Source organism: Agelaius tricolor, unplaced genomic scaffold (genome assembly GCF_023055355.1).
Source record: "Agelaius tricolor isolate 1412-34295 unplaced genomic scaffold, bAgeTri1.0.p SCAF_3, whole genome shotgun sequence".
Lineage (NCBI taxonomy): Eukaryota > Metazoa > Chordata > Aves > Passeriformes > Icteridae > Agelaius > Agelaius tricolor.
The window spans coordinates 46,628,012-46,700,100 of NW_027269263.1; the positions used below are offsets into that span (position 1 = coordinate 46,628,012).

Consider the following 72,089-nt stretch of genomic DNA (forward strand, 5'->3'; position numbering starts at 1 on the left):
TGATCCAAAGCTAAGACAATATTCTTGCTGAAGAAGCATTTCCCAGATTTGGAAATTCACATCTGTTAATCTCTGAGGGGTGAAATTTTGTGCCAACATTTTTTTCCTTATAAATCAAGAGTATTTACTCTGAGTTGTTTTGAAGTATTTTGTATGCTATATTTTATTAAGATTCATTTTTTGTGGACTGTGCTGAGGTTTTTATTCTTATACATGCCTCATTTGTTTTGAGAAAAAAAAAGTTTCTAATGTGAATATTTGGGTATATGTATTCATAGCAGATCCTGTAAACATAGTAATCTAATCTTAATATTAGAAGTTTCTTACAAGATATCTTAAAAGCTGAGAAAATTGTTTAGTCTATAACATTTATTAATTGCATAATCTGAGGAATCTTACAATTTATTCAGAAATTACCATATATGTGGGTAGGCTAGAGCATATATTATTGTTCTTAAGAACATTAACTTTCAGAATGCAACATATTATTGGCATAGTTTTTTGCACCAGATGTTACCTCAAAATTTGAAGTAGTGAACACAATTTACTAGAAAAATTTTCTCATTTATTTTCTTTTCACTTTCAGAAAAGAAATGATCCACCCCAAGGCAGTGTTTGATCAATCACATTAGCATGTCGAAATTAGGTGAAGGTAAATTCAGTTTAATTCTGTGGTCTGATATCTATGATATTTATTGAATGCACATAGTAAAAGTGATGTCATATATGTTTGACCCAGTTTTATCCAACCTTTTACTTTTTTAACAAACTGAAGCACAGACTCTTGCAATGACCCATCAAAGAAGTAGAAAAAGAGGGAATTAAAAAGATCCTGAAATTTTAGTAATGTTTTGCTTAGTTGTAATGCATCTGATCAATATGGAAAGGCTTTCTGTCATTAGTTAGGTTTTTAAAATGACTGGAATTTGACTAGGTTCACTTTTATTTATATAATCAAACTGTATTATATAAAATATTGCCATATCTCAAATTATAATTACTTGAGAATGTAATGGTCTTCTGCCTACCATTTTGCTTGTACTTCCTTGCCCTGAACAGTCAAGAGCTATGCTTCAAGTTTTACATAGCAGAAGACAAAAGGAGAAAAAAATTTGTTTCTAATACATAAGCAAATAATTTGGTATTAAGTTTGAGCACTATAATTACATAAGTTTATTGAGTAGATTTAAAGTTTTCATGGGTTAAATATTTAAACAAATACTCAGAATAAAATAATATATACATAGAGGTTATTGGATCTAATTCCCATAGAAAAATATTTGGTGGTTATATTCCTGCATGTATTGTAGGCCTTGTGTGTCTTGACGTGTCTTTTTTATTGTATCTTAATTTAAACTTCTAGGCAGCATGCTGTACATCATCTTGAAAATTTATTAAAAATGTAAAAAAGAGTGCTTTGTTTACTTTTCAGTTGTTTCAATGATCTTTATTGGTAGCAAAATTTCAGATTCTTTTTTTTCTTTGCAGTTGTGCTTTCAGCTCTCCTCATAAGTCACTGGGCATATGATTTTGCTGTCATGTGGACCAGAGTAAACAACCAGGGAAAAAATGAATGTTCCAGCAGTGGCCTCTCTATTTGTGTACTACTAGATCCTGAAACGCTTGATTAATTCACTTGGTCTGTAGCTTTCAGATCTGGCTCTTGCAAAGTTTATCATTGAATCTGTAATATTAGCTCTGCTACGAGGACCCTTATGAAAGCAAAACTAGCAGGCATCCATTTCACTCTTTTATCAAAAGCACTATTGATGAAAAGGTCCCAAACACTGCAGTGTATTTGGGGTTTGGCCAGCTACACTCCTAGGCATGTTTATATGGCAAGTGAAAGGCTAAATATTCTTGCACCAGTGCCAAAGCAGTTTCCTCTCCTTGGCAGCTGCTAACTAAAAGTCATCTTCCTGAGAATGGTAGGGTGGCTCTGTCCTGCTGTGCTATGACATTTCTGGGTACTGTCCTTTTGCAGCTAATATAATTAAGTATTTCCCTCATGCACTGAGCATGTTGACAAAATAAATCCAACTGAGAAGAAGCACCTGGTATTATAATTTTCCATGCCTCTACTGAAAATGTAAATCAAATTTAACCTCAGCAGTTTACTCTTTTCCTTAATGAAAAATGTATGGAAGCCAATAAGAGACACATCAAGTCAATGTATTTTAATAACATGCTTTTTAATGTTGTGATATTGTGACAGAGGGGGATTCTAAAGATTCATGTGTACCAGTCTGAAATATTATTATTAAATTATATTCGGTGCATTTTCAAATATGCATGGAGTAGTATATATTTGGTTATTTCTACAGAGCATCTAGCTGCAAAAATACATTAAGAGGATTAAATATTTAGAAAGGTGTCTAGCTTTACAGAGTCTGCTAAATTTATGCTGCAGCATACTGTCTACATTATTTAGAAATTTTCTATGTTATAATCTTGACTGCAATTTCACACACCATGTTATAGTTATCTAAATTCTGAGTTCAGGCAACAGGTATCAGAGCTCCATGTAAAACTCATCTGGAGCAAAGGAAGGCTATTGTTGCCCTGAGACGTCAAGGACAGAGGAACAGTTTACTATTGTGTCCAGCCTCTGACAGAGTGGCTTGTCAGCTAAACAGCATTTTTCCTGACTTCCAACTGTTTTCATTTGTAAACAGAACAACAAGTCAGTTGTAATGGAAAATTAGTGCTCTCACATGAAAGTGGAGGTAACAGATCAGGCTTTGGAGACAGTCTCCAAATTTGTCTTGTTACAATTTCAGTGCAAACATGAGATCTGGACAAGATATAAGTATGCCATGACTTGAGTCCTTCTCTATTATGACTTGCTTCATCATTTGTGTGGGACTGAGGAGAACCTAGGTCATTTTCTTTATAATAAGTAGTTGAACACTTCTGGCATTTTAAAATAGGAACTGTGACATTTCTGAAAATAACTTAAGCACCAAGTTTCATTTTGTAAATCTGAGATCCTCGAGTCCTTCTCTTAAGAAGTGGTGGTATACAAAACGTTTTATCATTTTGGACTAAGAAGTTCTGTCTTATCTCTTGTAAGAAATAGAAGAATTTGTGTGAGCAGTGAAGCACAGTGAGTGACAAATTGACAAATGTTCATTGTCTGTTTTAGTGAATCCTGAGCTGTGAATGTTTCCACTGAGGAGCAGCATATTGCTGTCTGTTGCATCAGAAATTGATAGCCTCCTACAGTAATGTGGATGAGAAGCCATGGAAATACATTTCTAAGTAGCAGCATTCAGAGCTGCTGGATCTTAGTTGTGAGATATGTCAGAGCCAGCTAATTTGTGAAACCATTAAATTCTGAGTGGATTAGTATTTGTATTGTCATTAGATTTCATATTGCTTCTACAGTATGTCTTATATCTGAAAAGAATACAATAGAATCACTGAGGTTGAAAAAGACCACTGAAATTGAGTCTAACCATTTACCTGTCAAGTCCACCTCTAAACAATGTCATTAAGTGCCACACTTACATGTCTTTTAAACACTTCCAGGGATGATAACTCAACCAGTTCCCTAGGAAGCCTATTTCAATGTTTGAAAACCCTTTCAGTGAAGAAATTTCTTCTCAGATCCTATCTAAATCTCCCCTGGAATAGCTTGGAGCCATTTGCTCTTACCCTATTGCTTGTAATGTGGAAGGAGACACTTACCACTTTGATATCAGCACTCAACTCAAGCAGCTGTCAGGATTTACCAGCTCTGACTCTAGTTTGTCCTAGAGGTTCCCTATGCATCTGTCTTTATATCCTTATCTAGAGACTTGAATTCTGAACCTCATTCTGGAGGAGACTGACACATTACAAACACCAACCAAATATCCCTCCATGGGCCTTCCTGCAGGGATGACATATCCTATCTGGAAGCTTGGAAAGTCCTCTGGGAAGTAGCAGAGTGCATCTGAGTAATTTCTGGTTGTCATTGGAAATGAGCCTTAATTCCATGCTTTTGGGAAGACTACTTGGATTCCAAAAGTGCTTTTTTTTTCGAAATAAGGGACCTAAGGGTGCTTCTCTGGTTTTAAAAAGAATGTGCCTTGCTGGGTTAGGTGCCTATCCATCTTAGCTTTCAAATGATCCAAGAGCTTAAAAGTTCAAGTCCTTAGTCACTCATCAAAGCTGGTGGGAAGTTCTGGAGTTCTCAGTCACCACTATATTTTATACCTGCTCTGAGTGGCTTTCTGTCATCACACACAGATTTTGTGGATTGTGTTTCTAAGGAACTTCTCTATCAAATTGATAGGGAATGAATGTGCATATTTGTGGTGCTGTGAATTATCCTGCTGAGCTGTATCTAATTCTGACACACTGAGAAACCACTTAAACTACTATCAGATCATGATATCAGATCATGAACCAAAATGGAAGCAGAATTCATTCAGGTCAAAAATGTCACACTGATGTATATCAGTGCCATATCAAAACTGAAATATAAATTGTCAGTATTAAATATGCTCGAGATAGGTGGACGGTAAAGGATTACCTCCCTTGAAATACAACACTAGTGGAAACTGCTGTGGTCAAAGCCCTTGAAAGATTGAAATTGTCATGTAGCATGCAGGGAGATAGCACTGACACAAGGGATCATTGCATTTCAATGAAGGAAGAAACACAAGTGGAAAGGTACAGAATTCCAAAACACTAAAAATCAAAGTTGTAAAAGACATATCAAGTTGATACAACACAAAAAAATCCTGAAATGAGGTAAAATGGCATTTTTAATTCAATACTCAGAATAAGAATATGATGAAATAACTCCTTCACTATATTTGCATGATAAAAGAATGTCTAGTGATGGTGCTTTTTTATAATTTTTTCTTTTCTGGTAATTAAGAATTTTTGTACTTAAACTTGAAAGCTTGTTTTGTCATGCCCCTTTTGACAACAGAGTCAGGCTGACCTGCTAACTCCTAGGTTAGCAATGCCAGCTCTTAAGTATGCACCCTAGTGGGCAGGTGCTGTACTTGAAATTATGATTAAGACATCATGTATCGACATTTCAAGCAACTCAGGAAGTAGAAACTAAAACTTTTAAAGTTGTTTCTACTCCATTTTTCCTTCTAACATGCAAGTTCTCCTGAGTGGTTTTCATTTTCTCTTTTTTCAGGTCATTTAGTTTCTTATTTTAGCCATTATTCATTAAATATTAAATTTAAAGCATTTGATCAGAGTGTTCAGAGCTGGCAACGAGTCAGATCTAAACATTATATCTTACTGATTTGCTCTGTCATTGTAATTTCTCTAACTGCTAAATGAATTATAGGATATCACTGTAATGCAGAAAATACCTTCTCAAACTTATACATGAAAAAGTGACATAAAGCAGCGGGAAAGATATAGCAACAACAAGTTTTTTATGTCCATTCTAAATCAGTACAATAAAATACACTTAAGTAGTGTACACTGGAATAAGCTATTTTTGACAGAGCTCAGAATCTCTAAAACACAAAATACTGTGCTCTATATTGATTCTCTTTTCATATTTTTCCATCATTTTTGCATACAAGAAGAAGCAATGAAAATCTCTAACAAATGTGAAGAAAACATTCTTAAACCATTTCTTTAAGATAGTGAACTTCCCCTTTTAGGATGCAAACTGCTGCTGGATGTTCTATCTGAGAAAATCTCAGTTTTCTTGTATCAGATTTTACTATAGCTACCATCTGACTGTAAGCAAGAATTTGCTGTCTTATCATCTTACTAGAATCAGCTTGAAGGTGACTTTTTGTCTCCAGCTTTCACAATGTAAGGGAGATAAATGAGTTGCAATACATATTTTCTGTGCAGCTCCAGGAAATAGCAAGGGGTCCCCCTGCAACCAGGGTTTCTGGTAGACTGGACTGAGTAGGGATGCTGAACTAAGACTAAAGGTTTTTGCTGCCCCAACGCATGGCAGAGAGAGACGGGGGTCTGGAGGTGGACTAGACTTAGGAACATAGACTTTTAGACATCAGGTAATTTAAACTATACCATGAAAAATAATCCCATTGTTCCTCTCCGAAGAGTCAGGGCCATAAGATACTGAAAACTGTGCTGCAATGAACCACAGCTGTAAGAGCTATAAACTTTTTTCCACTTGTATATGATTTCTAAATTATTCACATTTGCTTCTTCTCTCCATATCCTTTCTCTGTATGTCCCAGCTTGAATTATTGAGACTTCTCTGGCTCACAGTTAAATTCACCACTGGCATAATTCAAAGTGATTTTACTGGCCTTATCAAAGAGCAAATAATCAAACCCCAATGCGTGTCTTTAAGTTAAAGAGATCATTTATGTATTTTAAAAATTCCATGCATACAAAGAAGCATGTTACATGAGATCTGCCTGTCTTTTCAAAATGCAAGAAGTTCAAGGGTTGTTAAAATGCCTTCTTGTGTCCAGGTTTTTATAGAGATGACTATAACAGAACTCTTTCTCTCTCACTGTCATCCAGCTAGGCTAAAATGGTCACAGATTTTCACATTAAGGGCATAGCTAAAAAAACATAGGCATACTCCAGTGTTGCTTTCCAATTATAGATTCCTCTGTACTTTTTCATTTGACTTTACTCTTTCCATTGGCTGATCTGAATTCTGGTAAGAAAGTGAAGTTGTGAATTTTAAACAGAAATAATTTTAGTAGTGTAATCTAAGACAGGCTATTGAGGCTCTCTCTAGTGAAATACAAAGCTGGTAAAACCATTAGATTCTGGATTAGGTTACTTGGAGCTGATAACACCAGCATTGTGGGTTTGATCCCCATATGGCCTGTTCACTTAGGAGCTGGACTGGATGATCATTGTGAGTACTCTTCAACTCAGAATATTCTGTGAATCTGATGCATTCAGACCACTTGCTCTGCAAGGAAATAACCCTGGTCCAGTTTTAGGGTAATTAATACCCTTACCTTTGGAGTTGTTCAATAGGTTCATGGTTCAGCAAATGTTTCAGAAACAGACTGTCCATCAATTAAATTTCCTGCAGCAAGCTGCAACAAATCAGTCCCTGCACTAACTAGATATTTCACCACAGTTTTAATGAATTATAAATGGTGAGAGTGCTTTTTATTAATAAAACAAGAGAAGTCTACATCTGATTACTGGTTCCAACTTATGAGCATAAAGCACTATCAGAATGTCCAGGAAACAGATTCAATTGCCTAATATTATTATAATTACTGTTATTCATCACCTATCAAATGAAAAATACTCTATCTGGATTTGTCTGCAAAAGTATCTGCTGTTGAGGCACCTCTACTGTACTATTAAGCAAAAACTCAGAGAAAAGACCCTCAGTGATAATGAATGGAATGAAAGAAAAAGGTTTTTATGTATCCCAGTATGGAAAAAAAAAAACATGGAAAGCATTTTAGAAGCTTGAGAGCTAAACAAATTGATCCTGATTTCATTTCTTTGTGCAAGTTACTTCTAAGTTGTCTATGCCTCTTAGCTCCTCCAGAGAAATAATACTTCATAAAGTCAGTAGACTAACAAACCCTGGGACTAATAGAGCTGGAGTTTTTTCAGAATTCTAGCTTGTTTGATTGGCTTTTTAACTGACTTACACTAAAAGCTTTTTTCATATCTGCCATGCAACCTATTACCTTCTCCAACACAACAATTTGATTGTGAAGTGTGAGGAGTAGGAATTAGCAGACTAGCATTGAAAGCTGTTCCTTTTCTGTCCTGTTAAACTATCTTTAAGAAGATAAAACCACCTAGTTTTATCTTCTTTTCAAATTACCTTCCTCAACCTACTGGGGTGGAGTGAGCTGCATGTCTGGCCAGTTAAACCAAAGCAGTTCTTCATCTTTTCTCACAGCTGAGTTTACTGTCATCATTATTTGCTGAAGGAGTGCATTTTAAGCTGATACTGCAAGATATGAAAGGCAGCCAATTTCTATGTCTCTAATCATTGCTATTAATACCAGAAATGCCCAATTCTTAGAGACAGTCATAGAACTAGAAAACACCCTTTTTCTGTGCATCCTTTCAAAACTTTTTGCGCTTAAAAAACCCCAAACTTTAGAACAAACTGCTTGAAGAATAATTTCCACAAATAATTCTGGGGAATGTTTTTAGTATAATAAGCATGTTTGATGAAATAGGAATTGTGGAGGGAGATTTATTTTTACATAGAAATGTAACAATAATTTCTTAACTATGAAATATGATTATTTGATTCTTGGCTTTCCATAATAACTTGTGATAATTTTCTGCCTCCAGCAAGCAGTAGTAAGCAGTAACTCATGTCAGAAGACACATTGGCTGAATTACTGATTTAGAGAATTTAAACTCTATATACAAGAGGGAATACTAAAGGTAAGAACCTAAGCTGCTATGTGCAACTTTGACTGTAAAGGGAAAGTAAATACCTACATACTTCATGTTTTAGGATGTTTAAAAATAAAGATTTTTGGCTTTTTTCAGCCTGATTCATTGAAGGGGAAAAATCAAAAAAGGAGAAATCAACTTAAAGAGAGCCCTTTGCTACCAGTAAGCATCTGTTTTCTTAATAGCAGTTTCTTGTTTCTACCTGATCAAAACTATGTGAGCTATAGTCAAAGAGATCCAATCATGAATCATCTCTTTAAAATTTATGGATTATCAAGCTTCAAAACAGAGCATAACAAAGCAATGTAAAACAGATCAGGCAGCCAAGCTGGCATTATGAAGAACCAGTTCAATTCTACAGAATTTTTTAGATCAGGCACAATGCTCAAGCTAAGAATCTAAGCTAAAGCAAAATAGCTATATTACCATGACCTTGATCCTAAACTAATAAACCCTGTCAAACTTGATTTGGCACCAGAGGAAAACAGCTCAGATATCTTGGCACAGTCAGTTCTGCAAAGACTCATTTGCTCAGGCAGACCATCACATGGTCACTGCAGTTTTCATCTATCCAGTATTGTGGTACTCTGTCAGATCTCATAACTTCTTCAAGAACCAAATACATTTGGGAGTGGATTGCAGCCTTGTCAGCCTGGCTCCACTGGCACTAGATCAGATCCACCCCCCTGGAATATATCAGGCCCATATGGTTTGGGATGAAGGGGACCAAATGGTACATATGCAAACATCAGTTTTCTTACAAGCAAAATCTTTACCATTAAAGGCAAAACTCAAAGGCTTTAAAGCTATCTTTTAGTGACTTTTTCTTGCAAAAATTCCGTATTGAATTACTGCGCTGTTATCCTTAATAGAGGGTATGGAAATATATATGGATATCAAAATATCAAAACATAAAATTATAAAAGTTGAAGGGAAAGGGAAAGGGAAATCTTTAATACATGGTCCTATGAAGAGTGGTAGGAGTGATGCCAGTCAGATAGGCTATATTCCTCTGTTTATTTGGGATATAGAGAAGCCTCTTTGCAATAACTCTGCATTTGAGCTCCAGCTAAAAAAACAGGTACCTGATAGGCCACCTGACCATGAAATGCCATTGCTGAGGCAGGGAAGAAGCATGAGGAGGAAGGAGCAGCAGACAGCTGTTATAAACTGGCTGCCACTCCCCATTCTTTCTCCCTTATACTGTCAGGGGCTAGAAGGGAAGGTGGTAGAGAAAATGGGAATTTTATCAGCCAAGACTGATTAAAAGGGACATTAAAAGGGCAGGTCTAAGGTGTTTTCATTTTTTCTGAGAGAGTTATGCCTGTGAGAATAATTGGCAAATTATTTCCTTGCCTTTATCTCAACCCATGAGGTTTTTTGTCTTATTTTCTTCCTCTGTCCTGTTGAGGAGGGGAAGTCAGAGAGCAGCTGGATATATGTCAGGCAGCTGGCCAAGGTTAACCCACCTCAAAAATATTCATTACTATTTTAGCAATCTTAAGAAAATTTTGTAAAAGTGTCTATGTGGGATATGGCACAAAAGACAGAGAAAGAGTGTTTAAACTACAGAGTACTTCTGTAATGAAAGAATATATACCTTCACATTTACCATTATTTATTTGGGGAATTAAACAATATGCATCACTGTCAGAAGAGCTATTTGAGAACCTTTCCACAAGGAAATATGCATACAAAAGAAAGAAGGGGATTAAGTTCATGCTGGATCTTGCTGAGATCCATGAATTGCATGTGATGATTCAGACATTTCTGTGCTCCTTCTCCTCTTCATTGCTAAGTAAATTTGCCTTTACTGAAACATCACTTACTGCAATACCACCTCGGTTTCTGTGTACTGGTGGATTTTACGTTAAGGTAGAAGAGTGTCAATTCTCAACTGAAACACTACTTAGTGAGATTCTGATATACTTTAAGTAATAATAAAAGCAATGTAGGGAATGACAGTCAATTGCAGAGCTAGCTTATGCAGTTTTGATTTCCTTGGATGCAAATCATGGTTTCAGGCGGTTTGCCAACATCAGGATGGGCCATATTTTCTGCTGGTATATTTTCTTTATTTATTTATGGTATATGTCATAGATAACATAGTAACATGCATAAAGTTTAATTTCATAAAATAGTTTTACACTTCACTTAACAATTTAAATTACATATATTAATTTTTCATTCTCTCTTAAAATATCATATTTTGTCAGTTTCTGCATGCATGATAAAAAATTGTTATTAGTTTTGGTTTTTACACGTCCAACTAGAGAAATTTCCAGTTTCTCACAACATTTTCCTTCTTTCCTTGTGGGAAAAAATATTCATAATTTCCAAAATTCTTGAATGAGTTTTTCCTCTTCTATTTTTCTCCTTTACAGTTTGATGTGTTCTGTTATTTGGGAAAAAAAAAAAAAAGCTACAGGTGCATTTTGGACTGTATCCAAAAAATCACCATTCCCTTTTAAATGTGTTCCCCTGAGGTGTTGTTTACATGTCTCAGTTCCTCACAGTGTTTCAAATACAGCTTTAGAGTTAGAAGTAGCTTAGGCTTACAGGTTTTTGATGATACAAAGTTTAATTATGTCACAGAAAATCACTAGTGAACTAGTTTTTCTTCACATCCATTGGCAGAATTCTCAGTGGAGTCCGTATGAGCTTCAACTGCAAAAGAGGTGCATATTTCCTCTTCAGATACAAAACAGAAATGCCATGAAATTATTAGAAATGTTCCTATAAAATTTATGTGACATGACACAAGACCTTAGATTTCTAGAAATTCCTAGGAAGATCTGTATCAAAATGGTTTAGAAGAAATGGAGCCATTTTGTCTTTGCATTGCCCAGAATTTTGCAATAATGTATGGACTGAAAGGAAATGACTACAGTAGAAATTGAACCATGCCATGGAAACCCTCTGGCCTGTAAGGCCATGTTAAATGGCGTATCATCAGGCACTTTTTCCCCCTCAAAAGAGAGTGGCCAGATCCAAACCTAGAATGGTAGGATGCAGTTACATGCAGTTACCTTGACAGTGAAGCAATTTTCTGGGAGACTGTTTGGCACAAACCATGACATGGAATAAAATTGTGCTAAAATTTAGACAGTGCCCACAATCACAGACTGTTAGGAACTCACGTTCTGAGCCATTTTTTTTTACTTGTATAGACATTACCCATGAAACAGCATAAGTCATCAGCTCCATCTCTCTCAGCCAAAGATGACTTTGTCTTCCAAAAAGGATCTTCCACTCTCCAAAATACTGCAAGATACAGAAATACATCTCAGATACCTCACAAAACTTAAGTTCTGAAGAGAGCATGTATGATTCATGTCACTAAAGAAGTAATTACAAACAGGTTGTGAGTGTAAGAGCATAGAAGTGTTGGTTCCTTTCCATTGGACATATGGAGGTAGATCCTGTGATGACAGCAAGCACAGATGTCTCTCCGGAAGACGTCTGAAGCTTCATTAGATAAATGTCACGCTGAACCCTTAGTACCATGAACCTAACTTTTGTCTCTTCTTTAATGGAACTCACCTCTCTTACACCATATAGCCTCTGCTGTACAGTTTAAAAGCACTAACCTCAATTTGGATGTAACATTCCAAAAGCTGAAGTTCCACAATAAAACATTTTACTAGCAAAATTATAAATTTAAAGATTGCGTCTAATAAGATTGTTTTTACCATATCAGTTTTTATTCCAACTTAGATTATATTTAGATTAAAAAATGGGCTGTCTGAAGACAAAAAAATGAGTAAACTATTTTCTTATAGAATTCTTGGGAGACTCAAGAAAATTCCTTAAATGCTCAGCTATTTTACTCAGTATTATTCCACTCAAAATATACTTTCTAAAGCTCAGCTTGCCTTCCTGAAACTCAGCACATTATAAAAAGGGCAAAGGGCAGTTTACTTGCAGGATCCAAGATTTCTCCTTTATATTTCTACAGCCCATGGTGCAGACCATGGTGTGACAGGCTGTGCCCCTGCAGTCCCTGGAGGACCCCATGGCAGAGCAGGTGGTTGCACCTGTAGGGGGCTGTGACCCTGTGGGAAGACCATGCTTGGAGCACTCTGTTCTTGAAGGATAGCACCCTCTAGAAAGAACACAAGAGAGGGATCCATGCTGGAGCAGTTTGTGGAATTGTAGCCTATGGGATGAGCCCATATTGGACAAGTTCATGGAGCATTGCCTCCTGTGGGAGGGACACCCCACTGGAGCAGGGGAAGAGTGTGAGGAATCCTCTGCTGAGGAAGAAAGAGCAGCAGAGACAAGTGATGAACTGATGTGATGGAGCCTCTGTTTTCCATCCTTCTGCATCACATGGGGGGAAAAGGTAGAGAAAGTTGGGAGTTAAGTTGAATACAGAAAGAACGGAAGGGTGGGGGAAACTGTTATAAGATTTGGCTTTATTTCTCATTACCCTACTCTGATTTGATTGGCAATGAATTCTATTAATTTTTCCCCAAGTTAAATCTGATGATAGCTTGTGAGTGATCTCCCCCTGTCCTTTTCTTGACCTACAAGCCATTTGTCCTAATTTTGTCTCTTTGTCCTGTTGAGAACAGGGAATGACAGAGAGGCTTTGGTGAGCAGCTGGCATCCAGCCAGGGTTAACACACAAGTATACATTGTCATACAATTGTTTTGTTTTAATAATTTTTTATTGTAAAAAATTATTATATTTAATCAAATACAAAATAGCATAAGAACTAAGCTATGCAACTTGTGTACTCTTAGGAATTTTTTTAGATACTAGCAATTTCAAGGAAGAAATTTTTTCCTACAGTATTTTTTTTTATTTTATAATTTTTTTTATTTCCTGCAATATTTTTCTTTTCTGTTATTCCCTTTAGGAGGATTAGAAACTTCTTAAAAGGAAATGGTCTTCAATAAAGTGTTCTATGAGAAAAGGAGAAATATTAACTCTATATCTTTGACTACATCTGTTCTACTCTCTATACAGTCAGTTTAGCAAAGCACTTAAGATGCAACAGGCCTTAACTATGTAATAAGGACCCTTAACAATTTTCTTAACTGATTCCAGTACTAGGGCTTATACAGAAACAATATATTTCTTTTTCAACTTTCAAAAGGGTCTCTTTGTTCTTGAAACTATAAATTACCTGAAGAATAACCTAAACTTTGCCAAGTATCTAGAAGGAATCTCTTTAAATGCTAATGTGATGCCCAAAAATATCATGGCCATTTTTTATCTTGCATCTAATATTCTAGTATTCTCTATTGTCCACTGAGGTAAGCATAAAATAGAATATGTGCAACTTTTCTGATTAAAAAAAAAAAAAACCAAGGAAGATAGGGCAAAATTTATTGTGTTCATAAAAGTTAAGGCATGAGCCTGTTTCAAGTCTTTCCATAAGAAAATTTTTATTGATAATATTGCACTGAGTACGATATAGGAGCAGCTCTACCTTCTTTCTTTTCAGGATTCACTCCCAATATGAATATTCAGCTGTATGGCTTCACAAGAAATTAGTTGGATTTTCAAACCAGAACACGCTATATGCTGTTCAATCTAGGTAATTTCTAAGTAATTTTTTTCCTGTCAAAATGAAGCACTAGCTTTTATAGGAGCTTTCCAGATCTCTTTCTGAAGAAATATTGTTTTGTACTCCACTAATACCAAGACATTATATTACATATATTTAATTCTCTCAATAATTCCATCACATAAAGCATTTATCAGCTCCAGAATTTGAACCTGGATGTAGCACATTTCCCAGAATTTGAACCTCTATGTAGCCTAATTCCCAGAGAATTATGTTATTCTCTGCTCCACTTTGTAGTTTCTTGAAATTCTATTTTCTTATGAAGGAGTAAAGCACAGACTGCAGAGGAATTTAAATAAAATAGTTGTGAAAGTAGAATTTTAAAAAAAAGGTGAATTACAGTACAGTGACTTCTAATAATCGCCTGACACTACCAAATTAATGGGAAAATAATGACTGCAGTGACATTTGTAGGTATATTTATAAAATAATATCACACTAATCTTTTTTTTAGACAAGACATTTTATATCTGTCTGATGGGATTTTTTTCAGTTTGGAGGACAAGTATGAAATATAAAACATTGTCTCTTATGCTTGACCTTTTAACCCACTCAACTTTCATTGTACCTTGTATTTCTTCTGCTCCTATTTACTTTTCCAGTTTTATTATAGCAGCTTTTAAATCATTCCTTTGCAAGAAGCATCTGAGTTTCAACTTATGTCCCATGAGTAGCTTGGGGTATGCAAAGCACCTTTCACTTGGCAGTCAGGTGAACAGAATGTCCAGTTTCTCTTTCTTCAGATTCCCCTTGCATTGGAATAATTATCATAAATAATCCAAAGACTATATTATTTTGTGTACACACACAATGTGAAATAGCAAAAACCGGAACATGATGATATCAAGGATCTTGCTAGGAAAACATTCTCCCCATGGTCTCTGTGTAGTCTCCTGGTAACTGAGGGTTCAGAAATCCAAGATGAGAAGATGTCTCTCTCCTCCCCACGACAATGGATGGAGTTTACAACAACTTCTGCCTCATCATGGGCACAGTAGGTGTTAACCTAAGTGAGGCTAAACTAGGCGAGCGTGTACAGGGCATTCTCCTCTTTCTGACCCTGCTCTTCCCTCAACAGTGGACTCCTGTCTGAGGTAACAAGTCCTCTGCAAGTGGAACTACACATAAAATAACAGGACCTTGAGAGACTTCTAGGCATTTTTGCATTGTAAAATATTATTCAAAAGGGTTAGAAGATTCTATGGAAGGAGCCATGATTCAAGAAAGAACTATCAAGGGGCCTAAGTGTAGAAAGTCAACTGGGATGATGCTTGGTATTACTGGCTGGCAGTTTCTGTAAAGTTCATTCTAAAATAATCTAATGTTTTAGTTTTGTTACTTTATGGTCTCTCATAACAGCTACAGCAATTATAATAGCAGTTACTATTGCTAATCATAATTGAAACCCTAAGTCTTCAGGCAGTTTTTTTCTGGGCCTATTTCTGATATCCTATCAATGGCAAATGAACATCCTTAAACCTTTACATTCCAGTCACACACTATTAGTATCAACTTAAATCTCATTTTGTAAAGTCTTTCAAGTATCAGAGGCATCCCTCAGAAATGTGTTTAAATTCTCTCATTTACATTCAAATTATGCTTTCCTTTCACTTTTAAATTCTTCCCTTCAATTGTAAAGCTTATACAACACTTTCACTTGGCAAGAGAAAAAAAATAAGACTGATATGTATTAAGAGGAAATAGGTGATGATGTAGATTTGAAAAATATCGCTACTATGCATGCAATTTACATTCACAATTGAGTTTTTCTGAGGAATTGGTTTTGATAAGTTGTGGGTTTGGATTTTGACTTTCCATTTAGAAATATAATACATTTTTATTCATGCAGAGATTTGTGTATTCTGTTAGAAAGAAGTGAATTAATTCTCTCTGGATATGTTGTAGGTTTGCCTCTTATGTTATAGAATTCCTTTTAAAGCTCGGATTAGCATTCTACCTAGACAAGATCTGAAATTTTCCAGTCTATTGACATACAGGAAAAGAAATAAAAAAATTGAACATAACCATTCAAAACCTAGGTGACATCTTAGTAGTACAAGTATTGCAGTATTGACAAACAAAAGTTGAGATGATTTGTTGTAAAAATTACCCATAGAATAAAATGCTATTTCTCAGGATTGATGCCAATATTGTAAATGTTGCTAGGAAACAAATTATAAAAGTAATAATTTGTATTATTCGGTATTAGGAAAGTCATCTGGAAAAATTAGCTGATTCTGATCTTGTGGGTCATTAATCCAATATAATGTGGAGAGTTCCATTATGGCAAAAGTAGAAGTAAGGAAGGATTGGTGAGAACACCTATTTTGAGGAATGATGCTTATAGTTCATCTGTATGGATACATGCCACAGCTGTCATGATCCAAATCTGTGCAGCAACAAACCCAGGGAATATGCAATTTCCTCTTTCTCCAGACTAGGGCACTGAATTCGACTGGAGCAAAATCCATATCCATATATGAGAGCCAGAAAGGGCTCCAAGAATTTGCCAGTCTTGCTTCTTTGACACACACTCAGACTTGCTATAAATCACATAGCTGAGACTACCTGGAGATTAAACCTTTATTCTGCCAGAATAATAAGTATTAGAAGATGCCTCTAATGGGACACTACAATTTCATCTGCTCCCTTAGTGCAGAATCAGGTTACATGTGAAATACAATATTTATAATTTATTAGGCAATACAGCTTGCAAGTGTAGCACAATATATTTGTAGCCTGAATTGAGAAATATCAATAGCTCAGAGATTATTTGTAAACACACACACACAAAATTCACTGATTTAGTTTCATTATACTTTTTTCTGAAGTTGACCTGTTTCTCATGTCTTTCATCTGCAGTTTTCTTTAGATTAGCTATTTGTAATTCTGTATTTCAAAGCTTCAGTTTAAAGTTTTACTATGTCTCCATTATTAATTCAATACTGAGTTAATTATAAAGATAATGTAAAAGGTTCTTTAATTTCCGAAGAGGATTTTCTACTTATTAACTATATATGAAACGAGACTGATGAAATGTAGATTATTTTAAAAAATACTGTGAGCTATGCAGCTCACAGTAAAGTGGAATGTTGAAATACAAGCTTAATTAAACTTGAAGAAAACCCCTAAAATTAACTGGAATTAGTAATGAATCTTATTGTAATAGAAATGCTTGCCTGTCACATGAGTGAATGTACACATTTTGTTAAAATGTGATTGATTTGATTTGATGAATGATTTTGATTGATGAAATTTTGTGAGATAGCTGAGAAGCTGACAGCAGTTTCTTGGAAAACAAGAGCTTCCTTCAACAGTTTATCCCACTAAGTGTGAGCAGCAATTATCTTTCTCAACCTGCATTACATCTGGAGAGTTTTCTACGTGTAGTTCAGTGGATGAATCTTAGGGTTTTATCAATGTTATATCAATGTTTTATCAATGTGTTTTTGTAGTGGGTTGATGCTGGTTGGAGGCCAGGCATCACCAAAGCCTCTCTATCACTTCCCTCCACAGCTGGACAGGGGAACAAAGGGTTCATGAGTTAAGGACCACGAGAGATCACTCACCAAGTATTGGTAAAACAGGCTAGAATTAGACATAATTTAATTTATTACTAACAAAATCAAAGCAAAATAATGAGAATTAAAATAAGACCTTAAAAACCTTCCTCTATCCCAGCTCTACCTCCTCCCCCAGTGGTGCAGGGAAACAGGGAATGGGGGTTATGGTCAGTTCATCACATGTTTCTCCCTCTGCTCAGAGAGAGGAGTTGTTGCCTTGCTCCACTTTGGTGTCCCTGCCATGGGAGACAGCTCTCTATCAGCTTCTCCAACATGAGTCCGTACCACAGGCAACAGTTCTTCATTAACTGCTCCAGTGTGGATCCCTGTGCACGCAGTGCAGTCCTTCAGGCACAGCCTGCTCTGAAGTGGCCCCTCTATGGGGTCTCAAATTCTACCAGGAAACCTGCTGCAGCATGGGCTCCTCTCCCCAAGGGTCTGCCAGGACCCTGTTCCAGGCCAGGTCTCCCATGGCATCGCAGCCTTCTTTCAGGCATCCACCTGCTCCAGCGTGGGGCTCCTCCAGGGGCTGCAGATGGACCTCTGCATCCCCATGCCAGGGCTGCAGGGGCAGAGCTGCTTCACCATGGCCTGCACCATGGTCTGCAGAGAAATCTCAGCTCCAGCACCTGGGGCAGCTCCTCATCCTCCTTCTACACTGACCTTGGTGTCTGCAGAGTTGTTCCTCTCACATATTATCACCCCTCTTTTCCTTGTCCATCATTACATCTGCACAGTATCTTTTTTTTTCCTTCTTAAATATGTTGTCATGGAGGTGTTACCACTATTTCTAATTGCCCCAGTTTTGACCAGCATCTCATTTATCTTTGGAGCTGCCAGGAACTGGCTCTGCCAGACATGGAGGAAGCAGCTTCTCACAGAAGCCACCCCTGTAGGCCCACCACTCCCAAAGCCTCCTCATGCAAACCAAATACAGTTTTCAAGCCTCTGATAAGGAAATCCCAGAATTTAAACTTAGTAGGGTCCTAGAAATTGCACGCTCATGGAAAAATGTTTCCCAAGAGATTTAATACCTAAATTTGGAAAAGTGGCTGCTAGCAATTGCAGTCAGTAATTCACAATTCAATAATAAATACACAAACACACACACACCACTCCCTCCCCCACACCCACCCCTTCCTAATGAGTCATTAATGACAGAAGTATCATGCCTGCTGCCTATGTATAGTTTGAGAGTTTATTTGATGTTCCATTTTTGAATAAACATCTAATTTTGGATTCAAATGTTCTTCAGTATGGCCCGGGATTTCGGCTCATCATCAGTGCTGTATTTTTGAACTGTGAAGAAGAGTGACAACATATTGTTCAGTTCTCAATTTGTATCTATTTGAGATTAGCAGAGGACAAAAATTAATTCTATCATTTTCATAGCATCTCATTTCAATTTGGATAGAAGGCAGTTATAAGAGTCTCGAAATATGTTTGCTTCATGCTAAGAACAAATCTTCTTTCCTCTCTTCTCTTGCTCCTAAAGCAATTAAATGCAGATTTGAAAAGATGGAATTATATTCATCTATAGGACTGAACCAAGCAGGGTCAGATCTTGAAAACAAAATTCTAATACTTAGTCTGCCACAGAGAACATTATTTTTACAAGAAGGCCTATTAAATTCAGAGGGATGACTTGTGATATGTAGATCTATTCATCACACTGCATCGATTTTAAAATGAAATGGAAAGAAGTTTTCTGTTTAGCTGCTAATTATCACGGAACTGGCATTTCATGTTTTTCTATCAGAATCAGATCCACAAAAATACTGAACATTTTGCATGATTCAGAAATATACTTCTTTTTCCTTTCCTCCACTCTCTTTCTTAATTCATAAGCACTGCTAGTTTTGCTTGCTTTCAGAATTTCTTGTTATTTAGCAACAAGCAAAATCTTAAAAGCTAGCATACAGGAACATTAATTTTTAAATTTTATTCTGGTATTTTTTCAGTGAAATTTTACTTTGTCTCAATGAATTTCTAGGATTTAAAAAACTGTTCAAGTTCTTGCCTCTGAAATAAAGTTTCCAAATAATTTTCATGTTATTGTTTTCTTGATATTTTTTCTTTTCAAATTGCAAATCATCTTGTTCCTTTTTTCTTCAGGGTAAATCTAGGACTTTATTTAGGCTAGAAATCACTATTCTTTAACTACACTTCACAAAGAAAATGTTGATTTCTATACAGTGGTGAATTTTTTAATCCCTGTTTTGATTTGATAAAAACATAATACAAATTCTTACTTGCTATAATAAAAGAGTTTTATAGAAATTATCTAAGTAGTGTAGTACAAGTTATCACCATAGGCATCTGTTGTACAAGCTATCACAATAGTCATCTGTTGTGAAAAAGTAGGTTGATTATTAAGAATACTCTAAGTGGTGTAGTACAGGTTAGTTATCATGGTTATAACCCCAATTAAATTTATGGCAGAACTGAGTCAATTAGTATCTATTTGTACTATACATTTGTACAGATGAGATGCAGAATTTGGTTACATTAACCATTGTCCTAGAGTGACTTAGGAAATTTGCAAACTTTGGTATACTCTACCAGATATAGAAATGACTGTTGTACTTTGGTTCTTCCATACATAACTTTTCACACTTGCATTTTCAAGGACATTCTACAGGTCTCACGTGTACTTACATACTTTTTAAAATTCCAATATATAGACTTCAGACAAAATAAGTGTAAGGAAATGGGGAAAAATCCACTAAACAACAAAATAATAACATAAATGCTGTAAAGAATACAATATTCATGTTATTAATAAATGGGAAACTTCAAAACACTTTTTCTTTCCTTTTTCATAGAGCTGTGAATAAATAATGCAATTTATCAGTGAAGTGACCCTCATTGATTTCCTAATGTTCTTAGCAAAAACTTTTTGTACAGTGGAGGTGCATTCAGTTTGAGAGTATATGTTGGCGCAAAGAGATCTGAGAAGGTCTCTCTGTGCAATTCATATCTATTTGAGTTCTCATCAACCTGGCTCTACAACCCACTTGAAACCTAATATTTACAATTCATTTCTCTTTGGACACTCTTAATTGATGCTGTGGAGGTGAAAACTAGGTACAGACAATGGAGGGCAAAATTTAGTTCAATATATTGCTTTCATTTAAGCTACAGACATAATTTATGCTTTTATCACAAGCCATAGAGCTTAAATTAATAACACTAGGGGAAGCCAAGAGGGTGATTTAGATCCGTAACAGTTGTCCATGGAATGATTCAGTTTGTTAAGCACATGTGTTTATTTATGTGAGATTGTTTGCAATATCTTCCCTGATCTTCAACTTCTGTGGGAAAGTATGATTGTTCTGCAGGTCATGGGTCATATCTTCTAGTTCAGTGACTCTGCCTCAGGTATCCTAAGGTTTCTTCAGTGACACTAGATTCTTTTGGGTATCTGGATCCTCCATTGGCTATGGTAAGAAAGATAGGAAGCTGACATATGTGCAAAGACACTAAAATTTATTTATCCAAATTAAAATTACTTAACCTCCTATCCTAGAGGCCCCAGAAAGTATGCACATCCAAAGTTTCTTCTTAGGCAGAGAGAATAGTCAGCCTCAGTACCTGGCAGAATTATAGAGCTAATATTCACCCTCAATATCCCAAAACTCTTTTGGGGTACGTGAAGCAAACAAAAAACCCAAACAACCCCAACTCAAGGTTACTGGGTATAGTTAGCATCAATTTCTTATAGGCAATGAATGAATGACCAGCTCTGTGGCTGAAGGGAGTGCAGTGAACTCCATTTACCTTGATTATATCAATATTACATAATTATCTCCTTTATATCAAGATCTTCCATGGAGTCCTGGTAGCCAAACTAAAGATTAGATGTGTGAAGTATAATCCGGATGAAAAATTTGGACAATCAGACCCAAAGGATAATGGCCAATGATACCTAGTGATCAAAGTGTACCTAGTGATCATGGCATGTTCCTCTGGAATTGATTTAAAGGGATGATACTTTAACAACTTGGACAGTGACCTTGATGATGATTCACCCTCTCAGGTTCTTTTATTATTTCAAATTGGGAACCATGGTTAATATGCTTGAGAGCTAGGCTGTTCTTGGTAATGAAAGAATAAACCAGCTGAAAAAATGAACTGATAAGAATCTCCTAATGATCAATAAATACAAAGTAGTCTTCTACTTGGCATGAAGAATGTCCATCATCAGTCCAGGCTGGGAACAGACTGTCTTTAAGTGACCTGGGATCAAGATACGTTTACAACAATGAAGACCAAATGCCTACTGGGATGTATTAGCAAGGGTGTAATTAACAGATTGAGGGTGTAGATGGCAGATTGAAGCAAATGGTTATTCTTCTTCATCCAGTGATTTTGAATTCAATGCTTGTATCTGGAATATTGTGTCTGGTTTTGACACCTGGTAAAAGAGATATATCAACAAACAGAACCTAGTGGAGAATCACTAAGATGATTAGAAAGGCTGAAGAACATCAGGAAAGGCTGTTGAAACAGTTTAGCATGGAGAATAGGGAGGAATATAATATAGGGAGGAATATATAATTATAATATAGGGAGGAATATAATTTAAAGTCTTTCATTACTTAAAATGGAGTTACAGTAAAGACAGAATCTGATTTTTTTTCTTCGATGGGTACAACAAAAGATCAAGGGCTAGTAGCCAAACTCATGAATATAAAAAAATTCTACTTTGGTACGTTATTCACTGTGAAAGAGGTCAGGCACTGGAAAAGGCTGCACAAAGAGGTGGAGGAATCTCTCTCCCTAGTGATTTCCAAAATGCAACTTGTCAAGACCCTGGGCTGCCCTCTTTTGAGCAGGATGTTGAATTGACCTGAGCCATTTGCCCTGTTGCAGCTTCCCCCTTAGAGTAAAAATGAAAATAACTGATAAGCCTTTTCACAAAATGCACATAGCAGAACTATTTTATGCTATTCTTTTCCCTCTCTCTAATGATATTTTTTATATATTTCAAAGCTGAATCTCCTAACCCGCTTCTAATGATGAGTCAATCTCCTGCATTCATAAATCTTGGTTAGGCAGCAAATGCAAATTTTCAGTACGTCCTCCTCCAGTCCAGTTACCCTCCCTGAGTTACAGAATTGCCACTGAAGAGGCATGGAGCAGTGGCCGGTGAAAAGTGAAACGCCCAGGCTAGATAAGTGTCCAGCCAACCTCCAGCCAGTAAGGCACTTCCCCAACCCGGAGTCAGGGCTTTGTGCCCAAGGCGATGTCAAGCCTTGCGGACGTGTGGCCGCAGTAAAGAGCTCCGAAGTCGCAGGATGAAATGAAGAGGCGACCCTCAGTTTCTTCGGGGGGGTGGTTTTATTGGTAGGGAAACGTGCAGGTTCGGTGGAAGAAGCTGAGAGCCCCGAGGCAGGGAAAAAGCCTCGGTTTTACTGAGGGTGGGAGGGGTGAAAGATAGCAAATCAGAGAGGGATACATTAAGGATTGGCATGATCGGAGAACCCATCAAACACAGTTGCGGGAGGGACCCTGGCCCCTAACCCAATCACTCGACACCCTGGCCCGAACTCTCTAGAAAAAGAGGCAGGGGTGTCGAGTGACAGGCAGGCTGCCAGGGGTGGGGAACAAGAAAGATACATTTGGTATCCAAGACAACTGGGGAGGGGTTTGGGGATTGACACAAACTGGTAACAGGACAGGACTTTCTGAGAGAACAATGGAGGGAAAACTGAACAAGCATAAAACACACCACAACATCTCCCCCTTTTTCGTTTAAAAATAAAAGAACTGTAAGGGCAAACACTGTTCAAAATGAAGTTTCAGCCTGCTCCGCGTCGCTAGAAACCGAGCTGGAGTCTTCAGGATCGGAGTTTTCTGATGAAGCGGTGTCAACTCTTTCTCCTTCTTCTTCTGAGACTTCCGCTCGGCTGACGTCTGGGACATTGATGGTCCTGGATATAAGTCTCTTTACGAGTCCCCAGACTACGGAGCAGGCGATCAAAACAATAAGTAAAACTAAAAGGGTGGAAAGTATAGTTTTCAGGATGGACTCAGCCCAGCTTGACAGACCCCATCCTTGAAAGAGGTCCCCCAGCCAGTCTGATGTCTGTTGTTTTATTTGGTGGACAAGGCTTTGCATTTTATCTATGGCCACCCTTGCGTCCTCAGCCCGAGATGACAAATTAAGGCAGCAGAGGCCCTCAAACTCCTCGCAGCGGTGGTGATGCAGTAAAAGCAGGAAGTCAATTGCCGCGCGATTTTGGAGGGTCGCCTTCCTTGTAATTTCCTCGTCTGTGAGGAGGTCTGATAGCGTCGCTGACGTTAAATTGGCTTGCTTAGCTACCCAACACTCCAGGTGGGCCAATTCACCTAGAGACTTGGCCACAGACACCCAGGGCAAAAGCAGGGTGAGGGCTACAGTTTTTGGTTTCGACCAATGTTCAATTTGGGAGTCACAATCCGGGTCGAGATCTTTGAGATCTCTTTTGGAGCGGGCCGAATTTGGTTGTGCTCTTTTCATTTTCCAATCGCGAATTTGGGTAATGCTGGGTGTAAGCAGCGACAGCCGCCCAAAAGTGCAGATACCTCCGGCTAGACGAGCGGGGATGCCAGCCCAAGCTCGGTCTCCGCAAATGAAAAAGATACCTCGGGGCAGGGACAGCGGTTGGCTACTCAGGGTGGAAGCAAGTGGCATCTCGATGGTCATTCGACACCACTGGGCAGCTTTGTACTCGGGCCTTGATGGTTTGATCCACGAGTACCTGCTGTCCCAAGGGTTAGGGGCGAACTGAAACCAAATACAGAGGGAAGCATTGGCTGAGCCGAGCAAATCAAGCTCTGGAGGTTCAGAGCTCAAAGGGACCAGCCCCTTGACTCCTTCTCCCCAGGCATTTTGTGCATTGATTTTTAGAGGAGGGGTCTTGGATAAGAGGGAGGTGAGGGAAGTATTGAAAGGGGAGGGAAACTCATTAAGGGAGAGAGGGATCCCCACAAGGCATGACGACATCGGGTCCTCTGCTGAGCCCATATCTAAACATATGTGTTCTTGGCCAAGGGCACTCGCGAGGGTGCGCCAAACGTTGGCCTTGGGCTGGGGGACGATCCATGGGCCCACTGATGGCATCAGGGTCCAGATGAGGACGGCTGTCAAGCGGGCTAAGATGTAGACACGTTCCATTGGGGGAAAACTAAAAACAAACAAGAGACAGACATAAGGAATGACTCTGAATCAGGTCCTGCCCGGGGCAGGGAGAGGGTTAAACTGGGAGTGGCTCCATCCCTGGGAGCTTCCGCCGCCGCCGCCAACATGCCTCCGTGACCTGTTCTACGTTTTCTGCTCTCAGAGTCTTCCCAGGGCGGAAGGGCTTGACCCACTTAGCGGGGATCCATCTCGGACCTGAGGGGGTGGACACGCAAGCGTATCCCCTTCCCCAAGTCACTAGATCGAAAGGCCCCTCCGTTTTCCAGGTCTCCGGATCCTTAATCAGGACAGGAGGCCTGACCCTGGCCTGCAGCTGCTCATGTCTCCCGAAATGTCGCACGATAGGCGGATTGAGATTTTCGAAAGAACAGTTTAGGAAGTTAATGGTAAAAAGCGCCTTCGCGAGACGGATATGGGGGGACTCCACCTTCACAGCCACTCGCTGTTGTTCTAAAACTCTCTTTAGGCTCTGGTGGGTCCTTTCTACCACGGCTTGGCCTGTCGGGGAATAGGGGATGCCGGTCTTATGCTCTATTCCCCATTGTTGCAGGAAGCTTCGCAGCTCCTTGGATTTATACGCCGGGCCATTGTCTGTTTTCAGGACCTTGGGGATGCCCAGGACAGCAAACGCTTGAACTAGGTGTTTTTCACAATCTGCTGCCTTTTCCCCTGTGTGGGCAGAGGCATGGACTGCGCCGGAGAAGGTATCCACTGAGACATGTACGAATTGCAGACGGCCAAAGGAAGGAATGTGGGTAACATCCATCTGCCACACCTCGCAACTAGATAGACCTCTGGGGTTAGCTCCCAAGGGTATTGTTGGGAGCTGGTGGGACTGGCATTGAGGACATGTAGCCACGATCGCCTTGGCCTGTTCGCGTGTAAGATGGAATTGTCGAACAAGGCCAGGGGCGTTCTGATGAAATTGCTGGTGGCTGATCTTGGCCTGACTGAACAGATCAGGGAGTGGGGCAGCTTGAACAGGAGCGGCAAGGGCGTCAGCACGCCTATTGCCTTCCGCAATAAATCCAGGCAAATCGGTATGTGACCTGACATGCATCACATAAAAGGGTTGCTCTCGGTGGGAGACTAAGTTCACAAGCTTAGAGAGCAAGTTAAACAAAGGGATGTTTGATACCTCCTGTAAAATTGCATTTTCGGCTCTGGAAACTACACCCGCGACATAGGCTGAATCAGTGACCAAATTGAATGGTTCAGAGAACCTCTCAAAGGCTCTGACGACTGCGTCCAACTCAGCAACTTGAGGTGAACCTTCCACCTCTGTGACATCTGCCTCCCACCGCTGAGTCTGAGGATCCTTCCAAGTCATCACTGACTTGTGGGATGCTCCAGACGCGTCTGTAAAAACTGTCAAAGCCTTCAGAGGAGTTCTACTCTGAACTGATTTTAGAGACAATGTGAATTCCTGATTGAATAATTTGTGGGCCGGCCGATCTACTGCAATTTGGCCGGTGTAGCTGTCCAAAGCCAGTTGAAGCATCTCATTTGTTTCCAGAAGGTTATCAATCATCTTTCTTTTTAGATGGCCTGAATCAAATTTTAAAGGAATGTGGATGCAGTCAAAGTCACAACCTGCCAACTCTCTGATCCGTGATCTAGCCTTTCTGATCAATTCTGCCACCAGCTCGGCTGGCTGCGTCATCCTTTTGGACCTGTGATGGCTGAGAAACACCCACTCTATGATTAAGAGGGGATCCCCCGAGCCCCGGTCCTTGCCCTTGATGGAATCGTCCCACTGGAAAATCACCCCATGGAGGTGTGGCAGCTTACCTAGAACAATGAATTTAAATGGCAGGCCCGGGTGATATCTGTGGGCCTGCCTGGCCGAGATGGAGTTTTGGATCTTCTCCAGCGCTGTCTGGGCCTCTGGGGTAAGGGACCTTGGAGAACTAAGCTCTTCTCCCCCTTTCAATAAATTGAAAAGGGGGGCTAGGTCTTCTGTTGGAATGCCTAGCCAAGGCCTTACCCAATTCAAGGACCCACACAGCTGGTGGACATCTGCCAGGTTTTTGATGTTAGTTTTAATAGCCAATTTTTGCGGAACAATGGTCCGCTTCGTTATTTCCAGGCCCAGGTACTTCCAGGGTGGCATCTGTTGAATCTTATCTTGCTGGAGCTCGAACCCTGCAACAACCAATGCATCGATTGTTAGGTCAAGCGCATGGGTAAGTAGGTCGTTGGTCGGAGCGCACACTAGAATGTCATCCATATAATGGTAAATGATGGTGTCTTTGGTGGCTGCACGTACTGGGGACAGCAAGGAGGCGACGTACCATTGGCAGATCATCGGGCTGGCCTTCAGGCCTTGCGGAAGAACTCGCCAATGATAGCGCTTGCTTGGGGCTTCACGGTTGATGGCAGGAACCGTGAAGGCGAAACGCGGAGCATCGTCCGGGTGTAAGGGAATTTGGAAAAAGCAATCTTTTATGTCAATTACGACCAAATTCCAATTTTGGGGGAGCATCGTTGGGGACGGCATCCCTGGTTGGAGAGGCCCCATATCTTCAATGATGTTGTTAATTTGGCGGAGGTCGTGAAGGAGCCGCCACTTATCTTTGTTGGGCTTTTTGATAACGAACACTGGGGAGTTCCACTCTGACATGGTCTCCACCAGGTTGCCCTTGAGTAGCTGCTCCTTAACAAGCTCATTGAGCGCCGCTAATTTTTGCTTGTTGAGCGGCCACTGCACTACCTGTACTGGTTTATCAGATTTCCAATTCAGTTTCCAGGTAGGGCGCTCATCAGTGACCGCTGCCCGAAAAACCTGGGGAGCTGCTGGGAGGTCAATTCGGGCTCCCCACTGGGCTAAGAGGTCTCTCCCCCACAGGGGTTCCGTGTAATCTAATACGAATGGGCGCACTGAAGCCAATTGCCCATCCGGCCCCGTAATTTGTACAACGCTCTTTGATTGACGTGCCAATTGTAAACCCCCGACACCTCGGACGTGGCCAGGCGCGTTTTGCAATTCCCAATGTGACGGCCATTCCCGGGAAGGAATGATCGTTACATCTGCTCCTGTGTCCAACAAGCCTTTAAGAGGCTTGCCCTCTCCCCCTTTTGAGATATGACAGGTGACATGAGGCCTTTCCCGCCCCAGGACCTGGGCCCAAGCTACTGTTGAATTTTGGAGTTCAGCCGGAGGAAACCCCAGGGCCCAAGTTATCTCGGGAACAGGGATCGCTTGCGCGATCACCTGTCCCTTGGGCAGGAAAGTGGGGGGTTGGACACAGTGCAGCCCCACGGCGAACAGTCCTGGGTCAGATGGCAGAAGACCTGGGATTATGTTCACCTCTAAAGGTGTGTGCTTAGTGTCTCCGACAACGACGTACTTACACCTTATCCGCCCCCAGTTTCCTGGGCATTCCGGGCTGACTGACACGAGTTGAAAATCGGAGTTCTTAAGATGTAGTGGCTCCGTCAGCTGCAGCCGGAAGGGTCTGAAAGCAGAAAAGGTAGTTAGCACGGGTCTAGGTTGGAGACATGCAACATGTGACAAGTCCGGTGAGAATATGTCTTGTTTGGCAGGCGGCGGTCCCTGAGATCTCCCCTCCCTGCGTGGTGTTAGTTGTCCCGCCCTATTTTTATCATGGCGCAGGGGGGAACTGCGCTCAGATGTTAGTTTTTTGTCTGGGTTTTCCCCAGGAGTCCCTGCCCCCTTTTGAATTCATAAAATTCCCGCCGCAGCGGGCAGTCGGGCATCCAATGCCCGAGCTTTCCGCACAGATGGCAGGGTGATTTGGCGGCGGAAGGACCGGGAGCAGGCGAGCGGCAGGTGGCTTCAGAGAAGGTGTTTTCAGGCGCCTCTTCTGTGGCGCTGACTCGGGGTGGCAGCTGTTTTCTCTTCTCTCCCTCCCTAGATGGCATGATTAGGACTTTCCGGGTGCAGACTTCGAGCATATCGTGCAGCGAGGGGGGTGGGTGCATCGGGAGGCTGAGGATGGCATCCCTACACGCAGAGTTTGCATTCGTGGATGCTACTTCCTTCAGGATATGTTCCCGGGCAACTTCGTCCGCCACTTGCTGCTCGACAGCTTTTCGAAGACGTTCGACAAAATCGAGGAAAGATTCCTCGGCGCCCTGAAAGATTCTGGAAAAAGAAAGGAGAGGAGCCGCCCCCGGCAGCGCCAGGAACGCCTTCTCGGCTGCCCGCGCTGACTCCCGGAGTGCTTCCTGGGGGATGGCACTCGCCTGCGAGTGCCCATCTGCCCAGTTGCCGGTCCCAAGGAGTTGATCGATGGCCAGGACATTGCCCGTTAGGTCCAGCCCCGTGTGGGGCCGTTCCCACAGGCTCGGGAGGGCCTCCGTCACTCTCCTCTTCCAGGCTGCCTCCCACATAGCCCGCTCGGTGGGATTGAGCAGACACGTGAAGAGGCGCCGGATGTCAGAGGGGGTGACATCGGCTTCGGTAAGTGTTGCCTGCAACACTCCCCGAAAGTATTCGCTGTCCCGGCCGTAATCTTTCTGTGCCTTGCACAGCTCCTTAATTTGTGAATGGTGTAAGGGGACCCACTGGCGACGCACCCCACCATCTCCCTCTGGATGGTAAACAACCGGGGCTGCGGATGGTATCGCAGCAGACCCCGGTTCCCGGTTCCCAACTGCTGCCCCCCCACCGGAACCCAAAGCGCGGGAGCCGGCAGGGAGAGCGTGGGAACCGGGAGAGGAGGAGGTAGGGGCGTGGCTGGGAACTTGAGCAGGGCAATCCGATATCGAGGGACCCTCCCAGGAGGCGGAGACAAGGGGTGGAACCTTTTGACTGGCAGGGGGTGGAGAGATGGGAGGTGGTATGGGAGGGACCGAGGGAGGAGCTATGGGCGGGGATGTGGGAGGAGAAAGGGGAGGGACTACTGAAGAGGAGGTTTCTGGAAAGGAGGAGGGACCAGGAGGGGGGAAGGACGAGGGGGTAGAACACTGGGAGTGGCCGACTGGCAGGAAAGGGTTGGAGCTTGGGAAAAAGGGATTCTGGGGAGAAGAAGAGGGCTTTCCCGCCATTTCAGCCATGTGGTTGCCTCCATCTTGGGCTCCATAGGAGCCATTTTGGGGAATTGGAGGCGACTGGGAGCAAACTGGGGACTTAGAAATTAGGGTTTTGGATTTTGGGGTTTTAGAAACTGAGGACCTGGGGGCGGGAACAGGAGAGGTAGGGGAAGACGAGGAGCCCCTAAGAGACTGGCCAGGACTCTTAGGGCGGGGGGGCCGAGGATTTTGAAGGGGGCTAGGGGACGAATGGTCACCCTGCGCGGGGCTGGAGCGCGCTGCACCTTTCAGAATCCCGGTTTTACATTTGTGGGGACGGGAAGAAGGGTTAGGGGTAGAGGGAGAGGCGGGAGAACTGGGGCACGAACTAAAACTGACCGAAGGTTTTTCTGAGTTTCCTCCTGCTTTCAAGATAGATCGAATTTGTGAAATCCAAAAAGCTAACGGAGAAAGCGAGGTGTCTCGTGATCTAATCAAGTTTGATAACTTGGCATTTGCCCTCTGCCAAAAGGCAGGATCTTTAATTTGATCGGGGGAGACTTCGGGAAACTCAGAAAAAAGCCATCGGATTAATTTTTTAACTTCCTTTTTATCAACGGAACAACCCCCCCCAACTAGGATACCCACAACTTGGTAAAACAGCCCCTTCTGAGCTGCCGAGAGCGAAAACTTTGCACCCATCGCTCGATGTTATAAGTGGCAGCTGCGGAAAAGCCCCCCCCGTTCCAGTAAACGCGAAAGAAAAAAAATAAGGGTGCCCACCCCCGGCTCCTGTCTAGAGAAAAAGAAGGGTGGTGACGAAACACCAATAGAGGGGAAGGCGACAGGGAGAGTAGCAGAATACTCACGAAGTCCGGAGGCGACAAACGAAAAGCTGGAACGAGGGGTTTCCTGCGACAGGACGACTCCCAGGTGCAAGGAGCTGCCGTCCAGGGTCCCCGGGGAGCGCTACCTCGCGCACAAGGTCTGCTCGACCACAGGGTAGTTCCGCGACCGCTGGGATTCTCGAAATCCCGTCCGTGGGGTCCACGAATCCGAGAAAAGGGGGGGCCCCGCGCCGGGCGCCAAAACTGGAGCAGTGGCCGGTGAAAAGTGAAACGCCCAGGCTAGATAAGTGTCCAGCCAACCTCCAGCCAGTAAGGCACTTCCCCAACCCGGAGTCAGGGCTTTGTGCCCAAGGCGATGTCAAGCCTTGCGGACGTGTGGCCGCAGTAAAGAGCTCCGAAGTCGCAGGATGAAATGAAGAGGCGACCCTCAGTTTCTTCGGGGGGGTGGTTTTATTGGTAGGGAAACGTGCAGGTTCGGTGGAAGAAGCTGAGAGCCCCGAGGCAGGGAAAAAGCCTCGGTTTTACTGAGGGTGGGAGGGGTGAAAGATAGCAAATCAGAGAGGGATACATTAAGGATTGGCATGATCGGAGAACCCATCAAACACAGTTGCGGGAGGGACCCTGGCCCCTAACCCAATCACTCGACACCCTGGCCCGAACTCTCTAGAAAAAGAGGCAGGGGTGTCGAGTGACAGGCAGGCTGCCAGGGGTGGGGAACAAGAAAGATACATTTGGTATCCAAGACAACTGGGGAGGGGTTTGGGGATTGACACAAACTGGTAACAGGACAGGACTTTCTGAGAGAACAATGGAGGGAAAACTGAACAAGCATAAAACACACCACAACAGAGGCAGGAGAAAACCAAAAGAGTATCCTTAATCAAAAAGATAACTTCCTCAAAAGAAAAATGTGGAAATTGATTTCTGAATCTACTCAAAATATTTTACTGTGGAAATGAAAGAGAATTAAGTTTTATATTTTTTCAAACTTCTAAAAAATTGCAAGACAATACATTTATTTTCTTTTTTCTTTTTATTTCCTTGTTATTTTCTTGGTTTTGGGGTAAAGAAATTCAATTGATAGAAGATTGCAAGCAAATGAATAGGGAGACTTATCTGTAATACCAAAAAGCTAACCTCTGCTTCTGAGTGTTTTCAAGACAACTATTTCACCTTGTGTGATTTTATTGGTATTCAGACCACATTGGAAGAAAGCAGAAAGGGCCATGTTACAATTTCCATTGTGCTTGTTTGTGAATCGAAGCGTAAGCTGACACCTTGTAGTAGAATCAGAGAATGCAAGCAGCACAGTTCATAAACCTGCTTTCCTCAGGTTTCACCAATTTGAAATACAATTGCAATATTAAATTCTACTCTAGTTTTGACTCCAAGAAGAAAAGTTACTAATTATATCTGGTATTTTACATATTACATCAGTATTAGAGAGAGAGAGAGTAATGATTTTGCAGACACAGTGCTGGATGAAGAAAAGCATAAACATATGCACAAAATGTGTTAGAAATAACATGTATCAAACAGTCAGAAGGAAATAAAAGAACATAAGCAAATTCAGCATGGCCTGTAAATATGTTTGTACTATTCACCTTGGATATAGGAGGCAGAGTTTAAGTAATGCTTATTTCAGGTTTAGATTGAGGATTTGAACTTGAATATTCCTGGATAATTTTCCTAATCACCTCATCACTTTTAAATACTTCCAACCCGTATACATATAATAATTTTGCATTTTATTGTAGTAAATTTGACTTTCCACCAATAAAATGTTCTATGTGCTTGCAATTACGTTGTTCTCCATCTACTTTACAAGCAGAGTCCCGAAGACTCTAAATCATTTAGGTAACTTGGGTACTTCCAGGTTTCCAGGTTTGACAATCCTTTCAGCTCTTCTTCTTTCTAAGGATATGTCATTCACACCCCATCTGGTCACTCAAGCTACCCCCTGGTTACAGCATTCCACTGAAGTTGTGAGAGACTTGCTCTTTCATAGCAAGTGTGCCCTAACCATCACTTCATAGGCCTTTCTGGAACAGTTTGTTCTAAGTCTTTCCAGGTGATGGTACTCCATATTACATAACCTAAATATTCAACAGGGCAGGCAAATACTGCAATTCAGTTGGGATTATGCAGCCATGTGAAATGAAAAAAGTCCATACTCCAAATCAATATTAAGTTATTGTACATGGTGGACCAGGTTCAGCACAAGAGAATGAGAAATGATGCAGTTGCCAAGGAGACTTGTAGGGCTACAGAAAGCTACTTCCTTCTCAAATTCAGTAAAATAAAGATTTTTTCAAGGGTCACCCATATTTCAGGCACTCCCAAGCCACTTGAGTATCAGGGCATCTGAGAAATCATTGTTTCCTGCTTTCTTTTCATTGTGAGCACAGCCACTAGGCTTCCAAATAGAGTTCACATCTATCAAAATTGAGTGGAGTCAAGTCTGATCTAGGTCTGATAGGCCAATTCTTCCCTTTACTAGCAATTTCCTGCTGGTTGTGCTAAATACTTCCATACATAAATAGGAGCATTTATTATTACAAAAAACTCCCCACATTCTACAAAAAGAACTGTCAAGAGGATATCAATTGGAACAAACCCTTAGGTAACAATCACTTGAAATGGTCACCCATAATAATATATTAGTATTCCAAGTACTCAGCTCTTGATTTTCTTGAGAGAAACCACTTTTATTCTGTTACTTAATATTGGCATTAAAGGTGTAAGAATATTATTCTCTTTTACAAATCACTAACACAATTCAATCAATCAGTAAACAATATGAACAGTGAAATTTTTAACCATCTGCATTAATAAAAACAGAACCAGACACATCATAGACCAACTGGGAACCTGAGAAAAAGGGGGCAGTGATACTGAGATGTGGGATCTAGGATCTCTGTTTATCTTGTACAAGTTGGCAGGTAGTTTAATAAGTGATACAGCAAAGCTAGAACCTGAGGAAGGAGAAGGAACTTGTTTCTGGTGATGAAATCTTTGCAAGCAGCCAAAGTAAAGCCAACACAGTAATAATTTAAGTAATATAAATAACCAGTATCCCAAAGCTGAAGCATGTTCCTTTTTCTTTTTAGTCATATAGACTTGGTCATTGAAACCATGGCTTTAATATTATCTGTCAATGGAATTAAGCATAATGAAATCGCCAGGAATCCACTCTCCATCACATCCACATTTTTAAATGTAATCTATAATGTTGACTTTTATTGGCAGACAAGTCCTTCAGTCTTTAAATTAAAGGGTTATATCTAATTGCATGGCTAGTTGCTGAGTAATAGTTCTGGGACTCAGGTGTGGCTGTCTTTCATCGACTTCCATCCCTTTTTAAAAGATAGATAAGAAAAAATTACATTGATGGTTGCCTTCTTGCATTGCAATTACTCTCACCTTGGTGCTGTGGGTTAACTCCAGGTAGCTAAGCTAAGTCCCCACAGAGTCACTCGTGCACCACAACCCTCCACTCCCCTTTCAAACGGGGGAGAGTATTAAGAGAGCAAAAAGCAAGAAATGGGTCAAAAAAAGGGTAGTTTAGTAAGTGAGGAAGAATTCCCCCAACAAGGGACGCAAAAATATTCAGCCACCACGACCAGACCAATATCCATACAGTCCTCATGCAGTGGCTCTCTTTTGAATTACAAAGACAGACATTTCATTTCTGAACATGATGTCACATGGCATGGGGGATCTCTGGTCAGTTTTGGGCAGCTGCCCCAGCTGTGTCTACTCCCAGGTTCTTGCTCACTCCAAGTCCTGTTGCTAAGGAGGGGAGGGAGCAGCAGACAGCCTGGGCACTGGGCAAGGACTTTTCAGCATTAGGGAAAACATTGGTGCATTTTGGTCACCAATCTAAACAGCACCATATGGATAGATGTGAAGAAAACTAACTGCATCCCAGTCAAACCCAGTACATTTTGTGTTAATATCCTTGAGTTTGCTTCCCCCCACCCCCACCTTTTATTTAATCCCATCCTAGTCATTGTCCTGGCACTGCAGCATTCTACAGCAATGGGTAATTTAAAGCAGAACTTTTTCTCTTTTCACATAATCTGTTCCTCACATCTCTGTATTCATTTTTCTGTATTGATATAATTTATGATAAATTTGGATGTAAAGCTTGAGAAAGTGTCAAAATTTTTATAGCCTGCTTGCATCAACGTGGGTCAAACAAGTGAGTAGTTGGATAAGACTGAACACATTCAAAAGGATCAATAAGCTTCCTCTGCCTAGAGAAATTACAGTCTTACAGAAGGGGACGTATTGCTCAAAAATATAATGTAATTATTTAGGTAAGAAATTTCTTAGAACTCAGATACTTGATTCCTTCTGTCAGCTCTACTTTCCTTCTGGAAACAAAATCCCTTACAAATTCAAAGTTTGTAAAGGAAATTGCTTTTCTTCTTTGCCTTTTGTCTGACTAACTGCTGAAACTAAAAGTGACATAACTGACATCATGTAACAAACCATTTTCTGAGCAGGTGGCTTGGAAATTGTACTAACACTATTCTTGTTAGCAATGAATATAATACCTTGAGTACTGTTGATATTTGCACTGTTATTTGCAAAATATTCCATTTTTCCCCTTCACAAAATAACTGTTCAGCTTCAGAAACATCACATCTTTGTTAGAAAAATCATAAAATATTAAAATGTTAGTTAGATGTATGCTACTGCCAGTTTTTCTAAACACGGGTTAAAATATAGCATAATTGTTTAAATGACTGGTTTCGGAGCAAGAATTGAAACATAGTTAATATTTTTAGACAATTAACAGTTCTGTAACTATTATTTTCTCTCAGTGCTAAGCATTGGGTAATTAACATTCAATGTTTTGAAGTGTATTATTACCTTGATATTAGAAATGAAATATTTTAGTAGATATACTCATTATTCTCTTGAATGCTGCAGCTGGGAATTCCTATTTTTTTCCTTACTGCAAGCTCCAGTTCCACAGATTTGTCTCTAAAGGAACCATTCAATTCATGCATAACTTCATTTAAATCTGAGAACTCCATAAATATACAGTGTTCTTGTTTAAGAAATGAAATTGCAAAATCAGAATTACAGTTCTTGCTTACCCATATTCCATTTAGGATCTTGTCCTAGATCACCATGATTGAATTAGTATTTTGCATTTCAGACTGAAGAAAAACTACAGATATCATTATTGTGAAGGGCAAAAGAATATTAAAAATTATTAATTCTCATATTGAAGATTTCCTCTCAGATAACAAGCTAGAGGTAATTATTTCTTCCTTTCTGTAAGTTTTGGGGGTTTTGTTTTAAATTCCTATTATGTCATGTAAATTTCTCTTTTTCTAAGAACAGCTCTATTGAATTCAGAACTTCAGTTATTGTTCCAGTCTTCAAAAAAAAGCTTTGTGACTCAGCAGTATTATCTAACCATAGGGTTATTGCTCAATTATCTCTGTGTTTAAGTCAAGGAACAGAAGTTGTTTTAATTACTTGCCTTTTTTTTTTTTTTTTGAGATATGTTAGTGTGAATTTAGGGAAAAGTACAGGACAAAAGTACAGGGCAAACTTTATGCTCTCTATAATTCAGTGAAAATGCCTTTTATCTTAATAAAATGGACTTAATTGAACCCTTTAATGGTACAAAATGTTCTGCATAGGTCAATGGAAATTTAAGCAGTGTTGCTGTTGGTTGGTTGATATATAGTAGTAGACATTTAGGTACAAATTTTCCAACTTTCTGTCAATACCATGTCTCTGCAAAGCCTTACAGATTGCTTATAATTTTTCTTCTATTAGAAATTAAGTAAGCTTTGCTTCTACTTGCAAAATTTCAAGGGTACCTTTAAAGTGTGTTCTCTGAGCAGAATGCCAGAAATACCCAAGAACACTTCCTCAAGGTGCTCAAAGTTCTAAAAGCTGATGAGATGGATTCATACCAGACTGCAGATATCAAATGCAAGATCATGAGACCTTTATAAAACACATATGGCTTTGATTAATAAAATAAATCAAACTAAGTGCTCTTTTATGACCTTTAACCACAATTCAGGGAAAGCTAATGCTGTTGGCTGACAACAAGCCAATCTTTCCTGTAATGGCAGCTATTAAATACACGGGAAATCAAGACATTATCCAATTCATATCAATTAATCAGATACCTTGGCTAAGCAGAACTAATATCCCATTTTGTTATCAAGACATATAGTAAAATGTAATAACTGTAGTAGGGTTCAGTTTAGTAGCAAAACTAAGGTTTTGTGCTCATGTATCTTTGCTTTCTGTTATTGATCTATTGATCTTCAAACCTACTTTTAATTAAAAAGCAACTCTTCTGTTATGGTTTTGTGGTATCCATGACTGTTTGTAAAAAAAAAATTAAAAAATTGAATATGCTTTAGTCTTTTAAAGCATCTGACATTTCTGAAAGATAACCTCAATAAGAGAATATGATCCAACAAATGCTCTGGACCAGCTGGAAAGGAAATATCTAACAGATAAGTTCTTTCCAGATGTGTTTCTTTTCCACATTAAGGTAAATGTGTAGTAAATGTGTAGACTATAATGACGTGTTTCTGAAGGAAGGATTATTTCAGTGAGAAGAAAATTAAGAAGAATCCAGCCAGCAGAACAAAATGTTACATCACATCTTAAGGTAACAAATTGGTCCTGTCAAAGATGATGTCTTTAAAGAATTTGTTTGAAGAGATTGTGACATTCATTATAAGGAATTCTCAGCAGGAAGGTTAGTGAAAGTCATATTAGAGTTTAGTATAATTTATGCTGAACATTATTAAAATATTGAATATATTTGAAAGTTGTAACATATAAGTTGTAACATTTTGCTAACGAATAGACTATATATAATGATTCTCAACATAGGTGGCCATGTCAATATTCCATCCTTACATAAGCTATGGAAGGAACAGCCCAACAGCTAAGGACTATATTGGTACTTCAAAGGGCTGCCATGGGTTTAGATTTTTGGTTTGTATACTATTGTTCACTTTTGTCAGACTGCAACACTTCTGAATGTTAGGAAAGGGGACAGCAGCTTTTAGTGTTGGGAGATATGTGAGTCCTTGATGAATACCTAAATTCCTGAGTGAGAATAGCAAAGGTAAAAATCTTTACAGTTCAGATGTGCAGGACTAGGATAGTGTGGGTATACACAAGATTATCTTCCTTATGTGGAAACTGAAGAATCAATCCCTGAGACTCCCAAAGGACAGAGTATACATAGTACTACTCTTGTGAGTGACCACTATAGAGTCATAATTTGTAGGGAACTTCCTTTCCTGCTTCTTTACCACAGCATGGACATTTTCCTTGTAAACCATGTAGATAATATCATAAATGATAGAGTGCATCTCTCCAATTTAAGTAATCTCAGCAGAGCATTGTAAGTGACATGAACTTCATTATAGAATAAAATGGCATATTCTTTGCATGTCTGACATATTTGACCTATTCCACGGTGGTAGAAGAAAGACAAGCCCAAAAGTCTCATGCAGCAGCTAAAGACCAGCCATCTAAGTTAGTCAAATATTAAAATCTCAGGAGTTCTCTTAACATTTAAGACAAGAAAAACTGGACCCAGTGGGAACAGAAAGTAGTCTTCAGTATTAAGGGTGCTGGTGGAAATCAGTGTCACAGAGAATGTGCTGTTCCAGATCCCCTTTTACTTAAATTTCGCATGCAATTATACATGCAATTTTCTTCCCATGAGAGTCAGTTGTGAAAGTCTGCTGTTTCAACAGCAGTAGTACCAACATTAAAACACAATATCACAGAATCACAGATTATGCTGAGATTTAGCAAAAACTTAAAGCTCCTTTTTAAGGCCCAAGAACTTCTTGCTAATAGTTTATTGAAGCATAGTGTATACTAGTGTTTCCTAGCAATATTAGCTCTCAGGTTCTTGTAACACAGGACCATTCTTCACTCATAATCATAGAATGGACTGAGTGGAAAGCAATCTAAGGAGATAACATACTTCCAAATCCCCTGGTGTGAGGAGGGACATCTTTCACTAGGTGAGGTCACGGGCCATTCGCAACTTCTCTGGGCAACCTATTCCAGTGTCTCATCCCCCTCATAACAAATAATTTCTTCCATATGTCCAATACAAACCTACACTCACTCAGTTTTAAACCATTTTCTGTTGTTCTTTAATAAAGATATTGAACAGTACAAGTCCTGGTACATCCTCTGAGGGACACCACTTCAGTATCAATCTCTGGACACTGAGTTGTTGATTGCAACACTTTGTTGATTGAGATGCCCAGCCAATTTCTTATCCATTAAATAGTATGTCTATTAACCCCATATCTCTACAATTTAGCAACAAAAATGTTACGTGGGATCATGTGAAAAGCCTTACAGAAATTAAGATAGATGACAACAACTGCTCCTACCTTATTCGTCAACATAGTTTCTCTATTGCAGAAGGCCACCAGATTAGTCAAGCACCATTTGTCCTTGGGGGAGACATAATGGCTGTCTCTATTCACTTCCTGTCATTTATATGCCTTGACACAGCTTCCAGGAGGAGCTCCTTCTGTGATATTACTAGGTACAAAGGTGAGGCTGACTGATCAATAGCTCCAGGGTCCTTCTTTATTATCCTTTTTAAATACTGGTGTGATATTTCCCCTTTTTCCAGCCACAGGTAGCTTCACCTGATCAAAATTACCTTTCTAGTATGGTGGAGATGGGCTTTGAGACTACATTGGTCAAGCACCTCAGGATCCTAGAATGCATCTAAACAGGTCCTCTGGATTTGTGTACTGTCAGGTACCCTGGGTTCCAGGAACCCTCTGCCGTGAGATCCAGGGACTCAGGATACATGGGAAGAACTGTTTCTGGCGAAAACCGAGGCAAAATGTTCTAAAGTGCCTCAGCCTTCCCCATGTCCATTGCCACCAGATCCTCATTTATTGGGGGCTGTACTATTTCTTTTGTCTTTCTTTTCTGACTAACATATCTGTAGAAGCTCTTTTTCTTCACATAACTTAACAAATTTAGATCTGCCTATGCCTTTGCTTTCCTGAATCCCATCCCTACACTCTTGGACCCTGTCTCTACATTCTTCCTGGCATGTGTGTCCCTGCTTCCACTGCCTATGCATTTCCCTCTTGTGTTTCAGTTTGGCTAGAAGGTCCTTACTCAGCTATGCTCATCTCTTGCCTTCTTTGCCTGACTTCTTGTACATAGGAATTGATACATGTTGTGTTCTAATAAAAAATGTCTTTATCCCTGGAGGCAGTTTCCCAGGATTCCCATCCACCAGATCCTTTAGAAGACTGAAATTTCACTTTTAATAATTTCAGGGTCTTTACTATTCGCTTTAGATATTACTAATCTATATCCCTTGAGATCACAAGTTCCATCAGACATGATCACTGTAGCTCAGGATACCACCAATTTTGGCCTTTCCAATAAGTTCATCTGTACTGGTCAGCCCTCCTCTGGCTGGGCTTACAATCACCTGGATTAGAAAGTTGTCCTCTATACATTCCTAAAGTTACCTGGACTGCTTGCAGATTGCTGTGCTGCTTTTTCTGCAGATGTCAGGGTGGCTGAAATGCTTTTTCAGGAGCAGGGCCTGCAGGCATGATGCTTACTGTAGTTGAAGTGAGAACATTTCATTGACATCCTCCCCTTGATCAGGTACTCTTTGCTAAATATCAGTCACAAGGTTTCCTTCGTTGTCTTGATCTCTAATTTTTACTCATAAACCCCTGACCAGTGCATTACTGCTTTTCAAAGAAAGATCTGGGCAATCAATCCATCTGTTTAGGTATAGAGCAAGTCCCTCTACCTCTGTTCCTCCAGAACAGTTTATAGCCATCAATTGCAGTGTTCCAATCATGTGATTCATCCAACCAAGTTTAATTGAGAGTGATCAGATCAAAGATTTCCAGCTCCATTGTGTCTTCCAGCTCTTCTTTTTTGTTACCCATATTGCGTGCGTTGATATAGAGATGCAATTTGATTACTGTTGACTCTCATCTTTTCCATGGAACCTATTTAGAGGGTTTGGGGCTGTGTGTCACTGCTGTGGTAGGTGTGTTCTTCCACTCTGTTGCTTTTGAGAACACAAGGACTTTGCAACCCAGTCCCCAGTTCATCAGTGTATAGTGCAATTCACTCTTGGTGAATTTTCCAGTGATGATTCACCTGCTCTTCTAGATAGGGGTATCCCGTCTCTCCTTAGGAATTTGTATTATTGGGTTATGTTTCACTGTGCCATTGGTGTCCATATGCAAAAGAATTAGGTGATAGAAGTCTGTGCTTTTAACCTGTTGTGGCAATCTCTCTGTGACACCCCAGATTTCAGCTCCTGGCCAAGCAGTGAACTTCTGTTGACTGTATATAAGCCCATCAGATGGGTGCCTCAGCAGAGAGTCACCCACTCCTTAGTCCCTGCTTCTTTTTTAATCTCTTAGTATGTGCAACAGGTATGGTCTCTTCCAGTTTCAGCCTGAGTGACTCCCTCTTGAGGGCTTTGTGCAGCTGCAGCTGGCACTCTCCTCTCCCTGGACCATAGGGTAGTGTGCAGTGCTCCACAGGGGCAGCAGCTTCCCTGACAGGAAGCTTTGTCTTGGTGGTAACCTCCAATTGCTCCCAGCTGTCCCAGCAGTTGGCTCCAGGCTGCTGCGGAGCACAGCCCTTGCTTTGTCTCTACCACTGTACTTCCCAAGATGTCAAAGCACTGCCTAATCAGCCCTCCTACCTCATGGAATCCTCAAGCAGCTGGGTGGGCTTGTGCAGGCAGTATCTGGCTGGGATGACTGTCAGGGCTCCAGCCTCCAGCTGTGGAGGGGCAGAGCAGGGCGCGGCCTGGCTGCTGTCAGAGCGCACTCTCCTCCTTGCACCACCTTGCAGTGAAATTCCATGCCACTCCTCCCAGGCATGCCTCTGTTTTTGTACAACCTGTCATGTGATTCCTGGTCATTTGCTCTCCCCAAGGGCCAGTTCCATGGAGCTTCCTGTGGTTTGAACTCGCCATGCAGACACCTGGCCTCCAGAGACCTCACAAGCCTCCTGGTCTTCCTGGCATGCCACAAGAACTGCTGCTGCCACTGCTGCTGCTGCTTCTAGCATGGAAATAAATCATAAACCAGGAGATATTGTATAATTGGAAGTATTTGATTTAAACTATTTTTACAATAGTTACCTATGGCAAACAGCAACAAAACTAAATCAAACTATACAGGATATTTTTAGCAATAGCAAGGCAACCAGAAGCATCTCAAAGCACAAAATTAATGCAAGGTAATGTAAACATATGATTAGGTTCTTTATAAACAAAAATAAACAGGCACTAAACCAAATAGTGTTAATACTTGTAAACATCTCAGACATCCCATAGGATAAAAGGAACTATACAAAAATAAATTGTTATTCTCACTACAATTCTGGCACGATACTGTGCAGAATGTTACTACTGGATATTTTTAATAAAACCACAGATACACAGAATATTCTGAATTCGAAAGGGGCCCACAAGAATCATAAAATAAAATCAAATCATAAATAAAGGGATCATTGGGGATTGAACCCACAGGCTTGGTGTTATTATCACCATGCTCTGATCAACTGAGCCAATCTCAGGGTCTGAAATGCCTTTAAAAATATTCAAATTATTGCACGTATTTAGTGAATGTAGGTTTCAGACAAAACAGTTATTAAGTGTATCCAAAATTGTATATTTTAGAATACATAATATATTTTCTGATACATAATCCATTAGACAAGTCTTGCAGATGATCACAGGATTCTCTACAGCCTCCATAGAACAGTTCCACAACTACAGCTGTGCCTCATAATGGAGAAGGCATTCTCAGTGCCAGGCAGGGCTACTGAAGTGTGGGAGACAAGCAGCTTTCTTAACTGTCTGCTGCTTTCCATCTGGAAAACTGGTACCTTGATCAGTCATTAATTTCTATATGTTCTTTCTCAAAAATCAGCATTTTAAAGAGATGCCCATGATTCTGCTTTAGACATCTGTACACCTGGCTCAGCACAACATTTTGATCCTACTACAGTGGACCTTATAATGCACTTAAATTGAAATCGCACATGCTTTAAGTAAAAATGCACTGACAGATATGCAAATTTTCATTCACTATGAAGTAACATTGACTGAAACCAACATTTCACCTCTTATCTTTTGCTCAAAGCACAGTATGGCTGGAAAGAGTCAAACCACATTGATTGTATTATAGTTAGTTTCTAAACCTCTGCATTTTATGAGGTTAAATATTTTATTGGTGAAAGTGCATAAGAAAGCTAAGCTTCAGTGCAAAACAAAACCAGCAAAAGTTGCCAACATGTACAGCTAAGCTATAAATCCACAATAGAGGTTGCAATAGAAATGCTGACACATTCTGAACCACAGCTATTTGAACACAACCAGCTGTAATTTGTCCCATTATTAAAGACTTGAACTGGCTGCGTATTTCACAAGACTGATTCTGCAGTCTGGTTGTCAATCTGTTTTAAAATGTTTATGATTACAGAAAAAAGATTCTTTGTGCATTGTTTGGGGTCTTTTTTTTGTTTTTTTTTTTTCCTCTTTCTGGCACTCACATGTTTTCTTGAACAGCTTGATCTATTGTCAATACTTGAAATTATTTCATTGTTAACAATACAGATTGAGAACACAAATTGTAATTGCATTAATAAATTTTTCTGTTCTCATACCTGAGATTCCCATTCCTTGGTCACTTCTAGCTCACACATAATTCATGTCCACCCTTTTCACCTACTAAAGTGTGAAAGAGATTGCATAGAGCTTTCCTCCCCAGCTCCCCAGTTTCTGCTATTTATAACAGTAGCAGTTGAATGGAGGAAAACTAGCCATTCTCAAAACACACCTTCTGCATAAATGCAACTGGTTAAAGAAATGAAGAGACAGAAATTGGTAGCACTGAGTTTGAACACCAGCGCAGGTTCTCTGATGCCCTTTTGATCAATCTTCCTGAGCCAAGCATAGGACAAGCACAGCTTATTTCTCTCCTCAGCTAAGAGAAAATAGATTTGTATGTAAAAATTATAATTCTTGCTTTCCATCTCAGGAGGCACAGTTACGTACAGCTGAGGTTTATGACAAAGTTAGAATTAGCTCTTACTGTGTGGAAACAGCAGTTTGATTTGTGAAATATCTGAGATGACACATTTAGGATGATGTTTTTCACATCAGTGAACACTCACTTAAAAGTATCCCACTAGGGCCCACAAAGATGATGCTGAGTTATTCAGTTTGTTAAAGGGTTAGGTATGAAAAGGAAGGGATATGGTCCTCTGCTAAAATATTACTATTAAATCGTTCTTGGGAGCATTTTAGCTGTAGATTTTTCAGCTCATTTCTTGTTACAGTCATATTTTATCACTAGACATAACTCCCCACATATTATTGAAGAGTATTTTCCTTTCCTGTTTGTGACAAAGAGTTGATCCAACTCATATTATACTTAATGGGGACCTGTCAGATTAAATTTGAGTTGATTCAAGTCAGTAAACTGCAGTCCTGGTCACTGTTGTCTAGCACTACAGTGCATGCCAGTAAATTCTTTTCATTTAGGCAAGCAAGTACCATGTAATACCATTGTAAACCTTTATATGTAATATGAAAAATAATGTAGCAGGTTTTGAAATTAATATTATCTGTGAAGTAAACTGAGGAATGATAGTTTGCATCAGCTAAGAGTACGACACAAATTGTTCTTCAATAACTCCATGAGGAATTATTCATTCATTCATCACACAAGTCCAGAAATTCTGTCTGACAGTTCAGGTCATCTCCCTTAAACATCTTCATCAGCAAGCACTCTTGTGCTCCTTTTGTGCTGGGAGAGTGAAGGATCTGCCTGCCTGGCCTCTATCAATAAATAACCTCCATCTGAGATAAGATGAAGGCGCTCTCAACTGAAGAATTTCCAGTAGAGGTGGTGTCTCCACTAGAAATGTCACCTGTGTAAATAGCAATGTACCAGCTGCAGCTATAATACAGAGTTTAGAGACTCATAGAGCAAACCTGAGGCTGATTGTAAAATGCCAAGATGCCATATCTTGGAAATGAAACACCAGAACATGAAATTGATTGGAATATCTAGAAATCTTAGTAAAACTCTTCATATGACATGAATAATATCCCAGAAATTCTGGGGAACAATTTTTTCTTCTTTGGAGAGTTGATATTCCAGGAAAGAAAGGTAAGAAAAGAAATACTGTGTTTGTCCATCATATTTGTATCTGGACTTTATTAAGATTGAGAAAGTAATATTTTTTATCCTGGTTAAAGAAAACAAGAAGAATGGAATAATGGCAGTTAACCATACAGACCTTTATTGAGGAGCTTAATGAAGCATTTCTTAACCTATTTAAACATTAGATTTTGGTGGAAGCAGAGAATTTTACTATGACATAATGCTGCAACAGGCTATAGACTGACAATCATGCTCATGGAATTTACTGGGAAAAAATTGTGTTTAGGAGGTTAGAAGGGGACCAAGTAACTTAGATTTAGTTCTGCCTAACAGGGAGAGTTGATTGAGATGAAAAAGGTGCACTGTAGCATGGGGTGAAACTAATCACAAGAAGATAAAGTGAACTACCCTAAGGAAATAAATGATAGAAGAAGTAAAACCAGCATAGTTTAAGGAGTCAAGCTTTGATAGAGAATTCAGGAAACTCATATGATAGATCATTTGGGAAGATAACCTGAGAGAGACAGAAATGCATCATATCTGGCAGTTACTGGAAGAAACAATATTAATGCACAGTATCAAATGAGTTAGTGCAAGAAGAAGATGGCAAGCACAGTTAGAGGAATACTTTAACTATTCAGGATGTCCATAGTGACTTGAAAAGCAAAAAAAAATCATATAAAAATGTCCTGTGGTTGTGGGTCATATAACTGAGAAGATTAGAAAAAAGAAACCTTATACTTGTAAAGATAAATCCAGAATAAGGACAGAGCTTATGAGTATCAATTAGTAAGAGAAATTAAAGAACAAAATATGAGATCTTAAAACTGCATAAGAGAAAAACCAGAAGAAATACTGATCCAAGTCTAATTGGAAAAAAAAGAACAAACGACAACTGGAGCTTTCTCTTCATTTTCTGTTGAGGTCTGAATCCAAACTCAATAATTTGACAAAAAGATGGTCTGATTCTGGAAAGAAAAAGGTACTGGTGGTAGTTCCAAAGAGTTCTCAAAATCACATTAAAGTGTTTATGGCACTGTGTGAAGAATTTGAAACATGAATGGTACTTTTAAGAAAGGCTATGTGTAGGAAATCCTTAGAGGACTGAAAATGGAACAAGAAAATTCATAGACCTATCTTCAAAAGTGCAAAGTAAAGGAGGGAAAAAAGAGCTGAAAACTAGTCAGCTTTGGTCTCAGACAGTTCTAGAATATACAGTTAACTCACTTCTAAATTTTCACTCACTAAAATTAAATTTTCAATAAGGGTGCATTTAAACTGAACTAAAGAAATCTGTATGTGCAAAATTCTAGGATGTGGACACAGTGTACCCTACCATTGACCATAGCGGGGCAGTGGAGCGAAGCAGACAACTGGATGCCAACCACTGTTTGACAGAAATTTTCTCTTATCCCTCTGCAACAGGGAATACAATTATTCAGCTCTACTTAGCACTGGTGATCCTTGGTTGCAATGCCACAGTCAGTTTTAGGCACCACAGTTTAAGAAAAAAAAAGAGCCCAGAAGAGGATGCCATATATGGCAGACAGAGAGTACATGAAGCAAAAAATAATCAAATTGCCGTTGCTGGAGGCAGGAAGTGGAACGGCAGTCTCTTAATTATTATGGGTTGCTATGAAGAAGTAATGAAAATCATAGGAAAGGACCAGTAGAAATCAGTTTCTCTTGTAAGAAGAAGCTATAGATAAGGTATTAACTTTCTAATGTTATGAAACAGTGGACCAGATTACTGCATGTTGCTGTAAAACTCTTCCCACAGTGGTTTTCAAAAGCAAGTTAGAAAAATATTTATTAGGATGTCTTCACTGTAAGATGATTACTCAGGTGATTTTTCAAGCTCCCTTCTAATATTATAGTTGTACAATTTCACTTCTCGTACATTTTGTCTTAACATGAATAGAGTATGTTTTGTATCTAGAATACAATAGAAAACATCAGATATTTTTATGCAATATATTTTATGCCATTGCTAACATTCCATTTGTGGCCAATTAATGTAGAGGTATAGTATTTTTAAAACAGTCTTTAAAATGGAAAAGTGCAGTTCCTTACTTTATTGTTAATCACAGAATCATAACTAAATAATTGTAATCCAATTTTAAAAAAGCACTTCACCTCTATCCTTTCTAAACATGAGCCATTTCTTGCTACATTTACTGTTTAATTTGTGGTGTAATCAGATTCAGAAATGTTCTACATGGTAATTGTCTCAGTCTGTTGATATTTTTGTACTACATATAAAATAATACTTTCAAAAAGTTCTTTTGAGATCATTGATTTTAGAGTGCACTGTCAGAAGTCCAAATAGGTGATTGTACAAGACAGTTGAGTGAGTGACACTGGGGTCTGAGTGAAGACTGTGCAAAGGCTTCAAAAACTCTGAACTGCTGCAGTGCAACCATGTGACATTTGTTGTCTTGTAGTTACAGAGAAAGATCTTCCGGGTGCTAAGCCAAACATAAAATTCACATTCCAATGTATTTCTCTCTTTAAAGAAGTGGCTTGAAAGCTGTTGTAAGCCAAGGCTCAAATGCATGGCATAGACCAATTGTATTTCTCATATCAGAGGATTATCTTCTCAATTAAAAGGAAGATAAAAAGGTCAGGGTATTTTTAGAAATCTGGTTAATTGATTAAACTGCTGTCTAGCTGCTACTGTCTTACTCAGCTCACTCCACTAAAGCTATCCACCTTTCATCACAAACCATTTTTTGAGGCATTACTATACAAGTAGCTTTACAATGCAACTGATTTCATGTGCTGACACTTGTTGGCCACAAATTTATTAAACAATCATATCTGGAACTACCCAAAGCAGTCCTGAACATGAAAACATGATTTTAGCAAATCAACAAAAGATTTTACTTGCTTCATTTGAAATTAAGAAACTTGCTTCTGATACATTCAGAAGGCAAATTCAAATCACAGATCTTGATTGCTGTACATAATACATATTTTTGTTTACTTCAGTTTATCTTTGCATGTCTGGCTTCATGGAATTAAAAACCCTTGATCACTTATGAGCTCCTGCTGAGCCACACTGTCTCACACAATGCATCACAAGGCAAAGTTATTGAGAATCAACATCCACAAAAAATGCACATCCCCCAAATTCTTCTTTTTCCATTATATTTGGACCTGTGGACACAATGTATTTTCAAATCAAGACAAATTTTTTTTTTTAAGAAGTAGTAGCAATTTATAGAAAAAAAAAAGCACAAAAGGTTGGTTAAGAAGCAGTCAGTTCACAGGAAAAGCCAGAGGATTTTGTGAAAACTAGAGTTTAAAGGGAATCTTGGTTTATTATTGTAGTGTAAAACAAAAGTCCTTTTTGGGTTTTGTGTTTATTTGGTTTGGGATTTTTTGATTTATTTTTTTTTTAATGGGAGTCTTCCTTTGACTGTCATGCAGACATTAATAGAAATGAGACATTAAATGAATTGGGACAAAGGCCTGAAGCTTAGGGCAGTCTCTGTCTGCTAAATCTGGTCTCTTGTAATTGGCAATGTGGCTTTTTGCATTTCTGCCAGGCAGCAGGACAGCTTTCTCAAGAAGCGTGCAAAGAATCAGCTCTCCTTTTCTGGAGGAGGTGATTCCAGCACTGGACATGTCAGTGCAGATGCAACAGCTCTGGCTTCACAAGGGGGTGAGGAAGCCCCAGCTCCTATGCTGTCACTGGCAAGTTACTAGGTGGGCTGTGAATAGCAGCTTTTATTCTCTCTTCCTCTGGTCTTGAATCCATCTGCTTTTACCACTTTTATTATGAGTACCCTGCCTTGGGGGATAATTTGTGTAGAAAAGTGACAGAATTTTGGATGGCCACATGGGATAAATTATCATAGTAGCCTCTGTTTCCAGACCAGAATGCTTTTGTCATATGATCAGTACCTCACATTAGTGGACTATGGATGTTGTTACTCTTTTTTTCAAGCAGAGCTGGAGAGCGATCTGTGTGGTCATAATCTCAGATATATATTTTTATATTGCTAAGGCTCAGAATTGCCTGAATCAAAATCTTAATAGAGCTTTTCCTCCAACTCACAGAATCACAGAACATGCTGCATTGAAAGGGATCCCCAAGGATCATCCAGTCCAACTCCTGCCTTGCACAGCACCATCCCCAAGAGCCACACAGTGTACCCAAGAGCATTGTTCAAATGCTTCTCCAACTCTGTCAGGCTGGTGCTGTGACCACTTCCCTGGGGAGCCTACTCTGTTGTTCTTCTATTATTTCTAGAGTCCCATATTGTTGATCTATTAGATTTCTAAATTCCATACCTCTTTGCTGTATTCTCATGGCTACAGATCTTTGCTACTCAGACTCCTTCTTCTGCACATTGCTCTCTCTCAGGTCAAAGCTCCTCCAAGGCTCTCCCTGACTGGCTATCCCGCCCCCTTTTATCCCGGTCATCTTCATCGGTTACAGCTGCAGCCCAATTAAGGACATCGCAGCTGCAGCCCATTGAGGGCAACTGGGACCTCTGGGGCAAAGCCTCTATACAGATATTTAAATACAATACATATCCTCTACTATACTACTCTAGTGCCCATACACCCTTTGAGTGAAGAACTTTCTTCTAATATCCAACCTAAATCTTCCCTGACCCATGTAGAATCCTGTGGTGTCAAATAGAAGCAGATAATCATGTTGCAAATGCCTTTTCTGACTGGAGTCCCATAGATCCAATCATCTACTCAACAGACTGAAAATAATCTGCATTTCTGCAGAAGAATTAGCTAACTATATTCCAAGAATGTGTATCTTTGAATCTCATTCTATTCACAATCAGCTGATATCTTAATCATAATTTATATATTTATATTATATGATCTGGGATTTGAACCAAGAAACATGGTTAGGGTTTCTTTAGGTTTTGGCCTTCTATTGGAAGAAAGATCTTTCCAGTTTAGTTAAATTGAGTTCTGCAGGTAATGGGGAATATGAATGAAAATATTTTTTCCTCAATGGAACCTTGTAGGACCAGAGAAAAATTTTTTTGAGATGTTAAGAAGATCAAATCTTAACATCAAAGATGTTAAGAAAATTTTTTTGAGATGTTAAGAAGATCAAAATGAAATCTTTAAAATCCTTATTTTTAAAACCTGACTATATCCAATATTAGAATGAAGCCTTGTGTATAAGGATACTCAGACTATATATAAGCCCACTTTAAGTCTGTAATGTAGGTGTCTGAAAACCTAGATTACATAAAACCAAAGACCTCTGGGAAAAATCTTTATACTTGTTGAAATGGATTTTTCCATGCATGTGTCTACATGATAATCTATAATAGCTAAAAGAATTAAAAGAACCCTTTTTTATTAAAAAGGTCCATTTTTTGGCTTTCATGGTCTCCTCAGTCCTCTATAACATGATAAGGATATACACAATTAATTAAAAACAAAAGAAAACATGAAAGAATTATTAAATAGAAAGACAGATGAAAAAATAAAAAAATCAGTTTGAGTTTAAGAAGCAAATAATGTGCATGCAGGCAATGTAGAAAACTAATGAAATAGTGGGTGAAAGATGGGTATTTACAGGATGCTGCAGCGAGAGTTCTGTATATGTAAGCATATTAGGATCAAAGTAATGCTGTGTGCTAAAATACATTTGCTTGACTATCAACATATTTTCATTAGTAAGACCAACAGTATAGACACTGATATATCTTTGCACACACAAAAAACCCTCATTTCTCCGCTAAAATGGTGACTTTAAACAGCAAGTTTTTGGCTAAAAAGAAATACCATTTTTGTTATGAATCCATCACCAGAGCAAATGGTATAAAAATAACATGGACTAAATACTGAGCTTTTCTTATCCAGTTGAAGTTTCCAAACTGGTACAAATTAAAATATATAAACATAGAAAAAAATCCCATACATTTATTTTAGATGTAAGAAGTAATATAGATTATAATTTGGTTGCAAATATGAAGCTTTAAAAATGCCATCATAAAACATGTTAGAAACCTGGATAAAGATATTGCAATTAATATGTTTCTTCCTCCCTTCCTTCCTTCTTCCTCTGGACTACAACCCATCATTCAATAATTCTCACAATACAATTTTTTCATGCCACACCACACCCATGCCCCAAAATTTTTTCTTTCAGTCACTGTAAAATGTGATCACTGCTACTTCCTCAACATCTCTGCTGCAGGTACAAAAGATATTTGAGTTCAGAATGCTGTACAACATGTACAAGCATATTGGTAAAATATTTCCTTTTGGGCCTTTCCTACTTTTTTGACCTGCTCCATATCTTCAGGATTATGTCTCCATGTACACTTTTTAATCTCACCTTTTTTGTAATTGAATGGTCTCTTGATCTTGATTTAGAAGTCACTGAGCTCCCAGGTGAGGAATGGGAAAAATAGACACTAAATTCTTAAAAGTGCTGAGCACTCATACGATCTACCACAGGCTTTTCCTCATCACATTCCCCTCAATCTTTAAACACTGCTAATACTCTTTGCTTTACACCTCATTTCTAGCCAGTAAAATAAATGGTGCTGCTCACTGGAACCAATGGAGCTCATCTTATCAATAGGCTCTTTATGTGCCTATTTTTTGCATTGCTTTTTGTTTTAACCATAGAAGAATTGTGGACATTGCACTGCCCTCATTCAGCTCAACAATTATACATCTCACATGTAGGCTATGACCTCTGCTTGTATGCATTAGCTCCAACAATGAAAGATGAGGTGATCCATGGCAAGGTCGTGTCCTCTGCTGGGTCTGGAGGTCTCAGTGCTGCAGAGCTCTGCCAAAGCCCACCAGTATCATCCTGAGAATTATGACTGTGTAGTTCCTAAGCCAAGAAGTGATGCCAATAGTAAAATGGTTCTGTCTCAATATGTTTAAAATGTGTGTACTAATTAAAGAGAGCACTGCCCTACCATTTCCTCTTAGTTGTATCATATAGACAGAGAAAAAAATCTCACTGATTAATCCTTACTCTAACACTTAAAATGCTTAATGTAACAGAACGTAACATTGGGGCACGAAAAACAAAACACCTCTAAAATTTAAATAAACCCCCCAAATATGTATTATAACTGACAAACCAAACACAGAGCCCTGACTACTAAAGGGATTGTTACGCATACTTCTAATTGTCCTCATCGAGTTTTTTAAAATTTATATAAAAGAAAAATTTCCCTCATTTATGATCTTAGTAGAAATCTGAAAATATGGCTGTTAGGCTACCAGTGTTTATCAACACCAAGAAAAAAAACAACCATGTATTCTGGTTTTTCTGAATCAGAGACTATATTTGTGGGTAAAAAGAAGATGCATAGATTTTATTAGTAAGTAATGAGAAAGCATTGCAGTAATTGATCATGGTTGCTTCTTTGTTCAAGATGTGATTAGTTTTAATATTTGGCAAGGATACTTTTCCTTTTGACAATATTTGGATTTTATTAGTATTCATTTTTGTTGTAATGTACTGTGGTTTTAGAAGGCTGGGTTTACTAATGATACATTTTAAATCTTTTAACACAGAAATCTGGCAAGCCATCTCTTCTTAGTGGTAATGAATGTCAGTAACACTGAAATTGGGATTTTTAGTTATAATACTGAATTCATAATTTGCATCCTTGCAGTGCTTGACACTATCTTTACTCAGACAAACTCTTTTTGATGTCCAAGTGTTTCTTGAGGATTCCTGAATAGAACTTACAAAGACAGGGAACTGTGGGCAGTTATGATTTGCAGTAGTTAAGGTTCAACAGACTCTTTCAAATATAATTATTTTCATTAACTGCAATATGATTTTGGCAGACCCATATGGTTGCATATTTGCATAATCTTGATATCCATTTTGATAATCTCATTGCCATTTTCCCAACCTGCTGAGGAACACCAGCTTTAACATCTGCACAAACTGAAGGACACCTAGACCTGTTTGATGAATGTGGCCACCACATGGCTTAATTTACAGCACACCTTCTTCATTGACAGTGACAGGATGCATGTGACAAGATGTAGTTTACCTTAGAGCCTTTTACTTCCATGTGCTCATGCAGTTCATGAATAGCCCACAAGTAGCTCAAATCTCAGAGAGAACATGATGAAAAAATAATTCATGTAGGCTATCTTTGCTAATTTTGGATTCTCAAAGTGTACTTACAACCAGGCTTTCCAGTATTCTTTCCAAAATTCTGGCTGACAGTCTTTTTGCTTCTTTTGGAAATGTGTTTTTGCTCTTCTGACTAAAAATTGTGCATGTAGTATGATCTTTTATGTAATTGGCAATGAATTAGTACTTATCTGAAACTCTTTTCCCACAGTTTTCTAGAAGTGGAACAAAATCTCACCTCAAACCCAGACAGTGTGAATTACTCTCTTAGCATTCAAGTATTTTACATCACCAGTTCTATAAAATTGTCATGACTAAAGAAATTATAAATGAAAAGGAAACCAATTAATATTAAAATTGAGAAATAAGTGATAGAAATATTGAAGTTCAGATGGATGGAAAAATGATACTAGTTTAGGCTGAGCTCAAATCACTCCTTGCTTATCTCCAAAATTAAGCTTGTTAACTCCTTTTGGACCAGAATATGTATATTTTCTCCAACTACACTGCCTGAGTAGTTGCTTTTCTTTCTTTTTCATTCCCTCAGAACATGTAGCAGAGGTCATTTTTTAACAAACAAGTGCATGCTTCCAATGGGACCAATTTCTAGAAGCTGACAGGTTTGGGTTCTGATGGGGTGCTCTCACTTTTTCTTTATTGCCAAGTAGCTCATAACATTTTTCTGCTCTGAGCCAAATAGTCAAACTTTTCCTAACTCTACAATTGATTCTGCACTTCTGTGATAGAGAATAGAGAAAGGGAGCATAGAATATATTTTCTTTATTTTTTTTCATTATTTAGTTGTTTTCATTATTTAGAAGCAGTAATAACAGCTTGCCTCTGTTGAAAAAATATTCATAACCAAGAAAAAAAATACAGTGTTTGCCCTTGTCCGCAAAGTAAAGCAAAATTAAAGATCAAATACATTGCCCAAGAGCCAGGCTTTCTTTTCCATGGTTTGAGAGGCTTTATATTTCTTCAATTTCCCATGTTAGTCACAAACACTTAAGCTGACACTTTGGGCCCAATTTATTCCTGTGTCACAGGAGAAATATTAGTAGTGGAAGTAAAAACTTGCTTGCACTGGAGTTGCTTTATAGCCTTCCAGTCACCACAAAAATTATGTGCACATTTAAAAGTATTACTTTAGAAAGCCTTCCAAGCAGTTTTAAAGGCTTTCACAGAACAGTGGAATGGCTGAGGTTGAAAGGGACCTATGGAAATGATCTAGTTCAACCCCCCTGCTAAAACAGGTTCACCTAGAGCAGATTGCATGGGGTTATGTTGATGTGGGTTTTGAGTAAGTCTGCAGGAGATTTCACAAGCACTCTAGGCAGCCTCTTCCAGTCTCTGTAACCCTCAAAGTAAAGAAGCTTTTCCTCATATTCAGGTGGAATTTGCTCTGTCTCAGTTTGTGCCCATTGCCATTTGTCCTGATGCTGGGCACTATTGCAAAGAGTTTGGCTCCATCCCCTTGACACCATCTTGTGTGCATTGGTGAGTTCCCCCCTCGGTCATCTCCTCTTGAGGCTAAAGAGGCCCAGCACCCTCAACCTTTCCTCATAAGAGAGATGCTTCAGTCCCCTAATCATATCTGTAGCCTTCACTGACCTCACTCCAGCAGTTCCTTGTCTTCCTTGAACTGGGGAGCTTCCGCCCACATTTTTTCTGGCACTTAATTGTGGTTTAAACATTTAGAGATTTCTCTTTCTGTGCTCTAAGATTATTGTCCTTTTAATTCCTAGATTTGTCATCAATTATTTTTAGAGAATATTACAAAAGTTGAGCTAGAAAAGTAATGCTTGAAATGAATGCTAAGAAAGAAATTGTGAGACAGATGATTAGCCTGAGAAGTACATTCAAATTTACTTTCCATCTTTCCACCCTCCCTAACAACAGTCCTCTGGACTTTTATTTTCTGCTGAAGTGTGACACATTACAGGAGAGCATAATTTCAGCTCTAACAAGGATTCAATTCTATTTCTGCTCACATGGTAGTGCATGCTAGCATCATCCTGGGTTGCACTAGGTAGAGGGAGGTGATCTCTCCCCTTGGCTCAGCATGGACCCAAGGGCAGGGAGTCACAGCTGCCTTCTCTCTGCTGGGTTGCTGGGTTCCCTGACACTTTTGAGATGCTATTTCATGACCAGTTTCTTGGGGCTTGGTGCATTAATATTTATTTTAGTCGCTACTTGGACCATGCATCCACCCTGAGAGTGTTTAGTGTTACCAGCAACAAAATGATCTCTGATTAAGAAATTATTTCTGACAGCAATGAAAAGACATTTGAGACAGGTGTTCCTGCCCTCATCCTCTGGTGTTTCCTCTCAGTTTCACATCTTATTCACATACTTGCCAGAGGTCTGTACATAATAAAGTCTCAAAGTGCTATATTGTAATTCCTGTTGGAATCACAGCCTCTCCAATATTTAATTACTCTGAACTGAAATTATGCAGGAGGTTTGTCCCTTTTTCAATAACTTTTTGGAATGCTTTAAACCATAAATAAAAATTCAATTTCCTCTTTCTTCTTACCCTCAGTAGGATTAAATAATGCTATAAAAGATAAATCAAATTCCAACTTCTTAAACTTCTTTCATTGCTTTAGATTTATTTGTAATTTCCAAAATAAATCACATTTGCACTCAAACCTCTCTGCCCCTTAGCCATGATCCTTTTGTCCTTCAATATTGCCCCCATCTAAGTAACAATGGGGGAATAAAATATGGGTTATAGCTTTGTCACCACAACTTTTATTGAAGTTCATTACTGGGACCATTTATTTGCCTTGTGATGGACCTAAAATCTTGTCTCTTTTCATATTAGGAAAAGTCAGACTTTTGTTTAATTAGTTTTTAAAAATTTTGAATGTTGAGGAGAAGAGATCAAGTTGATATTGGTGGGGAGAAGAAAAAAAGGATTCAAAACTTGAGAAAGCAAAGGGGAAATTCTAAGGACAGTGCGGACAGTCAAAAGACTCTACGTCTTCAACAGAGACAAATGTCACCCTAGGTTACTGTTCAGAAAATATCCAGATGGTTTTCTCTGCCTTTCTTTATGACTTTCTATCAGGTCATCCTCAAATAGATTCACTCCTCTATTTTTAGTTCATTCATTATTCCTCTTCATCTCCCTCTGTGGTGATGAAGGGACAGGTCTGGTGTCAGTGGAAGCAATTTGAAATGAATAGATGTGCTAACTGACCCCTTCACAGCTACATCACAAAAAACATTTAGTACTGCTATTTATGGTCCACACAAAGGATTCAAGCTCTTAAATGACTTCAAAACAAAAGTATCATTTGGAGGTTATTGCAAAAAAAGCTTGTCCTACACAATTACTCTCTACTCTCACAATAGCTAGAAAGCTGTTTACTGGTCACCAAAAAGTGGATTTTGGTTTTCAATAATTGCCAATCATAAATAATAGTAAGGGTGTATTTGAATGTAAGACATTGTCTTAAAAATACTTAAAATACCAATCTAAATCAAATATATATAATCTATACTTTAATAGCCAAATTTAATCAATCAAATGCAATCTAGTTTGATTTTTAAGAGGTGTAATACAATGAACAGTATATTGCATTACATGTTTAGAAAAAATAGGCTATTATATGCAATAATAGGTCTGCCAACCATCTGGACTCATTAACAGGTAGACCTAAAAGTTTGTGAAAGTTTCAAATTCAAAGTAGAACTTTTGATCTACTGTAGTCAGGGCACACATATTCAGTGAACTCTTCTATTGTACAGTTTAATTACTTAAATAAAGCTTAGTGTGTTTTTACTTCATCTTTAAAACTGTCCAGGTGGCCTATTTTTTTTTCATTTTTCAATTGATTTCATTTTTTCTTTTTACTCTATCAGAATTTCACAAACTCTCTTGCACTTTTCTATCTCCTATACTTTTTTCTGTAAAGGGCATTAAAGTGTATATATTAGCTCAGATATACATCCTTCATATTAGGTGAGTTTTGAAGAAAATGCTCAGATGGAAACTGAATCTTGGTCTCTCTGATAGATGGATAGAAAATTCACTACTTTTTGATACAGGTTGCAGCCAGATTGCATTGCTACTGAGAAATCGCACACAGGTCAGGAGACAAAATTAGAGGTACATATCCCAGTAAAAACCTAAGTATCTGACAGGAGACACAAATGTAATAGACACAGGGAACAAAAAAATCAGTGAGATCTCAATTTATCTTTTAGCAATTGAATGACAGTTTCACAAGCAAGTGAAGGTTGGCCAAAAGGGAGCTGATGAAGAATGGACAGTAGCACTGTAATTTGACAAGGTGAATTTGACAGGGAGTTTCAGATTACCAAAAACCACAGCAGACAACCTGTAGGATGACACAAAGGTAGAAAAGGTATATAATACTTCTTAGCAAAGTTATATCCGAACCAGGAGATTCTAGCATATTGAAAATTACACTACATTTAATCTAAATACAATGGAAGGACACACATGGCCAGAAAGGAATTCCAGCTATTCAATTTAGGCAATGATTATACATGGGCCAAGTCTCTCTCCAGGTTTGTTTACCTCTCCCATTTGACACAGGAGCCACCCTTACTATTTCAGTTTAAAAACTCATATGGCTAAATTAAGATGAGAGGTATCCTACTCACTCTAACAAACAGCACAAGTAAGCTAATGTGAGGTGTACTGAGAGCTTATAAAAAGTGTGGTGGATATCTAATTCTGTATGTTTTACTGCTCCAGGCCAGCTTGTTCAGTCTCATCATGAAGACTACAACAATCCTACTGGGGAAAGTGCTTTTCTTTTTGTTTTGTGTGCTCTCCCCACTCACAAGACAAAATGTACAATCATAGATTCATAGAACTGTTAAGGATAAAAAAGAGCTCTAAGATCATGGAGTCCTTAAGGGCCACATCCATGTTGGACCACAACTGACCAGAAAGTTGGTTAATCTGTATCAACTTTCTGTTGAAAAGATAATCAGAAAGATTGTATTTTAAATTGATCTTTTGTTACTGAATCCTTCAAACCCATAGTCATGATTCTACACACTCTGAGGCCAGGTAACTTTTTAGGTTCTGCTAACATGTCACTTTCTTAGTAATTCTAGGAAGCCAAAGAAAAAATTATAAAATTTGAAGATGATAGAGTTGCTTTTATGACCATTATGAATCATATGAACTAGGTGTATCAGCATAGATAAGAACTGGAGAAACAGATACAAAAAGCAACATGAAGACAGGATTTCTACTACCAACAACACAATACTTGCACTTTAAATTTTGAAATGTGTGAAGTCTTTCTCTACAGAAGCATTGAAAAAAATAAGAACTGGATAGGGTGTTCTCTCTGGGAATCTACGAATCTATAAAACACCAAATATTCTAAGATTAATAATATGAACACCAGTCTATGCAAGGTCATAATTCTGCACCTTAGAATAGAGCCGGAGAATAAAAACCATGGGGCTTTCAGACTCAAGAGAAAGTGATAGAAAAATATTACTGAAAAAACAGTACAATTAGCTGTCTCAGTTTTTTGGGTCCTGCTGTCCCTCTACAAATGAAGTACATGTCTGCAGCAAAGACTGATTTCCACAAATATGAATGAATGACATTACACTACTCTTCTGTCTCATTCAAATCTAACAGCTGACAACCACATTCTACAGTTATTGAAAATATTTCAACTTTTACAAGTGAATATAATCAAGTTTACCTTTTTTTCTGGGAAGATCTGTCAGCTACCAACTGCTATAGTATAAATGGTCCAAGTATCATGGCATCAAAGAATTTTAATAATTGTAGTTTATAGTGTCTTTTAGCCATATTACAAGGTAACATACAGTTAATGAATTGAGGGTTTTGATAAATTTTAAAAATTATTTATTTACTGGTATGAAAAAATGCATTTCAAAATGCATGTCATGTAAAACATTTGTTAGTTTTGCTTGGGGAAAGAAAGGAAAGAAATTGTGTTGTTGAATTGCTTCACTTTACAAAGAAAGTATGGAGCCAGGGATGAGAAGAAATGGAGATAAAGATGTATAGAAGGCCATGATCTGCTAGGAAACAGCAACTGGAATTCAGGCCATTTTTAAAACCACAGACCCAAAACAATTCCCGAATATCAAAGAATACAAGCTCTGTTTTTGCACAAGGATTCAGAACTTTGTGCTGTCTAATTAAGCTAAAACTGGACTTTTTCATGTATTATTTCTGCATAAATAAATTATGGTTTCTATACACACATATTTCCAGAGACCTCCTTCTACCCAGAGACCTACTTCTACCCAGGAGGCAGCTCCTCTGCTGGGACCACATCACTGTGTAATCTAACTCCTCAAAGAAAAAAGTTATATGTAGTCACATTTACTAATTGTAGCTCTCTTATTTAATTTTTTCAACAATGCTCTCCTGCAGTGCATTTTCTCCCTCTTTCTCATTAAAAAAAACCAACAATAAAAAGAGGGGATTATTGTCCCAGTCATGTACTGTGCCACTGTATCATAAAGCAGTGAAAAGGGAGTATATCCAGCTGTGCTTTATGCGTTACACAGGTTTTGCATATTCATAGTTTGGAGACCCACCTGCTGAGTTAATACAAACAAAAAAAAATCATATAGAGCTGAACTTCTAAAGAGAAAACTATGAGAATATATAATAGAGCATAAAATCAGAAAAGAACAACAGGATACAATCCCAGTTATATGAAAAGCACGTGAGCAATGTCATAAAAATGTAATTAACTCAATACATTGACTTCATTAAGGTATATTAGGATCAGTCCAACTCCTTCTCCTTTATTTCTTAATACAGTATAATTATGAAATCTATGAAATATGTAAAGACAGCTGGGATGTTCATTTTGGTTCATATTTTTGTTCTGAAATGGGGATATGACAAAGTTGAGATTCTGAAACCATCACACAAAAAGTGTAGCAGTCTTATATTAATACATATTAACATAACTAGCAGATAAAATCTCATTCTGTTTCATGGCTTTATTTTTGACTTGAACCAAGATTGCCTTGTATTCACATTTATAGAATCACTGACACCTTTTCCTGTTTTTCCATCAACCAAGGAAGAATTGTGTACAGGGTGAGCTCTGCTAATTGCAGTAAAAACCACTTTACTCTTCAAGTGATTATGAGATTTTGAAAGGTATGTTTAAAGCCATATTTTACATGACTCTGTCTTTTATTGATCATTATTTTCCTCTCCTTTGCCATTCATTACTTTGTAATAATTTAAAACATTATTTTCTTGTATTTCTTTTTCATAACATTAGAAATGAAAACTCAGAGGATGATGTTATCACCCACAGTTAGAACGGCAATTTCTTTTGCAACACCTAAAATTGCCGAGGTATTCTTCAACTTTGTGGTGGAAAGTTCAAAGAAGCAGAAAGAACAGCAATGTGATGGATATAGGATGCAGCCAAAGGGATAATTCAAGATTCTGATGCTTAGACCAATGGAGGAAGAGAGAGTGATGCTTCTTTTTCTTCCTAAAGATAATTTTCCTATAATTTCCTTTGAGATATCACTTTTCACTCCATGGTGTTACCAGTTTTCAAAATTAACCTTCCAGGCACTTGCAGGAGTGCCACTGATCTGCCCATGAAACAGAAAGATGAATTCCTGGATTCTTTTGTTTTAGCAAATTAGGCAGAATTTAAATTTAGATATAAGCTATAATTTAAAACTTTAGGTTTATTCTATGATATTTATCCATAGGAAGGAGTAAGAGCTGGAATGTAAACCTTCTGTAAGAGGGAACTGTGGTCAGGATTCATGCCTCCTAATTTTAGCTTTCAAAAAAAAAAAAAATCAAAAAAATCTATTATTAGTTGGTCACCAAGACTATCTTATAAAACCAGTGGAAAAGGAGAGGATTTGTCATTTTTGGAGGAGTCCATTTTTGGCTCCTTAATATCTATGAAGCCAATGGAAAGGCAGAGGCTCCTCTGCACCTAACTTGGATGCTCTGAATCATTTTCCAGAGGAGTCTCTATCTTATCATGGAGTACTGTGAGATCTGCTGGGTTATTAGTCTCATTACAGAATATCCCCTGGGGCACACCTATAGATCACACTGTCATTTCTCTTACCTTAGTGCTCTGTTCTAAGACAGAATTAATTATCTGCTGGAATGCCTTTCTCTTTTTCCATGAGTGTAAGATCTGAGTCCAGCTACCTTAGGCTAGACTGTGCCTTTTAGGTGAACTAAATTTGAAAAGATCAGTATCACTTCACACACAAAATATAAATGTGCTAAAGAGAATCTGAACTGGAACTGCATTTAAGCTGATAATTCAATTTCACCAGGGGATCTAATCTGTGATTTTAAATCAGGAGTCCTCTGTATTAACTCTTCAATACGTTACAATATCCTTCATAATTCAGAAGAATTTTACAATCATTACATTAATACTTATCTCAGCTTCCTCTCCAAAAATTGTTAAACCACAAGGTAAAAGTGAACTATGAAAGTTGTTTATTAATACTAAACTCCTGAAACTGTACTTAAATAATATTTTTTGACAAACATATGAAGAATGTATACAGCAGTAAAATATGCTTATTCCACTGTAACAAGATTGAAACACATACTTTTCTGTACATTTTCTGTGGCTCTCTGGTTTCTGCCGTCTCATAAGTGAAGCTCTAACAAAATTCAAAAGGCAACATCTTAGTCAGTTTTAATGCAGGTTATTCAGGTAAAATAAAGGAGTTGAAGTAGCAGGAATTGCAAAAAAGCATGTCTTTCAAATACATTTAAAGATAAATTTCCTCTTCAGTTATTTTCAAATGAAAACATACCTGTTCACAAGTCTCATTTAGAACTTTTGGGTGTATAAAATTCCATAAATTGGCTTTTCTAATTGCAGAAAGCAAATTATTAGAACAAATGGTGCAAGTGTTTACGAGTAAGAGTTTAATTTACTTTCTTTATATATTAATCCATATCATTAATTTCATTCTTATTGAGCTAAATGGAACTCTAGGGGTGGTACCCTAAAGCTGATGTCAGTGTGATGAATTTCATCTTTAGTATCTCCTGGTTCATTTAACATCTCATTCATTAAGACTATTACATATTTTATACAATTTTGATCATCTGCGTTTGCAGATTCCTCTTAAGGTCAAATACATGTGAGCAGCTATTCTTTTATTTTAGACTTCATGGAATGCTCAGTCTTAATAAGGACTTTGAGAGGAAACAGCTATAGTAGTGTCCTTCATGTACACCATCCTTTTTTTATTTATTTTTACTCTTTGCATATATTTGTTCACTTTATTGAACAAATATACATTCAAATAGAAAAAACAGAGTTACAAATACAGCATTTGGATCTATCAAGAAGAAAAGTATTCTACAATGGAGTCTCTCAAGTGGTGGTCCTATGTTAAAAGTTATCCAGAGCTTTTAATTATGAATATTTTAGGCCAGATTTCGTGAGATTAGATTAGATTAGATCATGGCACATGAAATAAATGCTACTTCTTTGATTCTTCTATCCATGTCTGCTGCTATAATAGGGCATAATGATACTATACAGGAGATAAGGATTTTAAAATTTTATTTAATTTACATACTAACTTCCTTAAATCCTAAATTATTGCTATTATGATGAGAAGAAAAAAAAATAGAAAAAATAATTTAATTAACAGGTGTTAATTATTTAAAACCAATCATTTAGTGAATTTATCTAGTCTTTTACCAAAACGAAAAGTTCTTCACAATTCAGTGAAACAAAAATATCCAAAAATAAAACTATTTTCCTGTTGCATACAGGAATGATGAGATTAGGATTTTCCATTATTTCCCATAATGATTTTTCTTATCATAAACTATAATAAATTTTCTTTTATATTCGTGGAAAAACAATGCAATGCCTACTGTGTCAGTGCTGTTGGCTCACGGTCCCCGAAAACCGCTTGGTGCGCTAACTTGATTTCACAGCAAAATTGATTACATGTCAGTGCAAAATTAATTATTGTTTGACACTTTTTAGAGCTCCTGACAGTGATTTAGTTCAAGTCTGCTGGAAGGGTGAAGCTATGTGGTCATGGCCATTGGAGAATCATGGGCAAAGATTAGCTAAGATACCATGTCTTGTATTTTACTCGTAAAATTTTTTATCTATATGACTCCAACAGGTCGAAAGTAGAAAAAAAAAGTTTTTCTAAGTCCAATAACTCACCCAGCATAAAATATTTGTGATTCTCTCAGAAGTAACAACTTTTTTGGTTCAATTGTTCATAGTTAAGGTGACTGTCCTTATTATGCCCGCCTACCAAACTTGGCTCATGGAGTCATCTCTGAGTGTGTAAGCTGAGATGAGGAGGTGTACCCAAGTTAAAAAAAATGCAATTTCATATGTGTTGCATCAAATGCATCAAATGTGTTGTACATCATCAGGCCTTAGATGTGGAAAACCAGATTTTTTTACCCCCTCTTAAGGTTCAGCTATTGAAATATTTGAACAGATATTGTTTAATACAATGACACCCACATGTTTGTATAAAATGTTGTATACATGTTTGTATACTCAGATATCACAGGGGCAAGGTTCAAAGAGTGTTTAGTGAGATAATGCAAGTATGAGAACCATATTGTTCTCTTATTCATACAAATCTCTATTCAAAGAAAACTTAGTGCAGAATTTATGCTAGAAAGTGTGGTGAGAGGGATCACGATTTTCTGTATCATCAAGATGTGATGGGAATGCAATGATGTTGAGGGGCAGTTAAGAAAGCCTGTTATGACAATCCCAGTCTAACTATGTTTACTCCATCTAACAAGAGTAGAAAGCAAACATCATCTTTCCAAATTTAAAAGAAAAAAATGATTTAACCTTTCAGAGTGTAGATTGGAAGAAAGGAATATTGTATAGATTGTCTTTTAGGCTTCTTAAATATGTGAAAGTACCTTTTGAATAGTAGGATTTTATAGTCATTTTTTCTCCCTGAGATAAAAAAAGGAGAAAGAAGTAGTTAAGGTGTTTTGGTTTTTTTTTTCTTCTTTATAAAGAGAAGATTAAAGGACTATTCGGATAAAATCTTCACTTTTTTTTTTAATCTTTGTTTCTTTTTCTGCCAGAAAGAAAAAATAAGAACATGTTATCTAGACTTTAAATGTAGAACAATCCTTTAAATCCTCATTATTCTGAAGATTGTAAAGATTACAAGTCTGTACAATACTTCCTGAAAACAGACACATAAAAATGACAAGCAAATATCTAAATGAGGGACCAAGAATTCTTTCTTTCAAACACTGAAAGAAAAAAGAGAAAAGACACGTAGAATTAGCTGTCTTTCTGCCATTCTGTCCTCAAAGCTCTATGAAAGAGATGAACATGAATTCGAGAGAATGGCCTAAAAAGACTGTAAGTAGCTTTCCTAATACAAAATATGATAATCTTCAGAGCACAGAATCAGCTGCATTTCCAAAGGTAGTCTAAAGATATAAAGAAAAGAGCATATGAAAGGTAAAATCCTGCTTAGAAAAATGGATGTGCAAGCTCTGCATTCCAAAGACTCACTTTAAAATTCTGCCTTTTCCAGTTTTACTTATGCAATTTATGTTCATTTAAGGTCAACTTTTGCTTTTGTTTCATACCATGCATAAGCCACACACCACTGTTGTTTTTTTCCAAGGCTATTTCCAAATTTTTCTTTGAAAATTAATTCGCCAATTCTAGCAAGTTGTTCATTTTTCCAGCATGTTTGAACTTTTACTGAAGTACTTTGCCTTGATATTCGACAAGATAGAATGCACAGAACATGTGATAGCACTAAACTGAGCTGAGTTTAGTTAAAGTTCATGTTCTCTTAAACTAAACTTAGAAGGAAATAATTTGAAAGCAGTGAAGAAATGATTGTGCATCCTTGAACTAAGATCAGTTTTTTCTAATATAGCCATCAGAAATGCCAGATCATCCTGCTAAAAACCAATTGCTTCTGGAATATCTGGTAGCTTTCCACATAAATTAACCAAAATGGTACCACAGTGGAGGGAATGGGTGGAGTTTAAAAAAAGGTAAAATTCTCTGACCAACAAAAAAGTAAAAAAGAGCAGTCCTATTTGCCACAGTTCTGAAACAGTAAGTTGTTCTTGGTCTCTTTTTTGGGTCCTTATTCTGGATAAACTGAAATTCAGAACCTCACAACATGAGGCAATATTTTGAGAAAGAATCAGCTGTGGAGTCTTGATGTCTGATTTATTAAGAAAATTAAGTATATTGAGTTGCTCTGACTGTGTACCTCCCTATATAATTTATTTGGGCAATTTCTAAGCAAATCAAGAGGTAGAAATCTCAGAGACAAAAGATTTTTATACCTTTTTTAGGCATTTAAAGTTGAGCAGAGGGTGGAGACCAAAATAAGGAAAAGCAGGTATGAATTTGGCCCATGGAATAATGCCAAGAAGAAAATCAACACGTATTTTCTCTGAGGTACCAGTTATACATCCTGACACAGGAACACTAAAAAATAAAAGATACAGCTAGCCCAGTATAGCACCATGGGACTTATTAAGGAGACCTAAAAATAGTGTGCAGGAAATCAGCTGTCACTCATTCTGCATCTCATGGGACTACCTTGGCTTTAAATAATTGAAATTCTGAAAAAAAAAATTCATTCTACTACACTCAGTAGTGCTTTTTCTAAAAAGACTTCCCGCATTGATGATTTTGTGTCTGTCAAAATTTATGGCTCATTTATATGTTTACAAAATCATGACACTACTTAAGATTAAAATAATTTATTTAGGATTTTAGAAATGCCATAGATATGACAGGTGAAGTATGAAGTCAGTTTGTAATGCCTTCTGTTAAGAAATGTGATCAAACTTAAAGGTCTTTTCCTCTGTGTTTCATGTATTGGTTTTCTTAGAACAAGTGTGACAGAATGTTTGCTCTCTATATTGTCCAGATTTACTATTGGAAAATTTTTATCGAAGAAATTAGAATTTGTATTCTAATGAGTTTTTAATAGATTACATGATAGATTCTAATATATGCATACTATCTTTCCTTTTTTGTGTGTGTGTGCATTCTGTATATAAAATGCTTTCATTGGGGTACAGAAGGATTTCCACTGAGGATGTTTCTCTGTTTGTCAATTTTTCTCTGGGGTTGGAGAGATTATTAGCAGAGAGCTAATAACAAAACATTGTTGTTACTTCTGAAATTGCAGCCCCTTATCTCAATGACTAAGCTGGAAGCAGAAACAGGGTTTTCTCAGGGAAGATTATGTTGCAGCAACAGAACACCTGCTGAAAGACTTCAAGTCTCTCAAGTCTGTCAATAATCACTTGACTGAGAAATCCAGAACTTTACAAAAGGAAAATCTTCGCAATGATACTTGTGAAAATGAAAGGGAGTAGAAGGAAGGACTCTGCAAAGACCCAAAGATCTTGAATGGACAGAATGAAACCTAAAGTAATGTAGATGTTTTGAGACTGGATTTTGAGTGGAAACTTTTATTGCTTTTCCAAAAAGCAATGTACTTCCTGAGCTTCTCTATGAGCTATCTCTGGTTGTTGAGATATCTTTCAACCTCTCTGGTCTTATCTTTATTTCATTGCTGTCTTGTCCCTGAGAGTGTTTTAAAAAAATAATCTTCACAATCACATTTTGGTGGAGGTCTGGAAGCAGGCAAGTACTACTTACTTTGCAGCAGAGCTGGCACAGGAGGAGATGGCACCAGGATGTGGATGGCTAACATAGAGAGCCTCATCTGCTCTGACCGGGTGCTTGACAGTGACTCTGCAGACCATGATGGTGCCCATGAGCCTACAGATGCTTAGCCTTGGTAAGTTTGCACAAGCCAACTTGATCAGGTTTATATTGAGATAGCTGAGTCAGTATTATGACATTACAAATTTCACGGTAATGTAATGTACCATTATTTCTCTATTTGTACCATCAATTTCTCTATTTCCTCTAAAGGTTTTCAAAAATCTTAAAATTTTGAAAAAAAATGTTGTTTGAATAAAATACATCTGTCTTTACTATCTGAATACCCTGTAATTATCAGGTTTCTTCCCATTCCTTTAATCATCAGATCTCAAATTATTGTTACAGTTCATGCAGAAATTTATTCCTGCATATGCTTCTTTTTCTTGCTGTAAGAGATATGTTGTATGAGTGTGTTCTTCAATAATAATCCTTATTTCTTTTTCAGATGCATAATAATTACATGTTCTTCTGGAAGGAGCTAAAATGTTTTATTGGCATGTTGAGGTTTTCTTTCCAACCTGTATTTAATTCTCTTTAATGGAAATTAAACCTTTATTTGGTTTTAGAGGAATTTCTAGAACATGGTCCTCTTGGATACATGTCAAAAATACTTATAGAAGCAACATGCAGAAAGATGAGTAACAGAACTTAAATGACGACCATTACCAAAATAATACAAATTCCATTATAAGATAACTACCTCTAATTTAACAACATAGCAGACACTCATTAAAGTATATTTTCTTCTTTTTCCTTTTCAGAAGTGAACAAAACACCACTACAAAGTGCCAAACTGACAGCAGTGGAATTAATTCTGTCTGCCTGATAGGCAAAGCATAGCAACCAAGCTGGATTTCTTTAAATTTTAGTACATTTGTCAGGCTTGTCTTTTCCCTCTGCTCTATGCAATTGCTCTTTGTCCATTGACATTAATTGTACCATTTCTATTTACTCCAAAGACCTTTAGTTCAAATCTCAAATACAGAAACTAACTGTATGCTAATTGCCATTTCAGTAACATGTAAATATGCTAAACTGTGTGTTTGTCAAAATAAAAAGAAGTAGGAGAAAAAGAAAGGACATTGTTTCAGAATATTGACTAAGACAAGTCCTATTCTTGAATCTTCCACTCACTGCTAGCAATTCTAAGTACTTCAAGGAACATTGTTTTTGAATAGTTACTACTAAGAAGTAGAAAGTCCAATCCATTAAAAATAACTTGGGTCTTGATTTAGTGGGTAGGAGAATGATTAACTGCATTGACATCAAGGATGAAAAAATTCATGTAAGGGCAAATCTAGCCCATCTGTGCATAGAAAAGGTTTCTAGGATGACAATTATCCTATTCTTTCCATTTTTCAGGGAAGGGGTTGAACTATTTTAGAGGTAGGAATGACTCCCTGGAGAGTTCTATAGCTCTATACTAGTTAAGGGTGATTGGGAGGCAGGGAGGGAGGGAGAGAGGGAGGGAGAGAAGAAGGGAAAGGAGTTCACATTTTTTTCCCCCAGCCTCTGAAGTAAAAAAGATACATCCTTCAATAATTTTAGAAAATAATTTACAAGAATAGATTTTTTTTATTTTAATTGTATTAAAATACAAATTTTAGTTCAATAAAAATGTTTTTATCTAAAAAACTAACCAATTTCAGATAACTCAGATGCAAACACTGTGCCAGACTTCACAAACACACTTAGACAGACATTTCCCCTTTCCTCTCAAATCCACACATGGATGTATTGATATCACCAAGTTGAGTGGTATAACTGATATGCCCAAAGGACAGGAAGCCATCCAGAGGGACCTAGACTAGCTCAAGAAGTGGGCCAATGGAAACCTCATGAGGTCCAGTAAGGTCATGCACAAGGTCAAAATCCTTTTCTCCTGCATTGCCAGGTTTAACTTCACCCCTTATTTCCAATCCCTCTCTTTATCCCTGCAGGTTACCCTCAGTCCCTTCTGCAAGCAAAAAATGAGGAAGGGCACCCTGTGGTCTATACTTAGCTCTTTGTCTCTGACATTCCCATCTTATCACACCTTTCCTTCAGTGTGAGTTCTTCCACGGCTGCAATGCTTCAGGAGAACCTTCTCTAGATCAGGTTTTCCTTTGGTGGAAGGGAATAACTTCACCCCACTTGTCTGACTTCGTGTTTCTTGTGCTGTTTTACACTACTTTTACTCCCTCCTCCCCTCCCTGTTTGGTGTTCTGCCCTTTCTCAAATACAGTATCACAGAGGAGATGTCACTATGGCCGAGAGACTCTTCTATGCCCTGTGTGTGTTGGCTGGAGCGGGCTGGAACCATCCATGTCCACCCTGGGCAGGCCAAGCCTCTCCTCCCCGGCCAGCACCTCACCACGCACATCCAGTGCAAAGTCATACACAAACTCCTTGAGAAGTTCCAGAGAGCCTTGTCTCAGATTTCTGGGAGAATAGGAGGTCAAAACCCCATTATCTGCTTGATTCCTTTAAATACATATGGATACAAGAAACTTGCTTTGAACTAGATTTACTGTACTTTATTTGCAGATAAGTTGCACTATCTATTGGCATGAAGAACAGAAAATTAGTTTATTGTTGTATTGTGTAACAGCGCTTGACACATCCTTTGAAAGCAGACAATAGAAAGATAGTGGTGTTCATTGAGAAAATTTTTTCTCAATAGGTAATGAAAACATTCAAGTGCTTACAGATTTTTTACAACATGCCTGTTCAGATTTGTGTAAAATCGGATGTGCAACAGAGTTAACAATTTTTTTTTCAGAGAGGGAAACTGAACAGAATACAGAAGATGGATATCAACTGGTATTTCGTTTTTAAATGCATTGCTGAGCAATGGCTTGAAAAATGAGGCAATTAAGGTTTGCTTATGAACAATTAGCTTGAGATCATGAACTGCTCAGATGAGCAAAAAAAGTAAATTAAATAAATGTGTATAGAGGATATAAGAAAAATGTTTGATTTTTGAACCAAGGAAGGATAATTATATAGGAAATTATCCTGAAAAATCAGCATATATTAATACTCCTATATGATTAAACTAACATGCAAAATAGCTGAAATCTACCAACAGTTTGTAGCAGGACACGTGAAACATGTGGGATGGTTTTAAGGACTTTCTTTCAGGGAAGTTCTTGGTTCCTTCAGGCTGTTGAGACATTATCAGCCTTTGTTCATGCTGCTCTGTGAAGGCATGTGGCTGTACCAAATACCAATTTCATTTGAATGTACCTGCTACTGTAATAACACGTTATTCCTTGAGTTCTTCTTACAGCACTGGTTCTCTTGGGCTCTCAAATCGTGACATCTTTGTGATCTGAGTTTGTTCAGAGAATTCCATACAGCCTCTGCTCTTCCCATATAATCTATTGTGATCATTGCACATACAAATTAAAACAGCGGTATGAATGAACATAATGACCTGTAATATTTGAGCTGCAGCCTCATATAACATTAAGAATTGTCACTCATCTACTGGGAAAAAAATATTACAAATTATACAGACTCTTTTTTCAACAAAAATATACATTCCAAAATAATAGAAGTAAACTGGAAAATAATTGACTTCTACTTAAATTCTATTAGTTCTGCATAACATAGGAAAAAATAATGTGGAAAATGTAGCAAAATATAATTTCTCATCAGCAGAATTCAAAGATTGGTTTTCTTATTCAATAACAATATCATTACAAGTCAAACTGACTTATGCAGCTGAAAAATTAGCTAAATAAAGGACTCTTTCTCTTCCTCCTTGTGTTACAAAGACACAGACAGTCTTTAGGATGGGCTTAAAAGGAACAGATGAAAAGTTTTTGCTGGGTGTCAAGTAATACTTTGTTCCAAAATTTATTGGTCTGAAAAAATAAGAAACAAAATAAATTTTAACAACTCTCTTAATGCAGACACAGAGTTGAAGCTCTATTTGTTTTGTTACTTACTTTCTTTGCTTTAGGGAACAAAATGGTTAGCCAAGCAATGTAACCACAATTAACTGGCCTATTAAAGAGAAAAACAATTTAAACACACAGGCAATAAACAAAATTATTTCATTACAATGATGTTCTTATGTCCAAACAGTGGCAAGGCTGAAGATTCCTAGCAGGTATACACACACATAGCCCATCTATATCCTACCTATACATTCATACATAGCTATTTACATATATGTGCATACATGTGTATATCCACAGAGCACACACATAAACACCGGGTAAAGCAACACCCTCCTTCCCTCTCTGGCTGGACAGGATGGAGGTCCAGTGATGAGAAATTTATATCCATATGTAGAATGTGGATTGTACATCCAGCTCCTGCATTCACTTGGCCTGCCCAGTGTTGAGATCCGGTTATTAAAATTTTTAGAGTCATGCCTCTGCCTGAATTAAGGTGCAAACAAGACTATAAGTCAAAGTCAATAGTAGGAATTGTATTAAACAGCAAATGTGAAAAAGGTGAGTGTGTGTGAAAGAGATAGAAAAGAAGTGGGGAGATAAATGTAGTGACAGAGACAGATTAGGTAGAAATGATAACCACTCTGTGGATCCTAACAGCATCCTATTGATCTTCTCCATCAGGTTTTCTTGGTGGTGAAGGTGCCTCCCCAAAAATAGAGTCCAGTGAATTAATATACATCTGGGGAAGGTGGGAATGCCCGGGTACCTCCCCTGGGGCAGGGGCAGTGTTGCACAGTCTCTTGTCACAGACTCTGGATCTGTGGCATCACTTTGCATCATGGGCAGTCCTCTGGTGCAAGGCCTTGGGAATGAGTCTCTAGGGGACCCTCAGGGGACCCTCTGTAGTCCCTCAGGGGAGCACTCTAGGGGGGTCTTTGATGAGCACCTCCTCAGCTGCCCCTCACATGCAAATCCCGGAATGTGGCCTTCCCAGCGTGGGGGGCTTTACAGCTGAGCCAGTTTGTGTAAGGGAGGATGGGTGCTCACTCCCTCTGACCACAAGTTATGCCACACACATAAACTCTCCTTCTCTCCCCTAGGCTGTGGGGCAATGTATGCTGACATGGCCTCAGCAGATAGGCCTGTGGTCTATGGCCTCCTCCACCCCAAACCCAGCCAGGGATGACTTCCAGGACAGCTGCTGGGTTTGGCTTTTTTGTGGATGTATTCTTCTCCCTAGACCTGAGATGATTGAACAATAGTATCACTTTTATTTTATCTCAAGTTCCCTTAAGTAGCTTAATTCATAATCCAAAGTTTCAGTTTGGAGGCTTCTTCAGGGAGGGGTGGGCTTTGGTGGTTGCAGCTTCTTTATACAGTTTTGCCATAATGGACAAAAGTCCTTCATAACAATGTTTGAGCCACAAACCATAACATTTCAGTGTCTGACTACCTGTAGCTGATCCTGGGCTCCAGTCTTTCCACTTGTCAGCACCTGGACATGGATGCCCTGAGTCATTGCCCCACTCCAGTTGCTGGTCGCAGAAATACAGCTGGCCTAAATGAATTTTTTAGTGGGATATCAGTCTTATATCAAGACTAGTGAAGTCTCTTGATTGCAGG

General features: G+C 38.5%; 1 long non-coding RNA gene across 1 annotated transcript; it reads right to left on the reverse strand.

The window, feature by feature from the left end:
* Positions 1-10,742: 10,742 nt before the first annotated feature.
* On the reverse strand, positions 10,743-40,732 carry LOC139588403 (uncharacterized). The gene is made up of 3 exons (XR_011678667.1): positions 40,039-40,732; positions 11,527-11,613; positions 10,743-11,016 (listed from the first exon to the last, which is right to left on the reverse strand). It is a non-coding gene; the product is annotated as an uncharacterized lncRNA (long non-coding RNA).
* Between the last annotated feature and the right edge of the window lie 31,357 nt (positions 40,733-72,089).